Below are 72,089 nucleotides of genomic sequence, written 5' to 3' on the forward strand. Positions count from 1 at the left end.
GATAATAGTGTTTGTAATGCAGCTGCTTCCTAAGCCCTTCTAAAAAAATAATATAAATATATGATACAGCACTTTTATTTATATAAAACATGTGTAGATGTGTAAGTAGGTTGATCGCCAGATGGAAAGAAAACCAACAAGTGAACGGATTGTTGCCTTAAACTTATAATAATATTCAACTTAAGCAAAGTTCTTAGCATTCACAACACATGTGTTGTTATGACAAACACTTTTAAAGACGCATCTAGTAATTTTATTTTGTATAAAATATTTGTTAAATATAATATGATGATTTTATTTAATTATTTAAAGATATATTGTAATTAGTAAGAAAAAAAGATGATAATGTAGAAGGAAATTTAAATTATCTATTTATAGCTAGTTGTTTAGCTGCGATTACGTCTGTTCATTGTAATAAAAACCTATGCTCGTCCTAGTAACATAATCTATCATCGGATACATACAAAATCACCTAAAATTATCAAATAAATATACGCCTGTATATTTATTTGATAATTTTAGTCATACATACTTTAGCATTTATAATATTAGCATTAATATTCCATTAAATATAATGAAATTTGTTAAAAAATTCATTAGTTTTAAAGAAGTCATTATCATCAGGAATCATTAATCATTATTACCTTATCTCATATTGAATCGAATTATTTGCCAAATAATCTGACTTCGCTCAAAATAAACAAATATATTACATTACATTATATATGTACATATAGATTATGAATTTCTCAACATTATACACTAGCCGGCAGTCTTCTCAGGTCGTACTACTAGTACCTATACGATACAGTGTTGCAGTATTATCTGGCCGTGATTGCCAATATTGGCGAAGGAATTGTTCTACTGCCTGTAACTACAGGCTAAAGATACAGCGAGCTACGCGTTATTATCCCACATTGGAAGCAAGCAAGTCGAATAGTTACACAAACATGTATCTGATGGAGATATTCAGTAGATATATAGGAGTAAATATTTACTGCTTAAAGAGCAAATTATATAATTTACTCTTGATCACAGTTGCATGTATGATATTAATGTTAGCAAGAAGAATACTACATAATTTAATTATGATGGATTATATTTTTTATTGAAGGATTAATGTGCCTAATAGTATGTAATATTATGTTATCTGTGCTAATTCTAGTCTGGTAGATACTACCTAGTGCAAACAAAAATTATGAAATTATTACTTCACTAGGTGCCTTCTATGTAGAATAATATATGATAATATGATAATTAAAGGTGATAAAAATTTTATAGTCGAAAACACAGCTTACAAAGCAAACTGCTTGGCGGCTGAAATAGTTGAGACTCTGAGACTCATGCAGACGACTTAAATACAAAATCTACCTCGGTAACTCGGTACCTGGCATGGCTACTGCAAACAGATACAGTATTGCATAAATGTTCTTTTATTATAAATATTGACACAGTAGGAAGTCCGTGTGTCTACACGGACTTCCTACTGTGACTTAATTGTATATTTTTTTTTAATTTTGGCGCAGGTATGAGCAATATTTTGGCAGTTTTATTGCAATGGGATATAGATGTCAACAACTAAGGTTTTAGACCAACAGACGACGAAAATAATTGTCAGATTCTTATAGTGTCTACGCTATTCGTCAATCCTTTTGTTTTCTCGTGAGCTACAAGCACAAGCTGCGTTTGCGTTTTGCGCTGAAGAATGACAAGGATTATTCTTAGTACACTAAATAGTTTTATGCAGATTTATTAATTACACGTTTATTTTTACTCTCTATATCGTTCTAGGTAGATCATATAGTTTATGAGCTTCTGATATTTTTATATTTGTACTTTTACTATTTCTATAGTTAATACTCACTTGTTTTTTACACCAATATATTAAAAAGAAAAGCAATTCTTTAGAAATACTTATGTGTATTTTATAAATACTTTGTTAATCTATCTACCTATGAGGCTATGATATATATGAAGAGGCTAGAAATAATAATAATAATAATAATAAAACTCATTATCACGCACAATAATATTAAACGAACACTGTAATATTTAACAATAGCGACTTTATTTAATATAAGGTAGCTTTTGTTGAATATTAATATAAAAGCAATTTCTTACAGAAAATCTAATAGTACCACTTTCACTGTATATGTTATCGTATTAAAATAAGTAACACGTAGTAAAATTAATTATAAATACATATATACCGTACAATTTAGATATTCCACAAAATAAATAATTATATTTTGTCATTTAGGTTAAAGTCACAGACGATAAATAGTGGAACAAAATATATGATCATAAATACTAGTAAATGTTGTAGACATAAATATAGTGGATAATTTTTATTGTATCTACTCTAAACTCTTTCATCTTATTTGATTTCTTCAACTTTAAATTAAATATTAATATTTACCACCACCATTAAAAGTTGAGCACTGATGTTTCCTTTAGTGAATAAAATTTTTAAACATGGCAATGTTGTTAAACTAACTTTGTATCCAGTGTTAACTAAGCCATTTAGGGAGTAAAACGGCCGAGTTCCTCCGCAAACTTTCACATATAAAATCTAAACTCGCAATTTTTTATGGCTCTTGGATTTCAGTTAAGCCCACTAGGGTAATAAATCAGAGACTCGTTCAAACCATAAAATATTAATTACTGGTGTGTATTTAACCGACTTCATAAGGAGATCTTATATTTTCATATGTTACGTGTTATATGTATGTAACAATTTTAAACCGATTTTTACGATTCTTTCTCTACGGCTTAATTACGTTTGTTCAACACGAATTCACTAATTAGTAAGAATAATGATCGTATTGTTCTACATTATATGAAATGTTAGCTTCATGACCATTTACATTTACTACGATTCATTGTCTCCCTGTAACAAAAATTGAGATTATCACTCCCTTCAGCTTTTCTACTCTTCTTTCTTAGTCATCACTCCAATTTGTGTGCAGTGCAGAAGGCATTGGTTCTCAGTCAGCCATACATAACCCAAAGGAAGACCGATTAACACGTTACTCAACGCAGAGTCTTATTCGGTGACCCCTTGGTCTATGTTCTATAAAAAGAAATAAATTAATCAACACTATAAATAATATTAACCTACTTATAAAAAGTATCTCAAAAGAACCTATATTTTACGAGACGTTATAAGTTTTGTTATTTATGAAAAATATTATCTTTTGAACTCCTTCTCTATAGTCAAACCGTGATTTTTCACCAAAACATGTCTTGAATAAAGGCAATCTATCAACACCTCACCGGCAGAAGTTTATAACATAGCCGTTTGACACGAACACTTTGCAAAGATCCTTTCTGGCATCAAAGCTAAAGTTGGAAGCTTTCTAACTGGTTGCTAGCTTGTGCTTATGTACACTTTCCGTAATGCGAAACTCGTGAGAAGAATACAGCTACCTTCCAAATGGTAATCTGAAGCTCTATTGACAAGTGGGGTTACTCCCAACTATTGGTTAGGTAGCTTGTTTTCTTTACGAACTTGATCCAATACAATCCGAAACAGACATATTTAAATCTAACTCTCAGTGTATATAGCATCTAATACTAATAGTCTATTAGAGATAAAATTAATTTATAAAATGTTATTAGAATCTTCCTGAATAAGTACACCTAGAAATTTAAAGACAGAAATTTAAAAAAACGTAGCAATTTGTTCAGATTTCAATATTAAAGACGTCAAGATAGTTCTTAGTACCTAATATATATTATGTATGAAATGTTTTCTTTACATTTTCACTGATTCTTGTGTAGCATGATAATGACTCAATAATTGTGAGTAAAAAAAGAGAGGATAATTGAAATAATCACCATAATAGAGAGAGAGCCATGGTGTAAATATTACGAAGGAAGAGCGAAACAAGTTGTGTTTTTGATTGTTGATATAAATTTAATGTACGCATAAACATGAAATGAGCATGAATATTTTGCTTAATAAAAGAGCTATTGTGGCTTTTTAAGAGGCTGTCAAACCCAAATGTTCATTGTTAGCACATATCACAAATTTGTGACGTTTTTATTAAACATCCGCCATATATGTAGATATGTTGATAGCTAAGTATGTTATAATGGTATATGCTTTATGTCCATATTATGAAGAGGTAAACATATGCATGTTTAGGATATAGATTAAATGAATTATCTCATATTTATATCATAATTAATTCAATCATATTTATATTAATAAAATTTGCAATTTTTGTATACCTAATGTATTTAGTGAAACTCAACGGCGCTTTACTTTCTATTCTATTCTCTGGATCTACTAGACCAATATTGAAAATTATTTTGCAAATAGAAAGCCACGTTATTTTTGAGTGTCATAGGATACATTTACCAGAAAAATGAAGACTTGTTATAGTCAGAAATATTTACCGCCAAATAAAATGTCACGGTAGCAGCAGTAGTGCAGCTAGTTTACTATAAAACCAGATTATACTTATTACTAATATAATATACTAGATGCAAAAGTCTGCAAATATGCGTAACAGTTTAGTTCTCAGGACAAAGTATGAACGACTTGCATCACAATATATTTTTTATGTTACTTTATTTGCTAAACGTATAAAAAACACATTAATTTCTAAACTATACACTGAACATTACATAAATAAAACACCATCTTTCTTAAGAAAGTCACATAAAAGTGGTGTCTCGTTTTACGCATCAGTTGGGAACAATTAGCATAATGGTTGCTAACCTGTGGATTTACTTACCCATTATAAACTTCATAAGTTAGACTTTATTGCAGTTATGGGTGTGGCCTCACAATCAACTTTGACAATAAAATACATAATAAGACTAAATATCCAGTAAAGTAGTAATATAACTGGCGCCGAAATTATTATTACTGTCAAAATTGGTTTTACCTAGCAAAACGAAATAAATTTTGCATGAGTCTGTCTAACAATTTTAGCACGGAAATTTTCCATCAATTCCTTGAATACATTTATTTTGAAGGTATAATCTTTTTGTTTAAAACTGTGCAAAATTTTCTTTTTTAGGAACATTTTATGTGGTTATCCACAATAATTTTTTTTATGGTTTTGTGATTATTCTGTCGATTTTAGCAATATTATATGTAGGTATATTATTATGTGTATGCATTTTGCAAAGAAAGGCCATTTTGTATCAAGCTTTTAATTAAAATATAAACCTCTCAGATCTGTTTAAAAATAGTATTGATTGTTGTTTTTATTTTCCTTAATTTACTTTCTTATTATCAAACATACATGTTTCAGCTGAATACCGCTCTTAATCAGTTACATTTTAATAATAAAATCAAAGTCGAATTACGTATACATGACAACAAGTTTAAACGTCCTTCACGCGCTAATGATATCTGTGTGGTATTGTTTATTATTTTTTAATCTTTACCTAACTTTATCTAAGACTATCTAATAATGAGAATATGACACTAAAAATAGTAGGTAAACTATTCAATTTTAGTCATTGTAGTAAGGATATATAGGAGTATAATGGCAGTTTTTAAGAGCAGTGTACACTGAGAAGATAAGAAGAAAATCATTCAATGACAGGAATAGAGATATTAACTACATGGAAAGCACAAAGTATAATTTCCAAATCAACAGAGTTAAACTCCAGTACAATTGTAGCAATAAACTTAGTGTTATCCATGGCTAGTCGAATGTCCTAATACAGTAGGTATTAGTTGTAAAGATCTGCTGAGAATAAATTTTACAGTATCAAGGCTGTTTCTTCCTTAGAGAAATTACAATAATAATTCCAGAATTAATGGAGAATTTGTGTTAATTTAATTTACAAAAAATATAATAAATAACAGAATTTTACTCTTAAGACCTGTTTCAATATGATAATATTATATTTATCTATCGTAAGATTTTATTTAGTTACAGTTAATATAAATAAATTCAACAGCAGTTAAAAATACTTTGATCAGCTTGTTTGACGGTTGAAATAGGTAAATTAAGTTATCTATAAGTGGACGACCTTTTACAAAGTAAAACACTGGTTGCAAGAAAACACCATACAGTAACCGAGCAGGTTCAATAAAAGCCTATAAAAATAAAAATAGCATTCATCTACTTTTAATGACGTATCGTGATAATCTTGATCTAATGCTTATTACATCGAGTACTCTCTTTTACATTAGTTTAATAACATAGCTGATTAATTACAACTATTCGCTGTGTATTCACAGCTGAATAGACTGTTAAATTATGTAACTACTGTATTGAAATGAATGTAAGAAATGAAATTGAGTGTAGCACAATATTATAGTATAATCTGTATATAGTTGTCTCGACATGAAATATACATGAGAATATCTATTACAGAATACGTCCCAAAACAATTATTGTATGTTTATCTATATGTTTTTGTGCGCCAATTTTATATTATCAGAATAACCGAATTGGACGTTGTTTTCATTCATGTTTTATGGTACTCTTCACTTAAAATTTTGTATTTGTTTTATTCCAATCACTCACAAACAAAAAACACATACAGTTACGAAATACTTAAACGAATTATCATGAGAACCCTTCCTTCAAGCGTAACACAGTAGGACCGAATTATCTATCGAAATTTATAGTCGCAACTTCATTTTCCTTATATTTAGGTAATTATTGAAAAATTTGATAAACACTGACATTATAAAAACATATATCAGCAGAAATACGGATATATTTCTTTCATATTATAATATAAAAAAATATATTCCGTATATATACATCTACTATACTGAACTAAGTATAAAGTACTGATTATACCCGAATTATATGTTAAGCTATTATTTTTCTATACCAAACACGTACGAGGATAAAGGATTGAAAAATATCTCTCTATTAATTTTAGGCCCACACTATCTTTTTAGCGGTAAGACGGAAATAACAGGCTATTTTCCTCACTCTCTCTGTAGGCGCGTAACTAGAATAAATACCTACAGCGGTGTTGTGTAAGAATGGAATTAATTTCCTGTAACAAAGACCTTTATTTCCTTAGCAAATTAATCGACTCGTTTCCTTATAATACGAGAAGCATTAATTACCCTATTTATAGGTAGTAAGTAGTTAGTATTTCTTGCCTATGTGACACTTATCAATACAAATGCTGGTAACGACAGATTATATATAAAATTACTTATAAAACTCATTTGACGATTCTTTTCTCACGAATTCAAGAAACGGCTGAATTGATTTGGCAAATTTTTTGAAGTTTGAGGTTTTGAAGTATTTATAGGAGAGTCGTTTCGTAAGTAAATAATTAGTTTATTAGCATACAACGTTATAATTTGTTTATCTCATTGCTTTCTTGATTCAATTATTTTAGAAATATGAAAGCGTAGCGGGTTTTGTATTAATTGCCGCATGCATTCTTATGTGAAATGTGAATACTATAAACATCAGATGGCAATTGTGAGTAGCTATGACGTGGTCTGGTGTTTTGAGTAGTCACGCTCACTAAAATGTCCAGACTTGTGGCGGCGTGGTGGGCCGGGTCATTGGGCTCCCTAAAATATGGTCGAGCGCAGTGATGGCTGGCTCATCCGTCATACTCGTGAACGGGTGCTGCTTGTAGGGACTGGTCTGCTCTAATCACTATGACTGATTTCCTCTTATTAATTGTTTAACCAGTTGGTTATGTATTCAATATTTTTTTCTTTTTGAGTATTTAATTGAATTAGTGCTAATCGGTGGTTTGTATTCACACACTTAAACTTAAATTGTAAGTAAGAATAAATTATTTAAAAGAGCAACACACAAGTTTCTTGCTTGTTCTTCTTGTGATGAGACAGCATTCCGAATGAGCGGTAGATTAAAAAAAAAAAAAAAAATGTTATGACTATTCAAAAGTGCTTCAATGTAAGTTTATTTGAATAAATGATTTTCTATTCTATTCTATTCAAAAGATTAGAAATTACAAGGAAATACATAGTAAAAATGACCTGTTCTAATGAATTTCTGAAAGCAACTTGTAAGTGCAATTAAAATTTCAAATCATTATCATTATCAAACAAATGACATTCTTTTAATTTTTTTACTTTGTGGAAATGGCATAATTTTCCTCGTTTATAGTTTAGTATATTTAGTGAAATATTTCAGTAAATTATCAAATTTTCATTTAAATTAGCATAACATCAGAAACATAGCTTACAATATAAGTTAAGCAGTTAAAATAAAAAGGCAAGATTGGGGTAACCATGCAGACGGCTTTTTATAGTTTACACCTGGTAAATAAAATAGTAGTGAAAATCATACATAACGTATTTATGGCCATAGTAGTTAATATAAAAACAAGCAAATCTATAACACATTATTCAATTTATATCTTTTTATTAAATGATGCTTTTGACATCATATATGAATATAAAAAGGGATATTTACTTATAGTGTATGTTTGCAATTTGACTGTTGACTAAACCTTCAGATAAAACACGTGTACATACAAAGTTGGTCAAATATACAAAAATTACCTATTTAAGGGAAATGCTATCGTTATCAAGTACAGAGAAGATACTATTTTGTGACCTTAGCAACAGTAATCTCAAATATTGTAATCAGAATACTTGACTTACCCACATTTTGCTGTTCAAATTGTATATTTTGAACTTACTTGTATTTTGGATTAAATTTATTTTTTATCCGTATTTCCATTATTTAACAGTTAAGCAGGAATATAAATTTAAATACAAAGGCTTTTGGTGTCAGCAATAATCGAACTCATAATCTTTTGACCATACACGTTCGGGATATGAAACCGCTAAACTATGACACTCTCGATGCTATTGCGTAGTTTATTCCTAACGAATACATACGATCAATTTTGATTTACAGAACCAACTGTGGCTCGTAAAAATCGCCTGTGGCCTATTGGATATTTAATAATATATTTATAGCGATATTAACTATCGACTGAAGTGAGAGGCAGGTGCCGCTAAAAGCTACTTTTTAGAAAAAGCATCAATTTCTCGTTATTCTGTTATTTACATGGAAGACGTTAAATATGCATGTCATATGTTCCGGAATATCATAAAGGAATATGTTTCGGGTAAAGTAAAATACGTCGCCTTTGAGACAAAATTGCTTCGTTTTCGACATGAAAAAAGTAATAAAGTGTTTTAACATAATCGAATACGATGATTTTTTTCATAATGATTTCCAAAACGAGTATCTTGTAAACCGACTCCAATAAAGAAGGATCATAACTATTTGGTGTTTGTTTTTATCCTTATATCTTCATAAATAGAGCTCTGATTATGTTGTTATTTATTGTAATTATTTTTATAGTGATTGTATTTAAGAATATATGAATTGATAATTATAATACTAGCATATGCCTAATTAAATTAGTTCATGGTAACTTAAACAGTCATTGAAAAGTGAATGAAATGAAAAAAAATGAATTACTATAAATTCCTACTACTTGTTATTCATTTTAATTTATTTGCTACATTAGTGTTTACATATATAGTTTTGTTAATTGTAACATTTCTTTCTGTATAGATACATCATAGAAGTATCAAAGAAAAATCAGCATTCAATTGTTTTTTTTTTTGTAAAGCATTTTGTAAGCACACACGTTTTACAAAAGAAAACAATTGAATTCTGAATTTTTCTTTAAAGGGTATATTAGATATAGCATGAATTTGTCCGAGTTGTTTAGCCTAGATGTCATACAAAGAATAATAATAAACTTGAATATTTTATATAAATATTAAAGTTACAAATATTCCAACAGATATCTTAGTGTTTATGAAAAGAGAAAGTTTATATCAAAACTTAAATAGGAATGTATTGTGTTCTATTTTTATAGTATTCGTTCAATGCTATATATTACTCAAAATAATAGGTGGCCAACGTTAATCACGTCTGGAGCGGGTCTAAAGCGTTACTGTTCAGCTTACTACACTAAGAGCATTATTTGTCGTACTCTCTGTTATTTAGCAGTTAAGCTACAAACCTAAGTGCACCAAATGGATGGTAATGGTCAACAGTCTGGCATGTTGAACTATAAATTTATAAAAATGCCATTCAGACCCCTCTGCTCTCTGCGTCTCGCTACTCCGCTGTTGCTAATGCAGTTTGTACGACTTTTATGCCACTTATACCCTACTATTAGTTTTATATTTTTGTACGAATGTCGTAATGGTCAAGTTTATATTCTTTTGATCAAGTATTCTTCTCTGGTAGAAAAATTGAATAAATAGTTTGAACGAAATATTAAAAACTATCTGTACCCGCGACTTCGTCCGCGTAAAATGAAGTGATCTTGACCAAACAATGAAAAAATATTTAATGACCTAACCCAATAACAGTCAAATAAAAAAATTTCATAGTTTTAGCTTCAAAAATGACGATACAGAATTCCATACAAATCAATCAACAGCCTAAAAAATAATTTTCAAGCATCTAGCTTTGAAAATGACGACACTTTCATACAGTCTACCACTAACCACCCTTTTTCTTTATTTATTAGGCTAAAAAGAAAATTTCAACAGTTAACTCTCCTTTAAATCCCTTACAATCCATTTTTTTCATTTTAAAAAGTACATATCCTATCCTATATCCTTTCTCAGGGTCTAGACTATCTGTGTTCAAAATTTCATTTAAGTAGTTCAGTAGTTTTGGCGTATAAGCAAGATCGAGAGTTATAATATTAGTTACGGATTTAATAAATAAACCCAAAAAAGCCAATGATAACAGTTTCATCATTCTAGCTTAAAAAAATCATGAATTTATATAAAAACTTCCATCCCCTATTTTATTTTACCCTCTTAAGGGTAATTTTAAAAACTTTGAATATCATATTTAATCACCAACCTAAAATTTAAGTTTGAACCTATAAAAATAATGATTCTTACGTACAACCTTCCATCTACCATATGAACCCCCTTACAACCCTTTTTTCACATTAAAAATTATCCTATGTGCTTTCTCAGAATCTAGACTAATTTTGTACTAAATTTCACTGTTTCTTCAGTAGTTTTGGCGTATAAGTGAGACAGATAGACAGAGTTACTTTCACAGTTATAATATTAGTAAGGTGTTTATTAAACTAACTCAAAAAGCCATTGATAAATGTTTCACCTTTTTATTTTACCCCTTAACGGTAATTTTTTACAAACTTTGACTGTCATATTCATTTATATTTAATCAACAGCCTCAAAAATAAGTTTCTAGCTTCAAAAATGACGAAATTACATAAAAACTTTCATCCCCTATTTTATTTTAACCCCCTAAGGGTAAAATTTTTACAAACTTAGAATGTCATATTCATTTATATTTAATCAACAGCCTCAAAAATCAGTTTCTAGCTTTAAAAATGACGTACTTACATAAAAACTTTTATCCCCTATTTTATTTTACCCCCTAAAAGATATAAAATTTTGACAAACTTAGAATGTCATATTTACATATATTTAATCAACAGCCTCAACAATAAGTTTAAACCTTCTAACTTCAACAATGACAAAATTACATAGAAAAAATTATCCCCTAATTTATTTAACCCCCTTCAGGATAAAAATTTTAAAAACTTTGTAGGTATATCATATTTATTTATATTTAATTGGCAACCTCACAAATAAGTTTCAAGCTTCTAGCTTCAAAAATGACGATTCCTCCATACAATCTTTCATCCCCAATTTCAACCCTTTTTCGCATTAAAAAGTAGCCTATGTCCTTTCTCAGGGTCTAGACTATCTGTGTAGCAAATTTCATTTAAATCGGTTCAGTAGTTTTGGCGTGAAAGCGAGACAGACAGACATAGTTACTTTCCCATTTATAATATTAGTAAGGATTAGCTGTTACTATATCTGTTGACTTCATATGCATTTTTAATTAAAATTCATCCTCATGATACAACTTTACACAATAATGTGAAATTACATGGAAAAAAAATCGTGAAGTCGTGACAAAGAAACTAACCTTTTTTTGAGTATTTGTAATGACAAACGAGCTGATTATCTACCTGATAATAAGTGGTAACCATCCCGTATTTACAATACCACTATCGATGACCATGACAATGTAGTCCTAAGTAATTTCACTGCCTTTTACTGCAACCGAAAACACCTTACAAAAGAAGAAAGAAACGCGATTATTTATAAACTTATAATATTGATATCTATAAAGAAAATGTGATCAATTACGGGAGTAACCTACTCTGATGATAAAACCATATATACTTCTAATTACAAGTAGCTTTGTACGTATCTATGTTTGTTATAGTCTTCAATAGCAACTGATAGAACTGAGGTGCGCCGGTGCTTAAAACATAAATAGATAAAAACGTATATTTGACCTGTCATTCTTTGTTACTTATAACTATAATTGCTTATAACTTTAAATAAATAAATTCTTCCGAAAATCAAATCAAAATACACTTGTACTTGGATACAAAGGGGTACCTTTGTGTCCAATAGTAATTTACATTTTCGATTCTAATCTACACAAAAAGTGTATTATAGTGTGATCGACGACCTCTGTGGTCTAGCGGTCTAGCACACCGCTTTACGACCGATGGTTGCGGGTACGATTCCTCGCAGGGTACAAACATTTGTATTCATGAGTATGATTGTTTGTATCGGTCTGGATGTTTTCTATGTATAATATGTATATAATATATATTTACAAAAAAAAAATATCTATGTATATGTATCAGTTATCTAGTACCCATAACACAAGCTTAGCTAGCTTGACTTGGGTCTAGATGGCGCTGTGTGAATTGTCCTAAGATTATTATTATTATTACATCAATAATCTATGTAAAAGTTTATTATATCTAATTTATGTCTCTATTTTTTTAATTTTAAATATATAATACTTCTAATTCTTATTGATTTCATAAGAAATAAATTGTTTAATTATTATAGGTGGTGTTTCTACGAGATAAAAAAAAAACCTAAAAATAATAAATAAAAATAAAAATTGCAATGCATTTCGCAACGGTTTTGAGTATTTTTATACGATCTTATATATTTTTATTTACGCTATACTAGATATGTCACATATTTAAAATCATAATAATAATTTAATTTAAAAAGTGTATAATTTATTAAAAGTCCCTCAGTGAACAAAGTTTATTTGATTGTTATACGCTCTTGAACTGACAGATTCGTTAACGAGTCATCAGCCGAGTAACGTCATGTAAATGATTGTCGAACAATATATTTAAATTAAGGACAGTGTTGTAATTCGTATAAAATGATATAGAAATTGTTGGAATCAAGTGCTAATACATTTATTATACTTCTTTATAAAAAGAAACAATACATCGAATTAAATTAGTTACATATAATTTAATGATTTGATCGAATTGAAAATGTCTAGCGTTTCCAAAAAATAATGATTTTTATATAAATATACCTACATATTATACTTACCTGTTCCAAGCTATCCATCAACTCTTGATACTGATCGATGTCTTCCGATACGCGCAGGTACCTAAACACAATGTAAATCGACCTTATGTTACACGAAGTAAAGATCTTGAAAGATTTTACTGAATGGATGCTTTAGAAGTACGAACTTATTGTATTAACCATATAGGGTTGGGTTTATTCTTACCGGTGATCTATTAAGTAAACTTCTATTCAGCAGTGACTGATGATGTTTGGCAACCTTCGTTTCCACTAATAGCATAAATAGGTTAAATATTTTATAACAAAATATATTAGTTAAAAGATTAATCTAATATTCGGCAGGGTTATTTGTTTGGACTGTTTCGGAATTCATAATTTAAATTTAACGGCTTTTATTAACAAGGCTGTGAAGATTTATTACGGCTAACCCGAATTCGATCGGCAGTATGGTGATAAATTACACTGAATTTCAGCCTCGTGTGATAAACCTAATATTTAACCAATATACTTATTTACATATGCATTAATGCATATAATTAACAAATTTATTGAATAATAACTATCTCACTTTATATAAAAAAAAAAAGTCTATCAAGAATTTCTTATTTTGAAAATCTAAAAATCCTTTTTATGCATAGTACATTTAACTACCTATTTAAATATATTGTATTGGTGAAATTTATTATATTATATTTTTTAACTGAGTATCTGATAAGGAAGCACTAAAATTAACTTGTGAGACAGCGCAAGTATAATCATCTCTTAGATTGGATTGAAATACTCGGTGATATTTTAAGCCTGCCAGTCAAGAAAACCTCTCATTTCTTCATTCAGTGTTTCAGTCATGATATTATGTATATTATTTCTAAGTTATCAATAAATTACATTTTTGATATGTAATTTATGTTGTTTTTAATTTACCTATAGCCATTTGACCAATTATTTAGAACGTGTAGTAAAAATTATATCATTTGTAGGTAAATGAATACTTTTTGATTAGTCAATATAGATTTCATAAATTAATTTCATTGAAATAAGTCTCATTCATCATGACGCACACATTCTTTGAATAAACTGACGTATAAAGCAATGTAATATAGATACCGATTAAAAACACTCATACAATACTTAAATACATTGAATACTCACGTAATATAAGATATTTTGTTTCGTAAAAAAACCAATCTATTCAGCATAATCCTGATAAATTTAGTAGAGATTATACAATATGATGAAATAATAATTTTATAAAAGAAAAAATACCAAATCAAAATAAGAGCAGAGACTAAAATTTGTAATTTCTATCAGCACTCTTTTACAGGTTGACTACACACACACACACGACACACACTACACACAATAAACAGTTTAATTAACTTTTACCTATATTAAATAAAATAAAGAATAGGTGAATCCAAAACAGAAAAATATTATTCTGTTAGATATGATATATCTAACAGAATAATATAATTTTTAATTCCAAATGTATGTATGTAATTTAGTTTACATTTTCTGTGTCTCATATTCACTAATAATATATAGATATTTAATCATGCGAACAAAGCTGTTTTTAGAGAAGTATTTAAATATACACATATTCTGTGCTATTTATGATCAAAAATGAAAAAAAATATACGCAAATGGTTATAACAGTATAAAATGAGTATAAAATACTTAGGTATAGTAAGTATTTCATTTTATGCAGATTTTGGAAATAGTAAGTACATACATGTATAATATTTCTATTAAGTATATTTTCTTTCTTTTATAGTAAAAATTTGTACTATTTATCATAAAAACTACAAACCTTTATTTTAGTTACTTCAAAATACTCCACAATAAATGAAGTGGAACTTGTGTGATATAAGTACACATTGTACCTGTGTTCGTAAAATAATCATATCGTTATTAATTTCTTATATCACACAAGTTATTATAAAAACATATAATAATGGCCAGAAACGCTGAAACCAATAAGATATAAATATACATTTTCAAAATAATACCTATGTATATATAGGTTTAAATAATCCTTAAAAGGAGTAAAATGTGTGTGTATGTGTGACAACAGGACTGCTAAAGTTAGGCTATTTTAACTGACTTGTCTATTAATCGGATATAACATAACAATAATAATGCATAATGATTCACACAGCTTGTCTTCTGGGTACTACACATCTAGTATAAATATTTACATTGTTTTTTTTGTAAATACATACATAACATACGTAAAAAACACCCAGACCGATACAAACAACCATGCTCATGAATACAAATGCTTGTACCCTGAGAGGAATTCAATCTGCGACCATCGGAAGCTATGTACTAAACCACCAGATCAACGAGGTCGAAATTAATTAACTCATTTATTAAATTTTTTTAAAGAAAGATTTTAACCAGGTATTTAGTAAACACAAGTAAATAATGAAGATGGTGATTCTTTATCAAAATGGACCACAATGTGGCACGTCCTCGATGACTCATATTACTATTAGATATAGTAGATAAATATCGCTCTGCATTAAAACGTGAGATATCTACTATGATAATAATATTTGTTATAGGTTTTCCTCCTGCGTCAATGTTTTTTTTTTATCTTTTGCCCTCGTCTATACTCTTATGATGTTATAGTTAACTAGTTTAGAATAGAAAGCATATATGTATATCTTTATGGGTAAGAATTTTGCTTAGAATAAAAATACATCCTATGTAGTTATGTTAGTTACTTGATATAAAACTGGATGTAAGAATTCACTATTTAAGATCTTTCTATGAAATTTAACCTGCCTTTCAAATGCAGTGGTTATAGAATACTGATGGCTATAAACTAAGTAGTTTCATTGTGTATGTAGCCTTGTAGGTCAAAATAATGAGATATTTAGAAGAAAGAATATAAAAGGATTTTGATATTAATATGTAGTTACAAATGTGAGGCTTCGGGGGTGTACGTGTATACCACGTATTATCAGGGCGATTAACCTGTTAAAAAATACGTAATAAAAAAGTAATTTCTGGTAATAACATAAGTATGAATGACAGTGCAAATAATAGGATAAATTGTACAAAAGTATAACATTGTTATCGCTCTAAAGTTGTTATAGGTTGATAAAATAATGGTCAAGCACCTAATCTATTGTGTATGTTTTATCTTCAAAAATGACACTCCTTGATGACTAAGTGTTATTTGAATGTAATTGAGCTTCAACATCACAGTGCAATTGTATTGTGTATGTTATTGTATCTAAAACCGTAGCCAGACTGTTGTCGAAGTCAACCTATTTGGTAGCTTTTATATTTTGACGTTATGTTTCTCTACACAGATTTCTCTCTAATATCTTCTTGATACTACATTTTGTCTAGTAGCTGAATATACACAATTTATCTCGCCTAGGAACGTGTCTCATTTAAACTAAGCTAATACAGTCATCCATCACACCTGCGTTGGCGTTCAGCTGTTGCAATTGACACGTCGTCACGACTGTCATCCTAAATGAGGTAATTAGAGATATTGTCAACTGTAGATGCTGTGATGAATGCAACAATTGATCAGCCCACATTTCGCTCGGTATAATTTGAATCCACAATCCGCAACGGGCGAGCCTACCGTCTTCGCCCGGTTTAATTTTTGGTTTGATATCGGTTTTTCCTTCACAGGAGAATTAGTAGCAAAGTGTGGTTTGCTACTAATTCTCATGCTACTCTCAATGCTACAATTTCTCGCAAACCACACAAGATCACGACGCTCACAATCCCAATTAATACAATTACAAAAGAAAAGATACCATATGTGCTTATTCTGCGCTCAGGTCAGTTTAAGTTTATACCACTCATCGATTGAACAAACATTATAAGGTGCTATTTTATTATATAAATTACCTGTATTCCCTAGTAAGGCATAGGTTAGTGCAAAATTTATTCTTGATAGAGGATCGGCAGAGATGGGATCCGCTGCTAGAGTGGACCATCGCTGTCGAAGTCACAGTGGACTGACACAGTGATCCCGCGACTTTGGCATATGACGTTGGATGAGGGACATCTTGGAGTTTTTAGTGAGTAGGAGTCTGACAGTACTCTCTAGTCACCCCCGGGGTGGGACTTAGTTCTAAGTAGCATTAAATTAATAAAAAAATAATAACATTTTACTACATATAAAAAGATCTTTATATTGGCACCAAGACGACGAGTAACGACTACAGAAATCAATAAACTGTTATTGATTCCTGTAGTCGTTATCAAAGCATAATATTACTGCTGTGACAACAGCTGTTATTACAGGTCAATTTACAGAAAACGAAATATTTCTAATATTTTTTTGTATTAACTACTATTTAATACTATGACAAATTCAAATAATTTGATGAGATACAATATGAGTCCTGATGGCATTTGGGCTCCACATCAATCTACAATGTATCTTTAAGAATGTCTTTGAATTTGTATAAATAGTTATTGGAAAATGGAAGTTTTATATTTTTTAATAAAGACATTATTAGTCAGGCTCGAAAAATAAAATATAGATCAAAAGCGATAAAATTGCATAGTTTTATACTTAATTTATTAACCTAGTCTTAGTCGCCTTCATTATATGAATTAATAAAAATATCGGGAATCGCACTTATGTATTTATTGATAAAATAATCTTGTTTCTTACAAACCTATTTGTAGAAACATAAACTTAAATTTCTATGTATAATATATCGGCCTTAGCAACATCACGCTGTAGAATGTTCAGATAAGAATCCCGCTTGGAGAAATAGCGAAACAAAACGTTTTTAGCATAGTTTATGCGTAAAAAGATCTATTTGCTTTGCTTGAATTTGTTTCCTAATATTTAGATCAGGCAAGATCCCATTTATTTTTATTACAGACCCCATATCAGCATACGAATGTGTAACAAAAAGTCCAATGAGATGTTATAACTCTACTCGACGACGCTCACAGGCGGGTAGGTAGACTCATACTATAAATATACCTATTGTAATTTTCCTTTATTGAAAAGTATCTTTTATAATAATATATTCTTTTTATAAATAATTAGTAATTATTAGTTGTCATTTTGCTCTTTGTGTAAGTCTTCTCATCAATCATTAAACACGATATTAACCAATCAGTACGTAATTCCAGTAACATACCTATTTATATATTACTAGCTGTCCCGGCAAACGTTGATTTGCCGTATAAATTAATAAAGCTATAAAAATATAGGGGTTGTATGTATTTTTCAATCCTAAATAATAATAAAATTAAAATAAAATATTATGTCAAAAAAAAAAAAAATATATAATTAGGGGTGGATATCCCTTACCATTTAGGGGCATGAAAAATAGATAATAACCAATTCTCAGATCTACTCGTCTACTAGTCGTTTGGGAGGAGTATGGTAACTAACATTGTGACACGAGAATTTTATATACAAGAGTAAATTAATACAAAAAAATATTTCTTAGAACTTATAAAACTGTATATTTTCTTCCTTAGCACCTGTAATCAATTTTTATATTTGAAGTCTGACGCCCACTTTACCTTGGTGATTAAGTATGTTTTACTATCATAAAAACATATCACGAAACAAATTTAAATTTAAATGTGATATGTGATATCAGTTATTCAACTGATATCACATATCACATTTAAAAAATACTCATAAAATACCTAGATACCAATTAGTCAATATACCTATTTGACAATAATAAAAATGAGTAACGGTTATTAATTATTACTGTATTGTCACCAACGGCTATTAACGTTTACTATATTATTATTCTAATTTAATTACCTATCATATTCTATAACAACTTATATAATTGAATTTAAAAATAAAATGTAAAATTAAAAGTAACTATTTTGATAATTATAAAAGTGACATAGAATGTTGAAAGTGAGGGAGTAGAATGATCTGGGCGGCATTAATTTCTTAATCAACGTTGCGAATAAACGTTTATGGGAAAATACATTTTTAATTGTTTTCAAAATATAAGAAACTGATTGTAATCTGTAAGTATTGTTTTCTTTTAGCATCTCGTCATCCACTCTGATTAAGCGGACATTTTCAGAAGTGGGATGGGTATATATAAGATATCCATGTCTATTCTGAAACGTGTTTTTTTCTTCATGCATATATGTAAATAATTTATTTCTCTCTTATTTCTTCGCCATCATTGCCTAATAGTATTGATAATACATGATTATTTTTTTATTAAAACAAATATTTGATTACGTCCCTAATAGTGTGAAATTGGTTTAATCATGTCAGTAATTTTTTTTATTTAAGACATATATTTTACTGAGTTACCTTATTTAAATTAGTTTATTATTTCTTTAGTACATTGCAATACTAATGTTTATTTGTTGCAGTTTAGTTACAATATATTGTAACTAAACTATAACATGAGATGTAGTGTATTTAATGTTAACGGTATACTGCGCGAATAATATTTGTGTGATTTCAGTAACTGATTGGTTTACACATTCACACATGACCAATATGGAGCGTCAGTCTACATCGTCGAGGAGTTTGTCACGGTCGGCTGTTAGTAGCAGATCTTCAAAGCGCAACCCAAGAGAGCAGCCGGTTGAGAAACAACTGCGAAGCCCAAGACCAGATCAGACGCCCGGCTGGCGACATGAAAATGAAGATAATCGTTATGGTCAACAAGTGAACCAGCCTTCACGAAGCACTACTCGAGAACGGTCACGAAGTCGGTTGTCCAGCCGAAGTGTGGCGCGCGCCCGAAGTTGCAGCCGGGATCGTCAGCAACATAGCAGGGCACACGATGATGTCAGCAACAATACCAATCACCGCAGCCATCAACAGAATTCGCCACCGCACGAAAATTACCAGGCACCATCACCAGTAGGAGAAGTTCTAGGTAGTACAAATTATAGTTTATCCCGGATTTTAGAAACAATTAGATCAATAGATCGTAATGATTCTCTTTATAACTTATATAGTATGCAAAATACTGTCCCTGAGTTTGACCCCGCGAGAAAAGAACAGACAATGGCTATGTGGCTTCAAAAAGTTAACGAGTGTGCTACTTTTTACGGGTGGTCAGAAAAGGAAATTATACATTACCGAAATTACGCGGACTTGCACAACGTTGGTACGAAGGGTTACAGTCGGTTATGTACTCTTGGGAGAAATGGCAGTCCAAATTCTTATCAGCATTCCCCTCTGATGAAAACTATGGGCAAATGCTTAGCGATATGCTGGCTAAGCGTGCCCGCTTCGGAGACTCATTGGAAACCTATTACTACGATAAAATTGTACTAATAAATAGATGCAATATAGTTGGTAGGCAAGCCGTCGAATGTATATTGTACGGAATTGATGATCATGCCGTTAGGCTAGGTGCAGAAGCTGCACAGTATGAGGACCCTGATAGACTGTTAGTTTATCTAAAAAAAGCCAGAAACAGCATATAAATATATTTAGATATTGATAGTCAAAGAAGTAATAGAATGCCTGAAACTAAAAGGTTTTCTAGGGATCGGGATCTCCTTTGTTTTAATTGCAAACAAGGTCACACTGCTAATCAATATTCACAGGCAATTAAGACATGTGATAGGTGCTAAAAGATGGGTGACGATAGTGAACGATATTACACAGAAGTACCGATGCCCGCAGAAAAAAATGTCATGACAGCTTCGAGGGAAAGACTAGAGAATAAGTATTTTAAAACAGTCACAATCACGTTCCGTTTAATGCCTTTATTAATTTCGGTAGCGAATGTTCTATGATTAGATTATCTGATTTTAAGGGGATTGCTAACCATTTTTATACTAATGAACTTCCGTCTTTGTAAGTCGGTTATAAGACAATCATTCACTGAACAACCTCATGTAATGGTATTTAAAACTGGCGATAAACTATACTATACTATACTTACAAGCTTCCTGTGATATAACAATTAGCCACAAATTATACAATTACAGACAATTATCCTATGCCATCAATATATGACCAGCTTGATGTTCTAGGTGGTCATCAATTTAATACTATGTTGGACCTGGAATCTGTGTGCTATCTGCTAATACAAAATAATTACACGGCCTTTTTAATGCCCAACCACCATTTTGAGTTTTGTTCAGTTCAGAGTTCATGCCATTTGGTTTCGCGAATGCTCTACGCAACATTTATCTAGAATTAATGAAGTATTGGGTTCTACGCGTCATATAGAAGCTCTAGCTTATTTAGATGATGTTATAATTCACGCAAAAGATTTCTCAGAAGTTTTGGATATGCTAGAAAATATTTGCGCTTATTTTTGAATGCTGGCTTAATTTTATAATTAAAATTATTCTTTGGTATTATATCTTGGATTCGAGGTTTCAAAGAAAGGTAAGTAGGATAGGACAGGAATCTAGGAAAATCGAAGTAGAAAAGTTGAAAGTTGAAAACTGTAGAAAAGTTTCACACTACTTTGAATCAACAAAATGTACATCAGTTTTTAAGACTAGACTAGTTTTTTTGCAGTGATTTGTACTTGGATTTCAGCAATCAGAGAATTACAAGATAAACTGACTCAAAACCCAACTTTAACTCTATACCACCCTCAACTGAACTCCATACTGGCGTTGCTGGTATTCTTCTGCAACGTAATGAATCCGGATTGCTTAGCCCCGTAGCATACTTTAGCAAGCAGTCTGCACCTGAGGAACAAAACTACTCATCATATGACCTTGAGACACTCGTAATTGAACTTCAGAAATTTAGAGTATGTTTATAATGTGTAAACTTTAAAGTAGTTACAGATTGCAATTCTTCACGCGTACCTTTTCAGAAGAGAGATGATACAGCGAGTAGCTAGGTGGTGAGCATGAGTATCATTTCGATATTGAATATAGACCAGGTTCTTCAATGACACTCTAGATTAGGTTAATAGTTTCTATGATGTTAGCAATATTAATGAAGAGAATTGGCTAGTCACGCTACAAAATTCAGGTACAGAGATACAAAGAACTACCAAAATCATATTTTAGAAGAATTATATTTTTATGTTTAGTTTTAATTATTTATGACATTTATACTCTTCAAGATTCAACTTTAGATGATGTAGTCGATATGAAAGGCAATTACAAAATTAAAAAGTGGAAAGTTATTTAGGATTACATTTTACGGTGATACGGGTACACCCCAAAGGTGACAAATCATTAAATTTAATCATGATGATATTGGTTCTGTATGGTGCACTTTTGTAAAAAAGTACGTTAAATCAAGCTTGGAATGTACTTACTCTAGGTCTTCTGGTGATAAAAAGGCAACATTTGTGCATCCTATCAAGTACGTAGATAATCCCTTTGATATCATAAATGTCGATCATTTGGGTCCATTTTTACGTAGTGATAAAAGTAGAAAGGTAACACAATATTTTATTGATTTCTTAAAGTTATTACGTTAATAATCCTATTGGAATTATTCTTTGTTGTAATATGTCTTTATATTATATGTTATATGAAGTTATATGTATATTTTAAAACTCTCAAAACTAAAAGCTATATTATAATTCAATAGTATATATGCTGATTATATTTATTTATATTACGATATAATTTAACTGTATACAACAATATTCAAATACACATCTGTAGTATAAAGTAAAAAAGATTAAGTAATTTAAAATTTAATTAATATGTTATTTAGATAACATATTCCTAGCAAAGCAGATTCCTGATCCTTATTTATTTACTGAACAACCCTGGTCCGAAGAAATTTAGTATATGTACATACAAATGAAATATATAATATATGTATATTATAGGTCAGCCTTGGTCTTAATGGTTCTATGGAATGACAACTCTGGTCCCATCGATTATATTTAATATTATATCCTGTAATGATCATATAATAATGTCCTGTTAGTATTGAAATAATGTCTGTAATATTATTGATATAATGTTAGAAAGTTAATAAATTACCAATTAGAATACCTAGTTCTTGTTATTTAGTTATATATAAAGTAACTTTGAAGCTTTGATCTTTATATATTGTCAGTTTTTTTTAAATATATGTATTTTAATATTTTTTTTATGTAACGGTATTAATTTAAGTAAAAGGTCGTACGCATTTATACGGATGGCCAAGTGTCATAAAGATTTATAAAAAACTATATTGTCATCAACGGTTATTAATATTTACTATATTATTATTCTAATTTAATTACCTATCATATTTTATAATAACTTGTCAAATTGAAATCTAGAATTAAAGTTTTGAATGTGTTACTTTGTTTCTTTTAACGGCATTAATTTGTTAACGAACATTGTGAACGAACTTGTGTAGGAAAATATATTGTTAATGATTTTTAAAATATAAGACGGTGATCGTAAACATATTGTTTTCTTTATAGCATTGTCCTGACAATATCATGTAAAGTTAATAATAGCTCATTATCTATTCCGATTAAACTGACACCATTCCTTCTATGAATTTTCTTCATAAACGCATTCCCTACTCATAACAGATAAATAATAAGCTTTTACAATTTCGGATATAATGTACTCACGATCCCAATTTTCTGTGCAGCTGTAGATACATTGTTTATTTTGTACAGACGGGTGTTTGGACGTGTCGAATAGCTCAAGGTTACTTAAATCCTTGATATAATATAAAACAAAATTTGTTTGTCAATTTATACTAATAATAATATACCTACACAAAGTCACATGTACAATATACCCTACCTCAATCCCAATTTTCTATATCTGTAAAGCGCATACAGAGGAGCTCAAATATATCTCGAGTCCATCGAAGTACAAAGACGATCTTCAGAATCGTCTCACTTTGAGATGATAGACTGTCAATTGATATTTAAGACGTTTTACCTATAAAAGGTACGACTGTATACTAATTAGTATAGTACTGACTGTACCTGCGACTTCGTCCGCGTGGAATAGAGACCTTAGATAGCATTATTAATTATATAGGCTATTTTATTTACAAATAAAAATAAAAACCAATAAGTTTCATCGTTCTAGTTTAAAAAATGACATACAAACTGTCATATACTACCCTTTCAAAGTAATTTTTTTACAAACTTCGATGGTCTATATTTATTTACATATAAACAACAGATTGAAAAATAAATTTCAAGCTTCTAGCTACAAAAGTGACAATATTTCTATATAACTTTTCATTTTCCTTTTCAACCGGTTGCAAACTTTTTTCGCATTAATAAGTAGCCTATATCTTTTCTCAGGGTTTATACTATTTGTGTACCAAATTTTATTTAAATTTTTAAAAAAGACCTATGAATTTATAATATTAATAATAATAAGGATTATAATATAGAAATACCAGTTTTTTTAGAAAGGATAAAAAAATAAAGAAGACAATAATAATAACTTCATCGAATTTAAATATTTTTATAAAGTACATGCATTCCAGAATAATATTGTCTATAAATCTGCGCATGTTGTGAAAATAGAAACTCACAATTTGTGAGCTTTCAGGCGAAGCTGATGTGATTTATTAGTGTAGTATGTGTGTAAGTGTTACTTTTTATCATCGAGATTTAATTGTATTAAACGGTAGTAGTCTTACAGAGAGTGAATTGAAAACATATTGAATTTTTGTCAACAAAAAACTGTCATCTCTCATAAAAAAAATCTCACTTGTGCTCTCCAACGTATACAGTTACACAGACGAGTGTCATCAATTAAAAAAGGAGTACGAAGTTAAGGTGAAGATGTAAAGATCAGCTGCGGATAACAGCTTTTAGTTTTTATTAATAAGGGAGTAATAATACGAGGGTCAAATTATTGAATCATCTTAGACGTAATCAGCGGATCAATAGTATTCTGTTCATATTATTGAAAATATATAGAAAGTTAGTCGAATTTGGAAAATTTTGATGTACAGGCTGGAATTTCCGTGCCGCAATGAAACGTTTTTCAATTATCACTGTTGTATAATAATCTCATTAATCCAAGAGATAGCGGTAAGCCTATCCCTTTTATATTGAGATAGCAAAAACAGATCTATATTGATAGTGATAGTATTTATTGATCATGGGAGTGAATCATGATGATTAAGATATATCTTTAAATTGACGAAGCTATCGCTAAACATTAAATAAATGCAATTGAAAACCTGATTAGGTTCTCAATTTCATTTATTTAATGTTCTATATACTGCGTTCAATATAATATTAGAATAGATTAAGGAATACATATTGAGTAAACAGTGTGAAGGTTTATTATAAGGACACCCTGTCTGACGTAGAGACGGTATTTTAGACATATAAATTATTTAAACATTAAACTATTTTAATAACTGGTACAAAATATAACTTGCCAGTGCTCTCCAATCAAGTTAGCTTGCAGAACAGGACGGTAGGAACAGTGATAAAAGAATATGATTTAAATAAGTAGCCGGAAGTATTCTGTATGATTAAATTACCCTTGACTTTTATTTTACACCTCAGAGATGATATTTCGTAGGACCATATCGTAACCAGGCAAAGTTTTTGCATATTATAATCCTTGCAACCGGAACAATTTACAAAGGAAGGTACAAAAGCTATGGCGGCTAAAAAAGGTAAGCAAAGATCTTATAGAGTTTATATTCTTTTCAAGGGGTGCCATCACTAAAAAGAATGATATTAAAGATAAAGACAAGGTGGACGGTATTATATATTTATGAAGATATCTTATTTATAAGTAACTCCATGGTGCTGTTTCATAATCAGTATAAAATCATATTTTGTTGTATTATATGGATTTGTACATTTTATAAAAATAATTAAATAAGTGTTCACTTGCGTTCACTCATTTGTGTTTGAGGTACCTAAAGGAGGAAAATTGAATCGAGGAAAATATATAAATATATAATCCTAGTTAAAAAAGGTTATATATTCTAAAACACATACTTCGTTTTTTGTTAAAACCTACTTCAGAGACTTACTGATATTTTTTGACGGTCATTGAACTGGACTTGAGTTTAAAATGAATGCTCGTGAAATATTTAATCAGTAGATAAACTTTTGTTACATATATAAGGTGAATTACCTTTGATCAATCTTTATGATTCATCAAAAGCTGAACTTTAATCATAGACCTAAAATACAAACTTGCCAAATATCACTAAAAATTGTTAGATAAAAATAAAATTTATCTGTTATGTCTCAATGAAATCCCAATTGTCATCTTAAGATCACAGACGATTTTGTGATTAACTACGAGTAGTTACTTACGCCACAATCTGTCTCAGTCACAATGATACGAGTATTTATTTAACCGATTACATTAGACACTTTCAAGTACATAAAACATGACTTTGAAATTTATAAAATGTAGAGCAATAACTCAAACAACTTAAAATATACCAAGTAAATTTCTTGTAATTCGCTTGAAGTGACATATACATCCAGGTAATTTATTGACACACCATTAAGAATGGGTTACGTAATTTCCACATAGAGGTGTTTACGAAACCAAACCTGATGGGGTAGCACATTAACATTCTCATTAGCGCAGATTACCCCTTCAATGGTATTTGAAACCAGCCGAAACGACTGAAATACCCATGTTTATTATTGTGTTTGCGTTTACGTGGTGACATTGTGATATAGTAAAGCATTTAAAAGCATTTTTAGGTTACAATTGGAAATTTAAATTTGACGTAGATTGTGGTATGGTTTGATAACAACTATCACAGATTTTTTCATTATTAGAAAATAAAGTGAGTAAGAACTGTTGGAAATATTATAAAATAACATATTCCCGACAATAATAAATATTACCAGACAGCTATTTTTGTAATAATTTATCCTCGTTTTAACTATCCTATATTTATTCCTGAATATAGCCTCCATAGACTCAAAGTCTTAAGCATATCAAAGAAGCATTATACTCATGAACAAGTAAGCAATTATAGGGAACAAGCTGATGGCCTACCTGATGGTAAGCGATAATCATCGTATAGCACGGACATAATGTGACCACCATGATACCACTCATATGTTACCATTCCAAAGGACTAAGATGTCTCTTTTATCCTTTAATTTATGTGATTATTTGATATATTTGGTAAACCTCATACATTTATAAGATAGATGTATCTATGAAGAAAGTCTATTGTTTAGGGTGTCAGTTATGTGAAGGTAATAAATACGCTTCTCCACTTTCCGATGGTTACAAATTCGATGCTCGCATTACACAAGCATTACAAATGTTTGTATAAATTGTAATCATAAGTATGATTACATATAGTGATGAATTTTCTTATCTTTATATCTATGTTACTAATTTTTTTTTATATCTAGAAAATATGTTTATAGCGTATACTATAGTATTTTTGACGATGATGTGTCATAATGTCCTGAATGATATCTTTTTTCTTTGTACAACAAACTAAAAAAAAATAACCAATTTTGGTTACTTTTCACCATATAGGGCAACAGTTATCTATGACATGAATTCTGGGGGAACTGATAAATGATCAATAGAGATAAAATATATATTATAATTATCGATATTCTAATAAACGGTTAGTTGTAGGCGAATGTTCCGTGGTGTGAGGTTGTAACTGTGACAGTGATCGTGATGGGAAAAATTTTATATTTTTTGCCACTGGCCTTTATTTGTAAGTTAGTAATAGCACAGATAACATAATATAGTAATAGTAAAAATATTATTGCGTTATATTTTAATATTCATATTTAAATTATTATTATTATTTTATATTGTTAGTTCGATTAAGTGTGAAACTATTTGCTAAGGAAGCTAGTGGAAACATCTGTGCTCAGAATTTCGGTGCGATTGAATCTGTTGTGAGAATATTTATACAATATTGATCAATATAGTTTAACAAAGAAACGGTAATAATGAGCCGTATCAGTCGATGAGCCGATAACTGACGGAAAAAATCTAAGTCTGGTGAACTCTTATATTCTCTGTAAGTTTTACGGTGGTGTTATAATATTAAAACGAAGTTATTATCTGTTTACCGATATTCCTGTCGAACCATATCAATCTCATATGTTTGTTTAATGAAAAAAAATAGATTTTAAATATTATTTCACCTATATATATTATCAGAGATATATATATAAGTGAAATATATAACTACATATATTATCAGAGAATAACACAGGCTTTTTTATTCCGACGTGCCTAGAACTACGAGATATTGCTCTATTTAATTATTTATTTTTATATTTTTCCCGCCAATAGATTTACAAGCTTATTTACAAAATAATGTCCTAGTGTGCCTAAAATTATGTATCTATGTGACGCGATCAGCAAGTTGCACAAAATCGAATGTACAGCCGGAAAGAGAATAAGTCCGTATATTCGACGTACGACTATTTCACCTTTGCAGTCTTCGTCACTATATCCCTTTTTTTATAGCTCTTCCAGTAATTGATATTACGGGAAAGTTACTAACAAATTTTTCCTCACAATATAACCGTCTCGTCAGTCATGTCAAATAGTCAGAACAGGATCCCCAAATACTGTAATATAAATCTTAAAAAGTATTATTAAGAACCTAGAGCACAACCATGCCTACTTTTAGACGTATTCAAAACTTTTTATGTGTATATAAATATACTATACTTGCCATTCTTGAGATCTAAGTTGTTCACCTCTATATTCTGTAATGTCACTACCATGTCTGGCCATTCCCATCAATACACAACTTGTAAAATACACTGCTTAGCGATAGGTGATGACTTTGTCTACCTGAGAAAATAAGTTTGTACGCTTCAGTGATAATCATAATATGTTATAAATATTATATATTAGCAATAAAATTTTGGTACAACTTGGTTCAACTTAATTTTTTTACAGGCTCATACGCAGGACCTTTAGAACTCACAATAACGGAAAGAATTTTAAATGGACTAAATGCCACCATTGAACAATTTTCTTATATGGTAATTATTTGTTATATTTCTCTAGTTTATTGCTGCGGTTACATCAAACATATGCAAGTGTCAAAATGAATTTCCTCTTCATATATATATACAATATCGGTCTGTACACAAGAGGTTGACTTTGGACAAAGTTATCTACGTAGATACCCCTGTCGTACCCATTTCAACCTTTGTAATTTGTGTTTGGAGCATTACACATTGCAGTGAAACTACAAGGTATGACGGTATATCATTTAGTAGTCTTCTATGGTTGAATGGCAACGCAAGACGGGTATTCTGGGCGTCACATGATAATGTGATGTATATCACCGTCGTTAGGCATTTAACACCAAATTTTAATTTAAAAATGAATCTGTATTATTATAAACATGTACAACATTTATTTGAAAAGAATACGAGCTGAGTTCTTGTTACTTGTTAATTCTTCTCATCTTGAAATCATTCCGAACTGACGGTAGATATTACATATCATAAGAGTCTGTAATAGACCTACATGAATACAGATATGTTTAATTCGAATTTGAAATAATCATGCGGCGGCAGAAATAGACGAGAAAGAGACAAAAAAAAAGTATAATTTAATTGTAGAAATGGTTATAATTATATTTGTTATCATTACAGGTTTCCATTCAGCGTGTTAGTGACATTTCTAATCCGGGACACGGACATACGTGTGGTGGCGTATTGATTACACAACGGCATGTTTTGACGGCTGCCAGTTGTACATATCGTATCGACTACGCTAACAACAAGTAAATATTTTTAGCTAGCTTTTACAGCGAAATTGTAATTTTAGTTACTATAAATGACAATAGAAACATAACTTATGTCTGTAAACAGATTGTAACATAATAAACAATATTGTGCATGTGTAAATCCACAATATTTTAATCTAAAAAGTTCTGTTGGTGTCCATATGTTTAAGTTGAAAATAAAATCATTTGAAATTTATTGTAAAAAATAAGTTATTTGTATTTACGCAATGACTATCTGTTGCCAAAATAAAGAAAAATATTACGCAAACCTACTTGAGTAAAAATTGCATTGAAATGGGTTAAAATTCTCTGAGATTGATTACACATTAGATTAGAAAAACGCACAATATTTCTAAATACGAAATGTATATATAGTTTATTAGAAAAAATATTTAATGTGGTATATTTACGGTCTGTCAAAAATATAACAATAATATATCAGGACAATTCACATAGTGCTATCTAGCGTCAAGCTAGGCAAGGCATGTATTATGGGTATTAGACCACTAATATATATATATATATATATTTGTAAATTTATAACAAATATTCATAGCAAATACCTTTACCGATACAAACAACACTCATGAGTACAATAGTATCGTGCGAGGAATTGAACCCGCGGCGATTAAGAGTAGGGTGGTGTGCTAAACCGCTACACCACCTAGGCCGTCATACTAACACCATATAAGTATAAATATATACAGTACTATTGTACAAAATTGAGCATCGTGTCTATCTATCTATCTATCTATCTATCTAAATAAGCTCGTCCCCTATATTTGATTTCAACGTATAGAATCAAACATACCCAGCAAAATGTAGACTTATCAAGTGTTGCGTTCACCACAACATCGACATCGATAGTTAACAATGCCTCTGCCTAACACACGTAACTGCATCTTTGATTTTCACTGTATTATTTTACAGACAAGTGATACACTATAATGAAAGCGATTTCATAGTATTTGCAGGCTCCGCTTTTCTAAATGAAACATCATCAGATAGAATAAGAAGTATAGAAAATTATACAAGGCACCCTGAACATCTAATTGAACCTTCTCGTGCTAATGATCTTGCCATTATTACTGTAAGTATATATTTTCTATATCTAATAAAAACTTATTGTTCTGAACTGTGTCATTAAACTAAAAGTGAAATCTTATATGTTAAATATATCTAAACTTCAACGTCAAGTGAATTTAGTTAGTTTAGATAATATCTTTATAATTTGCACATGAGATGTGAAATCTATTGAACAACTCACGTTCAATTACATTCATGTTGTCACGAGCACATCAAAGTATTAAAAACTACTAAATAATGTCCATATTTTGTTCAATTACCCGAAAGTTCGACCCACAGTACTCACAGTATCCAAGAATATTTATGGATAATACCGAACTCCGTTTTCCTAGAGCATTTTAGCTACTTTTTACCTTTAGGATAATTTATTTTAGCTATATAAAGTTAACTTTGGCAATTAAAATTTATTTACCTTTAGTACTCAATGATTAAGGAGATTAAGCTTCCTACAAAGCACACTAGAATTATTTTTATAGACTTAATCGTAATATTGTTCTTTCTTTTCAGTTGGTAAGTCCTTTTCCGGAAAGAGTTGTGAAACCACTAGCATTGCCACCTTCCGATTACACACCACGTGACTCAACAGTATGCACAATTGCCGGTTGGGGTGCACAGACTAATTTATCCTCTGTAAGTACAAAAACTATAATTTATACCATACTATTATTGCCACGCTGAAAATGCGTTGCCCAATAAATTATAAGTACCTAATCAAATAGTAACACACTAATAGTGATACAAATTGTTGCTATACCACAACAAGAAGAATTAAACTTATCATATAAATCATCGCTATTATGTATACACATCCTGGCCAAGTGTAATTTATATTATTTAGTTACAAAACTAGAATGGTAAGAAAGATAATATTACAACGTGCTACCATGCGTCTGTAATATGAATTTTGCCTGCCAAATCTTACCTCCTAAATAAAAACAAATTCTAAGCAAGCTGCTTAGCGGCAGTAATAAGTGAGATACATAGTAGGTACGTACTTAGATGACTGTGAAAGTCTGTGAAGTACTACTTCAACAACTTTTATATTTTACCAATATAAAAATTCGGCTTCCACTGTAGTATAGTTTATCTTGGTAAAAGCTTACTCACCTGAAATGTTGAGAAATCTGGTGTTGTATTGTTGATGATTGATTCACGATCAATAAACAACTCTGAGATCTGATTCAGCAATTAAGCGAAATATCATACATAGGTATTTATGACTTATATTTTTATTTTCAGATACCGTCAGTACAGTTGCAGTATATAAACAATTATATTTTAAATCAAAATTCTTGCATATCACTGTTTAATAATTTTGACCAAGTGGAAAAAATTTTACCCTCCATGGTTTGCACGAACGTTAGTGATAACAATACAAAAGGTTGTAAGGTTAGTTCACTTTCAAATATTTTTCCTTATTCATGTACGATGTTATATATAATAAAAATACATATATGGAAATTAAGTTCACCTAAAGTTGCGGATTTTTTTTTTTTTTAATTAGATATTAATATATATATATTTTTTTTAATTTCAGGGTGATCAAGGAAACGCATTAGTATGCGGCGGCATATTAACAGGAATCTCATTCTTGCCAAACGATTGCATGAGCGAGAATTCATCACGGCCAGAACTATACACTAGAGTTTCCAATTACACAAGATGGATACAAACTGTTACGGATTCTGCTCCTAATATTAAACCACGATTTTACTCGCTTCTAATACTCACAGTTTTTCATGCGTTTTTTCAAAAAGTAGTAAGTTAAGTTGAACTAGCGTAATCTAGATATAAGTTTAGGAAAATTAAAATGCTGTTTATACAGCATCGAGGACATATATTAATTGCATAATTGTTAATAATTTTTTAATACATTCGTAATTAATATAGTGACCTCATTAGTGACTCCTGCCTGACTCAAATATTAATTATATAATAATCTAATCTGAAGTATGTGAAAAGGTATCTAAATGTATAGATACTAACTTTATCTTTAATGACTTTTATTTGAAGTATGTAAAGAAAATTGTTCGATTGAATGTGAAATTCAGAATTTAGTATGATAGTTTTTATTTATTTTTTATGGCTTTTTTAATTAATCTAATTTACTTTAAATAAGTGGAAACAACGGTTAATAATAAATAATTCCTAAAAGAAAAATATATCATAAGAAGTATTACATCAATAGCCTCTAAGAAATACTATATAAAAAATACCAAAGTCCATAACAGATATACATCTTGCAAAAAATACCTACCATTGAATAACTACGTTGATAAAAATACCATTTAGTACTTCTTATCAGGAGGCATGTTTTGGTCTTTATATATTTTTTAAATTTATTTTTATTAAACTGACGAAGTACATAATGATTATAGAATTGTTTTTTTTATTTTATGTAAACCCATGTATCTGATTAGAGAGGACAGACCTGTTATACTTACTTATATTTGAATCTCTCATTGTAAAATTCATTTTTGTAATAATTGCCAAATACAAGACTTTATCAATATACATCTGTTTGCAACGCTAACAATAATTGTTGAAACATCATAAATATATTACTCTGTTTAATGTTTTTTTATGGATATACCCTTACAATTGAAAAGAAAAAAAATTAAAAGCAGATGATATAATTTTGTTTCGGCACAGATTATAAAAAATGTATAGGTTCATTTAATATTATAAAAATATATATGTATATACTTTAGCCTGCCAAACGTCACTTATTTTCTGACGAACGAAAATCATATGAATACCCGCTAGATTAACAAGAATAAGTTTTATTTACTGATAATTTTTATATGTATAAGATAACAATTTTAAAATTATTTACAAACTGCCAGTTCAATCTAATATCCAAAAATTGTCCAGACCTAATTTTTAATCCGTTCCTGAGACAATTCTTATGAATAACATCATCTGGTATTAAATGTGGTGACAGGCCTCGGTGGTCTAGCTGTTTAGCCACCGCCTTACTTCCTATTTTCGGCTTCGATTTCTCGCACAGTACAAACATTTGTAGTCATAAGTATGATTATTTGTATTGGTCTGAGTGTTTCCTATATATATTATGTAGGTATATAAAAAAAATGTACTGATATCATTTGACTAGTATCCACAACACAAGCTCTGCCTAACTTGGGACTAGACGATGCTGTGTAAATTGTACTGGGTTACTATAAATTATTATATGAGGAACAAATACAATAGCGCACGCCCATTTTGTTTGATCTATAAATACTATGGTGATAAATACTATGGCTATTAGATTATTAAGGGACATTACGACATTTGTTCATACATATTACTTTCATCAGAAAAGAAATAACGGCAGGTCTGGAATCTTGCTCTATTGATGATTATATATCTACATTTTAGGGGTACTACTTGGCACCTTAACGACGACTGTTGAAAACGTCCCATCTTGGATAACAGTCTAAGCTAGTCTAATATTAAATATACATTTTATTGGTACATTTAAGTAACAATATATGAGCACAATGTTGGTCACTATACATAACAAGTTTGAGGTAAAATTTACTTCTTAGAAAATAGCTAGGAGGTGAAAGGTGTTATAAATTTTGAACACGTTCATTAGTCCCGCATGCAACCCTCGCTCCAGCTTTTAGGCGACGACACACGTCGGAATTTCCTAATAAGATTTCCTTAATTTAAGACTTCCCCTGTATATGCTCTGTATACATTCAATACATATGTATCTACGTCCTCATCGAAGACTGTTCGACACAAACGAGTAAACGCGAATTCTCAAATCAACTCGTCTTCATCTAAAATTATGTGCTATACACGTTTCCCGACATTTACATGATAATATCATTCATACCTTTTACAAAATTGTAAAGAAGCCAGTTTGTATTTTAAATTAAAAAAAAATTACCTGTTATACTTATGTTACCGAGGTCACTAAAACAGTTTTTAGAATTTTTTGTGTACGTTTGTGCAGGCCAATTTGAACAGGTTAACTTCTTTAAATTCGAATTACAGTGGTGTATTGCTTCGTGTAACATATTTGTAACCTACAATAGGGACAAAGAAGCATACGAATCATAAGCTGTTACCGTAACCTATAATAAGGGTATCTTCGCGTTGACGGTATGAAACTTTACCTACCTACCTACCTATAAAGACTCCATTCTATAGTATTTGGAGAAAGCCACGGTTGGTAAATCATTCCACAATCTGAGTATGCGTGGAAGGAAAATCATTAATTTATTCTAATGGTGTGAAGATGAATTCACTGTCGATGGCGAGCGGTGCAATGGTGTTATTTGTTTTGTTTTAATTGATTCACAAAAAAAAGTTTTAGGTTGATCAAAGTTAATACCAGGCATTTAATAACAGACAACGTGTACGTAGCCGCTATCAAGCTAGTAAATAAACAAAATTAAAATGTATATGTATATATGATGTCTGTGGTCTTGTGGTCATTGATGGTCTCGTGATCTAGCTCTAGGTTTAGCAAACCGCCTTATTTGCAATGGTCGCGGGTTCGATTCCTCGTACGGTAGGTACAAACATTAATGCACTTTATTAATATTTTTTTATATTAAATATAATATAAAAAAATATTAATAAACTGCACGACGACATCAATATAATTATTATATGGTTTTATATAAAGTAAGCCTATACCTTCTATTAATCTATTACAACAGTGTTCTGCTTTAATTTTTAATTCTCAAATATTAGAGTAAAAATTAGAAATCCGATATCAATTTTGAGAACCAATTCCAGTGCTTACACACCGCCTTACAATTTCAATTAGATCTCAAATGCAGGATTCTGCTATAGACGTCATAATCACTACTTTCATTTCATTACGATATTCTTCCCATTATATTGTTGTTATAAATAAAAATAAATAGGTTTACTTGAACAAACGGTAACAGTTGATAATGCCTCTGACAACTCCATCTGGAAGGGAGGAAGGGCATTGTTAGTACTATGAGCTAACCTCATTGCCATCGGTTTCCTCCAGGAAACTACCGTGGTAAATTGCAAAGATGGGTTAACTGACCTGACTTAATGCTCATTATATTACCCTCCACTGGTGCCCCGCCAGCGTAAACTATTAGTTCAGGCGGATGCATCATTCTATTACAATCTCTAAAATAAACCATCTGGAATACCTCTGAAAAATGTGTTATTGTACTTATATTTATTTTTGGTTAAGCTTCCAGTAATTACCAGAAAACTATACATTTATAATTTATAATACTAATTATCGGGATGTGATAGTATACGACTATGATAAGAATGTAGATAAAGTTTATAAAATGCACTCTTAAACGAGACGTATTGTACTTTTTTTTAGACCTGGGTTGAGTTAACATCAGTGACTTATGAAAGTAGATGAATAATGAGTACTAGAGTACAGACGAAATGAGAGGACAGACATATATTTATATATTCTTTCTATGATACCCAATTCTCATTACCTACCTCAACTATATAAATTATATTAGATACTAGCTGTTCCCGCGACTGTTATTTTTTCTAGTCATAAAAAAGCCTAAGTTATTTCTTATTACATCAGCTACCTGCAAAAAAAGTCCCGTCAAAATCGGTCCAGCCATTTCAGAGATTAGCCGAAACAAACAGGCAGACAGACAGAAAGACAAAAATTATATAAAATGTTATTTTGGTGTATGTATCGTATTTATATTCATATGCATGTAATAAAAAACGGTTATTTTAATATTATAAACAGACACTCCAAAGCTCAGCAAATAAAATCTATATTTCTTCTATGTGTACAATAAAGAGTTTATTATTATTATTAGTATATCCTTATATCTTTTTGTTCGCTATTTAAATTACAATAAAATCAGAAAACGTTTTTGTACAATTTCCAAATTTTGTATTAAAAAATACAGTCGTAAGTATTAACACATTTTTGTGTTATATTTAGAATTATCATGACAACCAGGCAACAAAAATCGAACTCATGATCATTATCATGAAGTTCGATTATTTCATTAAACATTGAGTTTTGATTCGAAATTAGAATCGTAATCGAAATTAGATCATGTGACTATCATTACAAATATAGAGCGTAGACTTTTCAAAGAAATAACGAAAAGGTTAGTCGACATCACAGAAGACCGAAGAGCTGGCAGCTACCTTGGACAAAGAATTAGTCTAGCTATTCAAAGAGGGAACGCTGCCAGTATCTTCGGAACGTTGCCTAAAGGGACCCCTTTTATATATTTACCCCTATAATATATTTTAGTCATCATATTATATTTTTTTAAGCTTTTTAATTTTAGGTTCTTAGTTGTACAATTAGGTTATGTAAATACTAGTAATAAATATATTAGAGCATAGATAATACAGTTGCAATATCTATGTATCAGATTAGTATCTAGTACCTGGATATCAAGCGATACTCAAACCATCTCATAGATTGGCTATATTGATTACGCACAATATCAATGCTCTACTGACACTAACACGTATACTAATTAGACGTAATGATATTATGCGGTTTTGATGTCGCTTAATATCAATAACAGTTCGTTAGTGAAATCCGCACCAAAATCTGTTAAGAAGTATCTGAGGTCAACACATAAACACACAGATAAAAGTAAAAAAATGAAATAATCTGATAATTTACATTTTAATGGTAAGTATAGATATCGTACGATATTTACAGATATTAAAATAATTACTTCCATATCTGCCACTAAAACGAAAGGAATTTAATTTTGAATAGGATTAAAAATATATAAGTAATTAAAAAATCATAACAATTACGCCAAAGTTTTTTTAATTGATACATAAATATTTTATATGGTGCATATAAAATTAATTTTCTTCTACCTACCTACATATGTACGTATTACAACCGCCCTCATTCTCACCACATCTCTGTGAACACATACATTTTCTTATAAAACTACCTCAATTCACCCATATAAATAATAATTGTCATTATAAACAAACCGCGAGTGCAATTGAGTTCTATATTTAGTGTAAATATAGAACAATAAGTCCTTGTAACTGTCTGTGGTCACGTCTCGCGGACGACGTAGAAAGGGCACGTCTGTAAACCATCCTTAATGCCCTGTGTACCGAAAGCTGAAGATGAAGAGTACTTCTGAAGTAGAGCCGAATGTAGCTCGAAGAACTGAGTCCATCTACCACGTTCGTACGTGTGTTTTCCTTCCTATTTCGCTCCCTTTTTTGTCGTATATACTTAGCAATTATACAATCCTTCCAAAATATTAAAATCGAAGAATATCTTGATGCGATCAAGGTATATATTATTTATATAAAGTAATATGTTATTTGTGCATCTCTATTTATTTGACAAGCGGAGGTAAAGGATATCTGTTTTCAGGTAACCCGAAGTAATTATGTGTTAATGAATTCGAAATTATAGTGTAATTTAATAAAGTCAGGTCAATTAGTTTTCATTTAGGAGAGTTATCCTCTCAGCAGTCAATGGTGTTCTGTTAGCGTTAGATCTATATTAACGTAGGTGTGATTACCATTCCAACAACATCATACAAAGTTATTTAGCAAAGCTCAGCAAGTAAAATTCAAATGATTAACAAATAATACATAAGTTTGTCTACGATCACCAAATATGACTACAATAGTTCAGTTTCTAAATGAATTTTAAAATAAACAACTATCGTCATGGTGATAGATAATATTATTAATTTCTACTATTGCTAATGTTTATATAATAATAGGAAAAATATGTTCTCAGATATCATATATCTATGTTATTAATATTATAAAGCTGAAGAGTTTGTTTGTTTGTTTCAATCTCAGGACCTATACTGGTTCAAATTGAAAAATTATTTGTGTTGGATCGTACATTTGTCGAGGAAGGCTTTAAGCTATATAACATTACGCTTCGACCAATATAGACGAAGCATCAGTGAAAAATGTTGCAAAAACAGGGAACATTATTCATATAACTATAAATGCCAAGTAAGTGTGATGCAGACGAAGTTGCGTGGGTAAACTAGTGTCATATAAAAATAACTTGGATTATGATACATTCAAATAGCCAACGTTTATTTTAGTTAAAATTTATTTGGTACAATATTTAGATCTTCCGAAAGTTTCTAATGAGTGAAAGCTTTGTAAATAGTTCAATAATAGCAAATAATCCGTTTACAACAGAACTTTATATAGGTGGAAGCTACTAAGATTTACATCTGATTTCAAGACAAGATATAATATAAAAGTGGAGCAAACAAGCTTACAACAAAACTGAAGCAAGATCGAATTTGCTGGAAGTTTATAGCGTGAGTTGCGATTCGCAGGCGAGAAGTTAATTCCGGACAAGGGTTATAATATACTTTGTTTCCTCTTTGGGCTTTTATAACAAGCTTTTCTTTAAGGGGTGGATTTTATATATTCCAAAATAATGTTTACAAATTAATTATAAAATGGATAAATTATAAGCAGTTGTGCCTATCCATATATGTATATATATATATCATCAATTATTTTTTATTAAAATGTTTAGAACCAAGTTTATGAAGTATATTCTAAATAGATTAACTGCATCATTTACAATTATGCAACAAGAAGAATAAGTCTAGCTAATTAATAGCATTGTTAAACAGTTTGTGTTTAATAAAAATAATAAGGTAAATAATAAAATAATTGCCTGAAGATTATTATACATTATTTTTTACATACCCGTAACTCTTGCATAATTGTGACAATGAGATTGTTCATTACGAAATTTAACATTCTTTTTTTTTTTAGCATAGTAGACAAACGAGCTTGCAGCTAACCAGACGGTACATATATTATAACTATATTAACAGTGCTCAGGAGCACCCGCAATACCAAAGGAATTACAAGATCGTTGCGACCTTTGAAGAAGGAATAAGCTCTTTTTATAAAAATTTCAATATCGTGTCGGTTCGGATATACTATTCCTTGTGATTTCACAATATGGTCATGCACGGCAAAAAAATTCTTAAAAAACGCAAGATTGCATTCTACATCACAATGATCGCTAATTCATGTGATGCAGAATGGTATTTTTAAGTAACTAAGTGATAATGAGGAGATGGATTTGCGCCTTTTTCAGCCAATTTATACATATATCTTGAACACGTAGACGAAGTCCCGCCTAAAAACTAGTCAATTCATATATGGTATTTGCGGCGCTTCTGGAGGGTCGGAGACAAACTTACTAACTTTTAGGGTCACAATAAAAATGTCACGTAGCAGGCCAAATGCCATAATTTATTATAGTTACGATAAACTCAGCATTGAAAACTCCAAGCTCACCTATGGCTTAGAACGAATATTACCATTATTATATAGATAAGATATAGATAAGTTGGTTAAACTTAAGTTTATGTTTAAATAAATTTAGAATATAGCAACTTCTAATGCCAATATTTTTTATTACTTAATACAAATAATCGTCCTAGACACATATTCTAATTTAATACCTTGTAATTTAAAAGTATGCTGAAACAAAGCAGGTATATATTTATATTAATTTTCATAAAAAACCAACTAGAACCCACAGAAGTCTAACGATTTTATTAATGACAAAAAAACATCAAATATATTCGAAATTAAAAGTACTTCCTCGAAAAACAAATTGTTAAAAAAAGAGATTAACACGTGAAATATTGCTTATTAAAAAAGTTAATGAAAATGGTCAAATGACGTGATTTGTTGTTATTCACTGAAATTAATCATATAAGGTTTCACAGGAAATAAGTCAACATAAACAGTCTTTATCTATTCTGTATATATTTATTATCTAATCCCAATGTATAGTTATGCATGCATAAAAGGAAGTCAACAAAAAATGCTTTTAAATTGAAAAATATACATAATTTTTATTCAATAAACTTAATATATATTTGTTTGCTTTTGTCTTAACTGTATATATGACAAATTAATTTTATTACTTGAGGAATAAAATAAACGACTCATAGTTATGAGAGCAGCAGAGTCCTAACAAGTCGCTTCAGTTCACGAGTAGGTATAGCGGATGAGCCATCAGTGCTCTCAACCATACTATATTTCAGGGAGCCCAAATACCCACCACACCACTACAAATTTATATGAGCATGATTAAAATATGCCACTCGACCACGTCACAACTTTTTTTAGAGTCCTTTATTCATTAATGATTTTTATCATTTAAAATTTGACAAAATTAATACATACATATGGAACCTTTAGAGATGTAAAATCATTTAACTAAAAAAAATAGTTAAAGCCAATTCAGAATTAAAAACGATACGAGTATTCAGTAGGAGTACGAGTAAAATATTTTAATGTACACAAAAAGTTTTTAGTGAAATTGAAAATATCTTTCCTTTGAAAATGATTGCGATTAATGAAACTGCAAATATTGTTTTTACGAAACTTATATGGCCATATACTATAGATTCCATCAAATATTACATGTAATATACTTGTTAAAATTAGTAATACATCTAATAAATGATAAATTACGATAAAATACACGATAAACATGTAATGACCAATATGAGTAATAAACTTATACATTGTACATTATACGTTTCATAACAACGAACAAGTTTTACGTGGAGGATTGAAAGTGTGTGAAGTTATACATAACAGTGCTAATAATGGAAAAAATTATATATTTATTGTCTTTGGCTTTCGTTTGTAAGTTAAAAGTTGAATGTTTTTTGAAAACATTAATTTATAGTTTAGGAAAAGACTACCAAACATTGTAATTTACTTCCAAAAATCCATGTGTGTGTACAAAAATCAAAATTGCAATCATATTTTGAAATTCTTACTCCATCCACCTTCTGAATCTATGTACATGAAATGAGTGAATATTTATTTTTCGACTATCTGTTCTTTTACACGCTACAACAAAACATTAATTAAAAAGTAAACTGTTTGATGGCTGAAATATGTGAGACAAAGTATCAACGCGTCTCGTTTAGTTTATCAATTTCAATATTTTGAAAATAAAAATAGATAGTAATCAAACCCCTGATCCCTTATACGGTTCTCTCACAATGTTCATCACCATTTTAATGTAAATCATTATATTTATAATACAATAAACATAGTTACTTTATATTAATGCTGTACACTTTTTATATATCACTCTAAAACCTATTGTGCTCGATTGAGCAAATATTTAATACGTTCTACATAATATTTTCATTATTACAGGCTCATATGCAGGTACTATAGATCAGACTGACAATTCTTTATCAGGAAGAATTCTAAATGGCCAACATGCTACACACCAGCAATTCAATTATACGGTAACTATTTTTACGAAAATGTATTATTTTACGCTATAATCGTACGATTTATACTGAAAATTGATATAAAAATATATATTGTGTATATAAAATTTACCAATGATCATAATATGTAATAGAAAGACAATGAGAAATTATAAACAATCGTATAAATACATTGTACACTTGCCTTGGCTTGGTACATATTGACGTTTAATCTATACGAAAATGTAAGCTACGCATTCAATTAATAATTTGATGAATTTGTTTGTAAACCACAAATCTGGCAACTTTTAAATAAGGACTTTTACAACTGATAATATGCCTAAAACATAGTGTTTGTTATAAATTAATGATTATGCATATAAACTGAAAAAAGCCGAATGACAAACAAGCTGGCAACCTATAATGCTATATGGTAACACTCGCCTATATACTCGACCATGAACAACATGTTGTCTGTAACATCACATTATCACACATGATAACGTGATTTCCGTAATGCTACGCTTGTAATACCGCTCATATGTTGCCTTTCCGGAGGACTGAGATATCATACATCCTATCTTGTAATTTCAATTACCTTTATGCCTTTGAACACAACCTTCTACCGAAACACGGCTTACTATAGAAGCTGTTTGGTGACTGAAAAGACTGAGATAACCACGACTATGAGGACAAACGCTACCTCAGTTAAACCAAAAATATTTAAAAATTTGGTATCCTCACAGGTTTCCATTCAACGCCTCAGTGAAATTTCCACTCATGGATTTGGACATAAGTGTGGTGGTGCATTAATCACATACCAACATGTCTTGACAGCTGCCACCTGTACATACAGCATTAGTTTTAACGGGTAAATTCATCCTTATTCACACAAATATCATAGATACGAAATTGTGTCTGTCCATATGTTACCCTTTCACAACCATTCTGAAATGGCCAGTACATAACTGGCTGAAAAGATCTCAATGAAATTTGTCATGAAGATAGATCATATCGATAAGAACGGGCATCAGTTTTCTCGAAAAAATATCTAGGAGGTGGTGAAATAGGCCGACATCGCAGACGGTCGCGAGTAAATGTATTTATTTATTTATTCATTTGCATTCCATAGTATTACAATAATGGTTGACATAATATTATTATAAGAGCACCATGGACCCTGATGGGCGCAGCAGATGTATTAAACTTTAAAGTCGTAATGAAATATATTTTCATTAATGCAGTTTATTATTAAACTTATAAAATTTTTAAACTATGACTTGAAACCAATTTACACATATTAGAAGATTTATATTTTATTCTTTATATTTCAGCGACATCTTAACAATTAACCCAAGCGAATTTAGAGTATTTGCAGGCTCAGTTTTTCTATCAAATGCTACCAGTGACAGAATAAGACTTATAACCAATTACTTTGTACATCCCGAACATATAATCGCACCGTCTCATGTCAACGATATCGCTATTCTTAATGTAAGTATATTTTTATTTGTATCGTTTATTATTGAATTCAAATAAGAAGTTATATATTTATATAACATGCGTCATATACAGAAATGCCAAGAGTGATTTATTGAAAGCTTCTAGGTATTTGTCGTATATTTGTTGTATTCAACTTCGAACGAATATTACAACTATACTATTGTATTGTACAGATAATATATTTTTATATATAGTTATTATATGGTTTGCCATCAGTAGAGTATGTATATACTTACATCAAAATAATTTGTTATTAGGTCCCATTTACTGATAATAATAGTAATAATACATAAGTTTATAAATTTTGTTTTATTTAAGACAATATATAGGCAATTTATATTTTTTTTTTAAAGTTGGTCAATGTTCAGATCTTTTACTGTAAAGGATTTTAAGCAATGAGTGAAACAATGTGTTGATATTTCCTACATTTCCGTTATTGTAAACATAAAATAAAACATATAACCGCGCGCTTGAGAAGAAGCAAGGTGCTGGATAAAGCAACGTACCGCATCTAGAACTTTCAAGCGTGCAATAGCGGTTACCAATGTATCAGTAAATTTGATAAAAAAATTTTTTAATGGCAATAAATCTAGGGCCTACTTGATCATAAGTGGTTACTGCGCCTACGAATATATATTCCTACAGTACGACAGACATCAGACTATTTATATGACGCCTTAATATGACTTATACGTTGCTATTCCTGTCTACTAAGATGTTATGCCTGAAGTGCATTTGTCTACAGAGTCTAGTCTCAATACATACAGATACTAAATAGATAAAATTCATGTAGGCCTTTTACAGACTCTTATGTCAAATCTACCGTCAGTTCGGATTGCTAACGAGCTAAGATGTACTTGACAAGAAACTCTGCTCTTATTCTTTACAAATGAGGCTGTACATGATTATAAAAATTTACATTTTAAACAATTTGCAACGCATGTTGTAATTCTTTGATTAAAATAACAATTTAAAAAAATGTATTTGTAAAGCAACAGCATTACAGAACCCTACAAACGTGTACATAACATTATAAATTACATTTTAATACTACAAATATTTAATCTAAAAATTTTTAAAGGTTACAACCAAGACTTCGAACTGTTAACATGATGAATGAAATAGTCAATCACTGTCGAGACATACAATATCCTTGGTAGATCAAGATCACCACTGTTGTCGAATATTCTTATTTAACCTCACCATTGCTTTTAAACTACAATATGATGTTGAATAACTTACCATTCAAATGTCAGTGCGAAAGACCTTGAAGAGCTACCTTATTTACAAAATATCTACTATATTTTAATTATTTAAAAATAATTGCCATTTAAAGCCGTTTTAACTCCTTTTTTATCATAATATCAAAAATGGAAGTAAATAACTTTATGTTATGTTTTAGTTGACATTGCCCTTCGCGTTATCAGTTGTAACACCACTACCATTACCATCTGGAAATTTCTCTCCGTCTGATTTTACTGGGTGCACAGTTGCTGGCTGGGGTGCATGGACTACTGGATCTACGGTATGTATTTCAAAACCGTCTATAGTCAGTCACAGGGATATAGAACTGTGATTAGAATAAACTAGACTAGACTTTGTGTAAGGTTTACATCTTGTATACTTTATTTGATGATCAACTACATATATCTAACTTTGAATAGAAATCAAATTATTTGATATTATTTCTTGGAAGTACATTTTGACACAGCTATTTCCAAATATTTATTATTATTTTATTCTGAAATTCATTTCGAAATTTAAATACAGAGAACAATATAAATATTTTAAATTTTTCTCTGAAAATATTGGGATGTATCATCACTTAACATTGTACTGAGTCATCGCCAGTATATGAGGTACAGTGTAATCATATTAATTTTTATAATGTTTTTTCAGACGCCTTCCGAACAGCTACGATTTTCCAATACATATATTTACAATCAAGATGAATGCAGAGGATTAGTTCATAATGCGCAAAATTTAGAAACCTTTTGCCTACCATGATATGCGCGGCACATTTTAATGTCCTTGCTAAAACATGTTTGGTAAGTATATCATTTACATCTATTATTTTTTTTACTATATTAAAATAGAATATCAAATCTATAATATTGTTCACACAAAATACGATGACAGTGTGAAATTTTGCACACAATAACTGATAACACAAAAGTAGATATTGCTTAGTTTGACTTTATTGATAATAATAATTGATAAATATAATAATATATTTTCTTATGAACACTGTCTCTCTTATGTATGTGTATAATCAATAATGTATTCTTAATGATTTATCATAAGTATTTCTGATGTAGTGTGATTTCGACGATACTTTTACTTTATGCATACTTATGCAGATGCAGACTTCCGCAGGCTATTGTTTATAATCCTGACATAAGGCTATATCGATAAACGAATGGTTTACACAATTATAATAAAAACAATATAGTTTATACTACAATATCAGTGAAGTTTATATGCTTCTGAAATATGCCGTTTTAAAAAAGGCGTTATTTTCTTTATAATATCACTAAATTTTTTAATCTTATATCTCCGGATAATGTAACTTCAACTAAATATCAATAAAGATATAGTAATTTAGAGAGTCGAGCGCACTTCACTCTCATCCTCTAAATTGTCATGGAAGGCACATTTGCGCTACTTCTAGGTCTAACTATTATGTTTCATTTGTCATATAGTAAATAATTTTGAACAGAACATTTACTGTTATAAAACATTAAACGTACTTTCTATATCTAATATTTCAGGGTGATAAAGGTAATCCATTGGTATGTGGTGGAACCTTAACTGGCATATCATTCTTACCAACTGATTGTCTGACCTCTACTAATATAACACCAGTGTTGCCAGAAGTTTACACCAGGGTTTCTAATTATACTACATGGATAAGAAGTATTACAAGCTCTGCGCCTACTGTCAGACCAGGATTATACGCTTTATTATTGCTCTCAATATTTCATGGACTTTTTCTGAAAATAGTGAACTAAGAACATTTGTGAGTAAATTTTGATAAATGCTCCTATCACCACACGAGCTGCAGGTATTATTTTTAATATAATTATCCAAGTGGATTTTTCAGTTGCAACGTGACTTAAACATTATTTATACAACAATCTAATCTGCGGTAAGTGGATAAGAAGTACTTTATCAAACGGTACGGTACAAATTTTAATTATAAGTATTCTTAATTGGTCGCTGCATAGAAGCATTATAGATAAAAGAATTGTATTAAGAATTGTATTGTGAGTAATAAGAAATTTGAGTTTTTTTTTCTCATCTCATTTCAGGTTTGAATCCCACAAGGTTAATTTGATAATTTTAAATATTACGCTGCATTAAGATGTGATTAACTGGCATACTACGCTAAGGTACAAAATCAAACATAATCAATTTTTACTCACGTTGTTATGGTTAATGGTTTTATAAAGTTTGAGTGTCCTACTTTGTCTGCAGCTTTTGAATTGACACGTCAGATGGTGTATATATTAGTTAAAGTCCATGACATATGTATATTATGATATTATACATATATATAATAATCCGACGACCTCGGTGGTCTATTAAGCACACCGCTTTACGTCCGATCGATTCCTCGCACGGCACAAACATTTGTATTCACGAGTATGATTGTTTGTATCAGTCTGGGTGTTTTCTATGTATATTATTTATCTATTTACGAAAAAAATCTATGTATTTGTATCAGTTATCTACCGCCCATAACACTAGCTTTAGCTAGCTTAACTTGGGTCTAGGTGGCGCTGTGTGAATTGTCCTGAGATTATTATTATTATTATTATTATTTTTTTCCCAAAAATTCTCATCTCCCCTCTTAAGGAGAGGAGATGGCAACATACCCCCGGCAGAAGCACAGTTTATACAATGCGGGCAGAATCAACAGCACCGCTTTCTGCATCTTTCCCGGGAGTGAGCCCTCCGGAGTCCCAACCGTCTGAGATGTTGTTCCAGACTGGTTGGGATAAGACCGTTCACCGACATAACGAATAATTTCGGTGGACAGCACCCCCCACATTTCGGTCACCTCGTGAGCCAGGTCGAGATATTTTCTCTTTTTCTCAGTTTCGCCTTTCACGATATCAGGTTTGTTCGCAAGAACGGTCCTGTCCGTGATGATGGATCGGTCCCAGTAGAGCTTGACGCTGTCGCTTTCGAGGACCGGCTGGGGCTCGTACTTATAGTACGGTATATATTATGGAGTATATAAGTCCATTGGCAAGACTGAACAACCTCGAAATGAGTCGGATGGCGACATGCCCGACAGATGTCCTAGTGCCATCCTTCAGAATAATTGTTCGTCTTAACCATATATGCACAGACAAAACCCTCGGTCTCTCCTGCTGAAGAGATCACTCGCCAGTGCACGGAGGTCTTCGTGTTCGTACGGCCCGTGAACTTTGAAGAACCTTCCGTGCAACTCCTTCTCTTTCCATTTGAGAGGTCTTCGGTTTTCGCCAGTCCTCTTAGCCAGAGAAAGAGGGTGAATCCTTTGTCACATTCTATGTATCGGTCTCGTCTCTTTTCTCAGAAAATATGTCCTGAGATGTCAATGCGGTTGTGCATGGTCTTAACGCTTAACAAACCACCAAAAAATCTGACGATTTCGGGTGATGCATTCTATGGAGGGTGAGACCATCTGAGCACGCCAAAATAAAGGAGTACGGGCGGTTATATGCTCGGATCTTATTGACACCCGACAAGGAACTTTTCAGTACTCTCGTAAGGCGCGCAAAAAATTCCTCACGGACTGACTGTTTCATATCCGTCTCTCACACCGATGTTTTGTATGCCCAGATACCGGTACGGAGAGGGTTTTGATGTGGATAACGATCCCTTCAGTTTGATTGTGCACATGGAGAACCGCGGTCTATTCCGAGTGCCATCCTAACAGAGCTGTTCAGGCGTTCGACACTCGGAGCTGTAGTTTCAAGTCAATATGACACTCGTGTACCTCTCTCCGATCCAGTATTCTTAAAGTACTGAAATTCAGGGACAAAAATGGACTCAAACAATCGCCCTGAATATTTTGATCAGCGGTATCCGTCAATCGCTCGCCCTGGATTATGCCCCATGCATGTCTCCAGGAATACCGTACCGTCTAATCCTAGTGGGGGCAATTTCTGAATCGAATGCCTTTATTCTATCCAAGCGGCGGAGAAATTCCGACGATTCCGCTTAACCACTTGGCCAGCGACAGCATTGCATCCGTTCTGAGCGCTAGATAGGATCTTGTTTTCGCACACATGACGAGAGCTGTGATGTTGTCTTATATATTGTCGTAAGACAAGTTATGGGGCGATATTTAGATATCCGCGGTATCGTCCGTCTTTATGAGTGATTATTCGGGATTAATGGAAATTGTTGGCCGAGAACGCCTTTATATGCAATCCGTCGATTTTTCCAGTTCAGAACCCGACAGATCGCAGCAACCACGTCTTCCTTAATGGTAATGACGTTTATATTATCAACATATATGTTCCACAATGCCGCCAGAAGGCGACGAAATTGACTGTCTCGGGTCTTTTGTCCTGTGGGCTGTAGTTTTGGGCGCTCCAAGTTTCTATAAAATCTTTTTGTGTAAAGAGACGATGGATAGTTCTCCTTAGACCCTCTCAGAGTACCGTCGGAGTCGCTTAGCGACCTTTTGCTTCAGGTCATCTACGCTCCGGGTGCGTTTTTGTCCAACCTGTCCCAGCAAAGGCCTTTTTTACGGAGCGCATAATTCTCGGGGCGTGTATTGCCCTCCTCGAAGCAGAGCAGTCTGCCAATAGACTGGGTGATCCGTCGCTAATTTTATTTATATATATGCCAATAAACATGATTGATAGGTCTGTCAAGGTATTGAGACAGCAGTCCACGGCTCAATGCATCGCCACATTTGGATGTATCCGGGGAAGATTTAGAATAATAAACTTTTATATGTCCGTCCGCATCCGCTTCTATGACGTTATAGCACGTTGAGAAGTGTTTTTTATTTTTAGTTCGGTCGCGCTAAACATACCAAGCGCTGTATGTACCGAATCATCGGCTAGGTTCTGTCGGAGAATGAAACCGCGGTGCATTACTGCCCTGTATCCCGTTCTGCCTGCCGTCCCTGTCTCGCATGAGGGTCTTGATCGACCATCTCATGCGATAAATGCCGGTGCCAAGCCAGCTGATGTCGATGGCAAGGGGTCGGACCGGCCAGGTGGTGGGGCCGGTCGGCTGGCTTGCATTCTGTCACGCCTATATATACCATATACACATCATGTTGATATCTGTATACTACGTCAACCATTCCAAAGATTTAAATAATAAACTTTTATATGAAAATGATTAATGTTTTTTATTTTTATTTTTCAATTTCACCTCGGAAGAATGAAATGCTTCTAACGATACCTCTGATAAATTACAGTATGAAAAATATGAACATTATGTTCTCACCGATCAAAATGAACTGTAGTTGGGTAAAAATAGAAAACTAAATGAACGTTAAGCTGTAGTTATACATGATGTATTTAGACTGTCAATTTCAAAAAATATCTTCACATTCCAACTTTCGTCTTGAAAATGATATGACAAAAATCTATAAATACAATATCTCTCTTTCGGCTTGATATAGAAATATACGTTTAATAATTAATATTTCTTAAATAAACTAATTTAGCGTGTGGTGTCGCTGTAAGAATAGCACCACCCCCTCTCTTCCCGTGGGTGTCGTAAAAGGCGACTAAGGGATTCATCGACCAGTGGACGGGCAGCAGCGTCCTACTGAGTACCTACCATCATACTGCGATCGCCAACCCGCATGCCAAGCGTGGCGATTATGGCAATATCCCCCCAAATGAATTTACACCCAAGGCCCCGGCCCCCAGTCCCCGGCGGCCCCGCTAGTCTTGATCATGGTAGCGGTCATGGAAACGGCGGGGCAGGGGTGCGAAGAATCTCCGGGTAAGACCAGGCTACCACAAACGACGACCACTGGCCCTGGCAACATACAACGTTCAAACACTGCGGACCGACGAAAAGTTAATTGAACTGGAGGAAGAGTTGAGCAGATTGCACTGGCATGTCGTGGGATTATCTGAAGTCCGAAGAAAGGGGGAGGACTCGATAGTCCTGAAATCCGGCAATCTGCTTTACTTCCGGGAGGGCGATCAACTGTCCCAAGGCGGTGTCGGGTTCCTCGTCCACAAGTCCCTTGTGAATAATGTTATCAAGGTCGAGAGCGTGTCGACTAGGGTAGCGTACCTGATACTCAGAATTACCAAACGGTATTCATTGAAGGTCATCCAAGTGTACGCTCCAACTTCGACGCACTCCGACGATGAGGTTGAGGCTATGTATGAGGATATCTCCAGAGCCATACATAGTACAAAGACTCATTATAACGTTATCATGGGGGACTTTAACGCAAAATTGGGCAAACGAAGCGGTGATGAGCTGAGAGTGGGGCAATTTGGTATCGGTGATCGGAACTTCCGAGGTCAAATGCTGGCCGACTTCATGGAGAAGGAGAACCTCTTTATGATGAACTCCTTCTTCAGGAAGCCGGAACACCGGAAATGGACGTGGATTAGTCCCGATGGTGCCACAAAAAACGAGATAGATTTCATCTTGTCAACGAGAAGACAGATTTTCAATGATGTCTCTGTGATCAATGCCGTCAAAATTGGAAGTGATCACCGGATTGTAAGAGGCACATTGAATCTGAATCTGAAACTCGAACGATCCCGACTGATGAAATCTATGCTCCGCCCTACACCTATACAGATCCAAAACCCCGAAAGCTTTCAGCTAGAATTGCAAAACCGTTTCGAAAGCCTTGGTGACTGCGTTGACGTGGACGATTACAACAACAGGTTCGTGGAAACTGTCCGTGCGGCTGGGTCTAAGCACTTCAAAACCCGCCGCGCAGAAAGAACCGGAAAAATATCTATCTCTACCCTCAAATTGATGGATGAAAGGCGAAGTATGGTCCTGCAGTCTCCGACTGACGCTTCTCAGTATCGGCAACTTAGCAGGCAGATCTCTAAGTCCTTGACTCGTGACTTACGCCACTTTAACACAAATTGTGTAAAGGAGGCTATTGAGAGAAACAAGGGCTCAAAAGTCTTTAACAGGGATCTGGCTGCCGGACAGAGCCAGCTGACGCGACTTAAGACGGATGACGGCAGGATCGTTTCGTCTAAACCCGAACTTTTGAGGGAAATTGAGAAGTTCTATGGACAGTTATACACGACAACACGGGCACCTGTTAACAACACGGCGAAAGACCCTAGAGCCAAATTAACCCGACACTATACCGAAGATATCCCGGACGTCAGCCTGTACGAGATTGGTATGGCTCTTAAACGACTTAAACAACAAGGCGCCGGGCGATGATGGAGTTACTGCTGAGCTTCTGAGGGCTGGAGGTAGACCTGTTCTACGAATCCTCCAGAAGCTATTCAACTCCGTCATCCTCGAGGGCAAAACGCCTCAAGCATGGCAAAGGGGTGTGGTGGTTCTGTTCTTCAAGAAGGGAGACAAATCGCTTCTGAAGAATTTCAGACCCGTAACACTGCTGAGCCATGTTTATAAGTTGTTTTCGAGAGTCATCACGAATCGTCTCGCGCGCAGGTTTGACGACTTCCAGCCTCCCGAACAAGCCGGGTTCCGAAAAGGCTTCAGTACCATAGACCACATTCATACGCTGCGGCAGGTAATTCAGAAGACCGAAGAATACAACCTGCCACTTTGCTTGGCGTTTGTGGACTATGAAAAAGCCTTGATTCGATCGAGACGTGGGCTGTGCTACAGTCTCTCCAGCGGTGCCAAATTGACTATCGATATATTGAAGCGTTGAAATGTTTGTATGAAAACGCCACTATGTCAGTTCGCCTCCACGACCAGAATTCGAAGCCTATCCAACTGCAGCGAGGTGTCAGACAAGGCGATGTCATATCGCCAAAGCTGTTTACCGCTGCGTTGGAAGATGTCTTCAAGCTTCTGGACTGGAGCGGGCTGGGCATCAACATTAACGGCGAGTACATCAATCACCTTCGATTTGCCGACGATATCGTGGTCATGGCTGAGACCCTGGAAGACCTTAGCAAAATGCTCGAAGACCTCAGTAGAGTCTCACAAGGAGTAGGTCTTAAAATGAACATGGACAAGACGAAAATTATGTCAAACGTCCATGTCGTACCTGCTCCCGTAAAAATCGGAGATTCTACACTCGAAATTGTCGATCACTACGTATACTTAGGGCAAACTATCCAGCTAGGTAGATCCAATTTCGAGAAAGAGGTCAATCGTCGAATCCAACTCGGATGGGCAGCGTTCGGGAAGCTCCGATATATCTTTTCGTCCAAATTTCCGCAGTGTCTCAAGACGAAGGTTTACGACCAATGTGTGTTGCCAGTGATGACTTACGGAACAGAGACGTGGTCGCTAACTATGGGCCCCATCAATAAGCTCAGAGTCACTCAGAGGGCAATGGAGAGGGCTATGCTCGGAGTTTCTCTGCGTGATCGAATCAGAAATGAGGAGATCCGCAGAAGAACCAGAGTGACCGACATAGCCCGAAGAATTGCGACTTTGAAGTGGCAATGGGCAGGGCACATAGCTCGTAGGACAGATGGCCGTTGGGGCAGTAAAGTCCTCAAGCGGCGACCACGGACCGGAAGACGCAGCGTGGGAAGGCCTCCAGCAAGGTGGACCGACGATCTGGTCAAGATCGCTGGAAGGCATTGATGCGAGCAGCCCTGGTTACCTGTCATCTAAAACAAAACAATTACTATATGAACATAAATAAAATATAATGTATAAAATAGTTCCCAACAACCAAATCCGATTATAACTAAGCTTTCAACATTAAGGCATTAAGTATAAAACAAAATATTAAATAAAATAAATTATTTGAATAAGGATTTTATAATGTATAGCAATCCTAGAATTTCAAAGCATACAAAGGAATTTATTTCATGAATGCAACAGACAGGTACGCTCAGCATATATATGATAAAGTTTAACATATTATAACAATTATATTATCAAAGTACTTAATATTTTTATTGTATTGTATCGTGGTCATTAAATGTCAAGATGTGGGCGGGTGATTGGGCTCTCTAAAACATAATAGAGCCCAGAATGACGAAGATCACTGGCTCATACGTCATACTCGCGGACGAGTGCTCCTTGTTGGGACTGTAATCAATACGACTGATTTAATCTTATTAGTTACTAAGCAATTATTTATGCATGTAACATTGCGACTCTAGTATATTATATATAAATATAATACTAGATTGATAGTAGGTAGATAGAGTTTGACACTAATTCAGTGTTAGTGTTTGTGCTTAGTTAGCAGTTTGTATTCACAGACTTTAAAAATATAACTATTGGAACACTTATACATATAAAGAATGAATAAAAATAGAGAGTGGACTGTATTTTTATAAAGAAATTAATTAATGGAAAAAAGAAGGAGAAATACGATTTCGCCCAGAAAGAACGTCGTCCGCTGAATAATCAAAAGTAAACAAAGTAACACTAAACTTACTCACCTTTACTTTACTTAGGAACTTTCTGATGTGTGTGATACAGTTTAGTGGCCACGCACTCTAGAGGGTATATTTTAATAAAAACAGTTACATTACATTAATTAAATACCTTTCTTTGTTTTAAAATAGTTAAAATGACGAAATGTCTTTTTTCTTCAAGTTCTTATTTTCAATTGTTTTTTTTCCTGAAGTCGAATTTTATGTGGCATAATATTGGTAACCAGTATTATCAAGCGCACTTTTCTTCAACAACACGCAAGTTTCTTCTTCGTTGTTCTTGTGATGACACAGCTTTTCGAATCAACAGTAAATTAATAAAATAAATATGACTTATTGAGAAGTGGCTAAATTTAAATTTATTTAAATAAAGAATTTTCTATTCTATTCTTAGAAAAATACGACCTAAAGGTATAAATTAACAGTTTTCTTATTAATTTTAAAAACGCTATCTACTTTTCTTAATTAATGTTTTTCTTGTTGTTTCAATATAATAAAGGCTTTGGTGTTGTCCAGCGGTTTAGCGCATCGGTTTACCTCCGATGGTTGCGGGTTCAATTTCTCGCATATGTTTGTTTATTTTTTGTATTGGTCTGGATGCTTTCTATGTTTACATTACGTATTTATTCACAAAAGTATGTAGTACAGTACTTATTTGTATTAGTTGTCTAGTAGGCATAACACAAACTATGTTTAGTTCGAGACTAGACGGCGCCTTATAAATTGAACTTGATTATTATTATTCTTAACGTGAAAGAAAAACTAAGAGCTGTCAGTCTTACGTAAGCTTAAATACTTATAGCGCATTGTAAGTAGGTACTAGTTTTTAATAATGCTTGTCCTGTTTATGACATACTCGAAATAATACGCCAACATCAATTTAGTGTTCATGTTACAGGTCACGTCAAATAACAGATTTTTTAAATATTTTTTTCTTTTTATTTGCAAAGGAAATGAGGCCTGCTTATTTACTTCTTTAAGTTTTTTTTTATTAAAAACCCTGCTGAAATCGTTTATTATACAATATATTACGTGCCTCACGTCAACCTATTTTTTTTACAGTAGTGATTCTATTATTTTTATTACTGGGGAGTCCTTCCACGTATACTTAGATTGTGGAATGTAAAACCTGCCGAGATTTTTTGGAGAGACTACAGTACTGGGTTTTTCAAGAATTAAAGTTTCTTAAGGGTCACCAACGCGCATGTTGTTTCAGGTACCATCAGATGGGCCGTATTTTTGTTTGCCACCGTCGTTGTTTAAAAGAATAGTAGTCCAATTGCAGACTCGACCCATTGGCTTTGCGGCGAGATATTGCATCTCTGTGCATTTTCTACCGCATATATCACGGGGAGTGTTCTAAGGAATTGTTCGGATTAATACCAGCTGCTGAGTTTCACCACCGTACCACCCGCCAGAAACCGAAATACCATCCTGATCATCTGGATGAATGGCGGTCTTCCACAGTACGGTTTTCGAGAAACTTTTTGTTTCGCACAACCACATTGTGGAATCACCTTCCAGCAATGGTATTTCCGAACCGATACGATATTGAAACCTTCAAGAAAAGAGATTATTCCTTTTTAAAAGGCCGACAACGTACTTGCAATTCCCCTGGTGTTGCGGGTGCTGATGGGCGGCGGTAATCACTTACCATCAGGTGAGCCGCATGCTCGTTTGTCCCCTGTGTTATAAAAAAAAAGCTAACAACCAGCTTCATGGAAGCTGCACCATCAGGTAATAAAAGAAGCAAGAAAATAGAGACAAAAACGATCGAATAAAATTTAGACTATAATATTTACATATTAATAAAAATTGTTTATATATAGCACTAAAATGGCCTGCATTTAAAAATAATCATCGACATTTGAAAATCAAAATTCATGAAGAATTTATGTAGTTATTTTAGTTAGTCTAGTTAATTCTCCATCTTCACTGTTCAATAACTTCGCTAATTAACTTTTGCCTCTTCGCCGAGCATATTCATTCAAATATATACCTATATTACTAACTAGAGTGCGATCAATTTATATGTGAAGTGGAAAAAATTACATACACAGGTGTTCCACGCGTCTTCGTCTGTTTTTATGAGTTAAGTAACAGCCTATGTCCGTCTACTTGATACAATATGATACCATTCCTGAGAAGTAATTCTTATCCTTCCATACATTATAACTTTACAGTCATATCTCCACCCTTAATCCGAAATATACGTAACAAACCAAAACATACCAAATTAAATCAAATTTATTGCACTATTCCATTATCATCCATAAGAGAAAAATGTTTTGCCTTACCACGTATATTTTTTTAATAATAATTGTGAAAAATATTTTCATTATTTTTTTAGTTGTTAATTTTTGCAATAGCAGAAATAAGGCTGTATACTGAAACCTACGGAGTCTACAAAGGTCATTAAAATAGGATGTTTTTAATTAAATTTAATATAAAAAATATATCCCTCAAATACACGTTTCCACTGTAATTAGCACGTAATCAAAACCTGTGGGGAGTTTCCGGATATTTTCTAATCTTGAAATTTAGACGCAAAGCAAGAATATTAAGGTAAATGTAAAAGGAAATTCTTAAATTTATACTTCCCAAGCGACTTCAAACAGAAGGAGATATGAGGTTAATCGCCTTACTGTATAAGATAAATTGTTTTTTTTGCATTTTACAACAATAACAGTGACCTGTAAAATCTATTTTCACGTTAAATATCCTTAAGCAGTTTCGTACTGAAAGAGTAACAAACGAACAGATAAACAGAAAGATAGTTCATATTTATAATATTAGTATAGAAGCATGAATTTTCCACTGAGTATGTTTGCTTTTATTTGCGCTTAATTTCTTGTATTTTTTAGTTGTTACATCATCTTATTGTCGTTATTTCTATGTAATGAATGTACTTCGTCATAGAATCTTTTCGTGAAAAGGTGACAGAACTAAACAGAGTTCACTCAATTCGCGCTTGCCCCGAATTTTTTATCTCTATCTCTCTTAAACTAAAAAAAAGTAATAAAACGTCATAGCAGGGCAACGGTAAAACATAAAATAACATGCCTACATATTTATTTTGTAGTCTGAGTATCCACAGACTCGACTCAGTGTCGTATGAAAACAGAATAACGGCCAACGGAAACACAAATACAGTTCATAAATAAACTTGTAGTGGTATACACGTATGTGTCTTGATACAGTTCGTATATCGGTAAACAGCAATAATGGTTAGGTTTTTCGAAATTGGAACTCGAGTGATAACGATAAAAAAATTCGATTCCAAAACAGTGATAAACTAATGTTATATATAGAAGGAAGCAAAACAGGCTAATATTGAGATACCCATAAAGGCTGACTTTATATGCTGAGCGAAAAATGGTAGATCACCACGACTAAGATAGTTGACTATCATAAACATATTAAGTACCATTCTTTTTGATATATAATTATAAATAGATGTATCAATATTGTATTACTAATATTATAATATGGATAAATGGATGGATGGATGTTACTCTTCCACGCAAAAAAACGGATCAGAATCGAATTTTGACGAAACTTCAGAGTAATATAGCTTATACATCAGAATAACATATAGACAATAAATTGCATGCGGGTGAAACCGCCGGCACAGCTAATACTTGTAAATTATAAGCTTTTTAACTATTTTTACTCATTTACTACGAAACAAGTAAAAGCCTTCCTTCATTTGGCGGTCGACTGAAAAGTCATTTTAAATAACACAACAAATTGGATTGTTTGCTATTTTAGTACATATTAAACGAGAAACTCGACTTGTCATCCCCGGAGGCTATTTGTGATTGTCAAGGCACTACCCGAGATATTCGACAATCACAGTAAATACCTTCGTCATCCCTCGGGCAAGACATAAATACTTACGATCTTATAAAAGCTGAATTTATCGACAATGTAATAATAGACAATTTCTACATATATCCGTGATTTTCAACAACATTGGGGATAAGAAGTGTAGGTTTTCAATTCAGTTAATTTTATTTTGTATGTACCAATTTTCGTAATAATTTTTACGGTGGCATCTTTTGTATTTTTTTTAATGTATGATAATGGTATGGTTCCCCTGTCTCCGCTAACGGTTTATGCTGGCGGGGCACCAGTGTAGAATAATAGGATAGATAATAGGATGAGCATGACATCAAGTTGGTAGCCTCATGGTAAATTCATCAGGAATTTATCACGATGGTTTCCAGGGGAAACCGCGTGTAGGTCAACTACACCCCCAACAACCCTTGGACTGGAATCTAACATGGTACTTTATTAACAATAGTGTCCTGAGTCCACATTATTAAGAATTTCCTTCCCCCATCTTTGGTATTCGACCATGCGTTTTTCTAAAAACATTTTGTCACGTACAACCACATTGTGGAATTACCTCCAGCAATGATATTTTCAAACGAATACGATATTGAAACGTTCAAGAAAAGAGTTTATTCCTTTTTAAATGGCCGGCAAAGCAACTGTTATTCCCCTAGAGTTGCGTTTGGTCATGGACATGGACATGGCATGGCATGTCATCAATACATTAAATTCTATTATGTTAAATTATATATGTGACTGTTATATGAGATATGAGAGATAGATAGAGAAATCGACGCATTTATTTTCTTATTGTTAATGAACTGGTACACCCACCTGCGCTAATAGTTTACGCTGGCGGAGCACCAGTGGAGGATGGATAATATGAACATGACGGCAGGTCAGTTAGTCCATCAAGACAAATTCACCAGGAATGGAATTTATCATGATGGTTTCCAGGAGGAACCGAGTGAAGTTCAACCTGACATGGTACATTAATAGCAACGTGTTCACTAGTCATCCACATTACTAATAATCCTATTTCCTCCCTATATTGACGTATTAGCGATACCAACGAAAATAAAATTCTCGTCTTATACATAAAATTTTCGTGTCACTATTTTAGTTATCATACTCCTTCGAAACGGCTTGATCCATTTTTATGAAATTTTATATGCATATTCAATAGGTCTGAGAATCGGCTACTATCTGTTTTTCATAGCCATAGATAAGGGTTATTATTTAGTCATTTTTTTTGTTTCTTTATAATGTGGCTTTTGAAATACATACATACAACTATAATTTTTAACCCTTCTTACCATCAACTCCTATTTTTTAATATAGACTTTAATTTATATGGTAAAACAATGTATGCGGGGTCTATTAATATATGCAGTGACAAGGAAACTTGATACTTTACAATCCCATTGATTGTATAGTATCCTTGTCACTTACTGCTGAACAGATATTGAATCTTTATTCAATATTTATCTCCCATGATTATTACAACGATATTTACTAGTAATAAAGCGAGTCTTTCTACGCTACAAGTATTACACTGCAGTAGTACCTAAATAAACATCACTGTTTATTATGTACCTACCTTTAAATTATTACCTACCCACATGTGCTCCAAAATCGCGTAAAGTCTGTTTAAGCATGTTATTACGTAATTTGAAATTTATAGAGAGTTAATATTAACTCCTTATAACGTAGGTTCTAATAATTTTATAAGCAGACATGTTACAATACTTATACTTACCTACAATACGATGAAAGTTTGTTGAAAAAGAAGTTTCTTTTCTAAGTACCTATTTTGAATTCTGTATGTATATTTGTATTCTTTTTTATGTATTCTGCTCCTATAAAAATAGATGTATGTATAGTTTATAAATATAGTGTTACTGTATATAGTAATTTATAATATACTTATTAATATTATAAACGCGAAAGTTCGTTAATATGGATGGATGGATATGTTTTACTCTTTCACGCAACAACTACTAACGGATTGTGATGAAACTTTGCAGTAATATAGCTTATACATCAGAATAATACATAGGCTATAATTTAGAAAGATATTTATCTAATTATGTAGGCGAAATATAATGGTAAATGTCAAGTAAGTAATGCAGATACAGTCGCGCAGATCACCTAGTGTATTTTAAATATAATTTAGTATCTGTTTATCGATTGTTAAATTTAAAGAAAGAAAGAATAAATAATATGAGTGTAACGCGTACATGCAATATTTTATTAGATTCATATACACGATACAGAACTTTTTAACTTAAATGCATATGTACTGCACATCAGTTTCGTCTTTTAAACATTATTTTAAAAAATATTTACTTCAAGTACAACAATCTTAAACGTGGCAGATAAATGCAGTAGTCATATACACATATGTATTGAGTAAATATGTTACTTATTTTATATTAAAACAATATTATATTACACAATTAAGTCTTTCAATCAATACTTTTACGGAATTGTATCCTTATATATTTTTCTTCTATTGATTACACATACTAGTAATTCATGTATTTAACTCGCTCTTCATTTTATATATTTAAAAGTCATCAAGAATGCTATTTCTTTTTTTCAAGTGGCTCAACTTAAAATCAACGCTGTAGTGACACGCTGCGGCGCCAGCCGAGTGGAGCCCCTTTCAGCTCATAGCAAAATATTAGTTTTTAAGTTTTCTATATATTTATTCTGTACTATGATGCAGAATAAATGATTATTATTATTCTTATTACACAATATTATTATCACCATTTCTAATACTATTTTTATTTTTATCCGTAGTCTAAGATTTTATTATGGAAGTGACAATAAAACTGTTTGTGAAGCACGAGCATATTTGTGTAACTTTATTACCTACACGTGTGTATGTTTAGATAAACTTAATAATCTGCGATATTGTGTCACCAGGATACAATATCGCATCGACATTTCCTGCAGTAGTTCTGAAACTGTAACTAGTATAGTTACAGTTTCAGAACTACTGCATGAAATATCAATGGGTTCTTAAAAACGTCCATGCAGGTAGACAATAGATGTTGGAATATGTGTCCTATATAACCGCTAGATCACCAAGGCTGTCCTTAGTGATCTAGCGGTTTGGCACACTGCTTTACTGATGATGGTCGCGGCTTCGATTCCTCGCATAGTACAATCATTTTTATTCATGATTGTTTGTGTCGCTTTTTCTATGTATATTATGTATTCATTTAGAAAAAAAAACGTATTTCTATAATATTAGTTGTTTTTGCTTACCTTAGGATTAGGTAACGTTATATGAATTGTCAAAGGGTATTATTATATTATTATTATGCATAACAGAAATAATTTACATGTACCTTTCTATCTGCCATATACATTTTGTGGTATTGGTATATTATATTATATATATGCGAACGGAAGTTGGTCGGCGAGACCCATCCTTTAATGTGGACAGAATCTGATTACGTCATCAAATTCCATCAGGGAATTATCGACCTTGTGAACCTTTACACGTATCCACCAGATTGGGCTCGGATCGCTAAAGAAGTTTACATGAAATTTCATACAAACAATTTTAACATCTGGTCTAACAGGCGAACAAATACGTGAATTTGTTACCTTTACTAAAGGTAGGTATTACAATTTTCTACTTGAACAGGAAACTTTTGTTCGTGTACTACTGAATTCTCTGAGGAGTTAACAGAAGCTTGTGTGTGTTATTTAATGATATTTTAGTCTTGTAGTGTTGCAATCAAGAAAGATTTTAAGGTTTGTCTGTTTGCATTAATAGGCTCCAAAACTACTGGACCAAATTGTAAATCGATTACAATGTGCAAATCAAAATATATTTTTAATCATGAAGAACTAATTGCAGACACTTATAACAAGTCAAATCTTTCGTCAGTTCTGAAAGTATTCAAGCCTGACAAGAAACTCTGCCCTCACTCTTTTCAAATGCATCATTATATGAATACACTTTTTTTTTCTTATTTGTCGTCGGAAGAAAATATCTATAATATAGCGTCGGCCTAGTTTATATACTAGTGGTAAATTCTCTGATGTGAAATAATTTGTGAGAACTACTGTTTTTTTTAATTTGGTGTCAATAAATTATCATAATTATTTTACTAAATTTATTTTTTGGGTAAGCATAGTGAGCATTAGCATATGCTAATAATTATTATTTTTTAAATAGAGATAATTCAATCAGAATACATAACTTGAATAAACCAGTCTCTCTTCCCTCTCTTTCAGCAGCTATTAGTTCACTTCGGGACGTATTCTTCTAGTATAATTTTCCACTATGCTCGATCTGCGGATCTTATCCATCTTGTAGAGACCAGTCTAGTCTCAGATAATAATTAAACACAATTTTTGTCAGATGAATGTGACATAATAAACGCAAATGAATATTGTATATATATATAATCTTATCACTATGACTGATTTAATGTTATTCTATATTTATATTTGACCCAAAAAATTGGTGCTGGTTGGTAGTTTGTATTCACACGTTTTGACTTGTAAATGTAAACTTACAAGGATTATTTAAAAGAGCAACACACAAGAGCTCGTTCTTCTTGTGATGCGACAGCTTTCCGAAAGAGTGGTAGATAAAAAACAAATTGTTATGACTATTCAAAAGTGCTTAAATTATGTTTATTTGAATAAATGATTTTCCATTCTATTCTATAATTTCATTTAAAAATCATTACATCAACCATCTCATTTTAATGTCCCAGTAAAATCATTTTGAAATTAAAACTATCGCTTTTTGTTAACCAATTAAAATATCGTTAAATTAAGAGTCATATAAAATAGGTATCTCGTTTATTTGAAACCTGCATAATTTTGGTATCCTGTTAAATTAAGAATTACAGTATTTTATTTTATTATGTCAAAATATGATTATATTAAGAGGCACCTAATTAAATTTCCTGTTGAAATGAGCAACAGCTCGATTTTGGTATCCAATAAAATTTTAGTGGAATTCCAGTAAATTTATAATAAACTATTTTCAACTGTTGAGTTCAAAATAGTTTCATATTGTCATCCATTTAAAATACAGCAACATCGGGAACTGTCTTATTTTAGTTACCCATTTTAATAATTGTTAATTGGAAACCAACTCATTCTCAGATTCGTAATTAAAAACAGTTTCATTTTAATATTCCATACATTACACTTTATATGAGAGCTATTGAGTTTGTTTTATTGAGCTGAATTTCTTTTAATTATTAATGAGTCTATTTGTTTATTTATGATAATAAAATTGAAATGTTTCTGATTAGACTCATTGGAAGACATTGAGGTACAGGTTAGTAATTTATTTAAGTACATAGTATTTGTTTTTAAGTGTGCTATTTCTTTTCTAGACATCTAAATATATATTAATCTGTCTTTGTTTATGCCATAATTGTTTTTGGTTAACATTTCGCACGATAAATAACAAACTGTATTAATTTTAATTGCAAAATTTGGGGAATCGCCTTTAAGGCTATTACAACATAATAACAACACGATTTTAGAAAATAAATAAATAATTCTGGACAATTTATCACATTACCACACATTATCACAGTCTCACGGTAAGCAGAACAACTGATATAAATACTTAAATATATTTTTTTTTATAAATACATATATAATATCTAGAAAACACCCAGACTGATACAAACAAACATACTCATGACTACAGATGTTTGCACCGTGCGAGGAATCGAACCCACCATTGGAAATATTTTTTGTCTATATTGCAATAAGATTAAACGTATTTGTAATGTGATATTATTATATTGAACTACAATTGTTTTATTGATCAACGCTAAAAACTTAACCTCTCAAACACGTTAATACCACTGCTCCATATTCCATTAGGCTTTTAACATAATTGAGAAGTGCTTTTAATTTCACGATACTGTATTATCTGTAGTGGACGCTGAGTGTACTTCCAGATAATGTATTGTTTCAAGTACATACATATAAACCCATCCATCCATTCATACTTCTACACTAATACTATAAATGGCAAAGTGTGTTTGTCAGTATACCTGTTACATTTTCAGGACTATTAATGATTTTACAGTAGTAGCAACAAACGAAGACGTGTGAAGGTAGACGCATATTATATAGTTTACCCGTGATCATGTCGGTTAAACACTACCGAAATATCGGGATTCAATAAAAATAAAACGTGGTGAAATTCAGTGATTTTTACTAATGATACGTATATGTGTTAGTCAAAGGAATTGTCCATTACCGACGTCATGCTCAGCACTTGACATACCTACACTGTTGATTTTCATAGCAATTTTTGTTTGCGGTATTTCCTTGACCGGAATATCAGCCAGAAATCTATTTTCTTTTTGTGAACACTCTAATAAAAATTTTGTCAACAAACAACAAATTGACTTTACCCAACCGTTTCAAGTGGAGACGATTAGCGAGTAGTCAAAACGTGAAACGTTTACCCGGAAACCATTAGGGAGGGAGTTTCCAGCAATTAGGTACGGGGTGACATATTATTACAAATGTCTATTTTTCATATCGTATTAGTACGTTAAGTGATGTGATGAAGCCAGACAGATGATACTGTTAATATACGATAGGATTTAGTTCATAGAAAGTTGAAAATCTATCACACATATAATTATACATCTGTTATATGCTCTATTGAAACTATTTCTCTAATATTAACAATAAGGAAAAAGTAAAACAAATAAAATGACGTAACATGTATGGATCTAATGAAAAACTTTTATTTTTGATTGTGTGTCCAAAAATCAATGCATAATACCAATATCTGATAATAAAACAACGAGGGCATTAAAAATATAATTATATAAATTATGGAAAACATTATTTTCTTTATTTCCATATCTTGAAATCATTATCATTATCATCATCAAATACAATATTATAGGCCAATTACAAATAGTTATAAGGTTCAAATTTAGAATTAGATAGTGATTAAAATATTTATAAGTTACTGACAACTCAAATAGCGGAGCGGAGCCTAAATAAGAAAAATTATACATTCAAATAGTTGCACTATTTGAATTTAGAACTCCTAAAAAATCATTCAAATAATCACATGTACTATACTATATTCGTATTTAGTACACCACGAAGTAAATATTAAACTAATGACCATTAATCGTACTATAAAAGCTATGTGGCGACCGGGATTATTCTTAAAATGATACTTAATTTAGCGCGCGCTATTTACAAAATGGCTCTTTGAATCCTCTTAAATCCAACATTACAAGTTTACGCGCGAAACATAAAGCTGAATGAGGAAAAAATCTCATTTAGTGAATTTCTGTTTACGCATAAAAAAATGATAACAACCTGTTTATAGCGGAAGAATCATTTTGTAGTCTATGCTCTTATATCTGTGGTTAGTTTCATCTACTGCACTCAAACTTTTATAACCGTATATGTTCTTATTTCCGAAACTGACAGCTTACCTGATATTGGCAACCAACGTTGCTTACATACAGGTTTGTATCTAGTTCAGGATGAAGTTCGTTTCAAAGGATTATTTCTACTTCCTATGAAGTGCCAGTCATTGACTGCTACTCAGAAATATAAAAGATAATTTTGAAGTATATGTATGCAAATCATAATTAAATATCTTCGTAACCGTAGGCCCAGATGAGGAAGTCCTAGACATTATAACTATCGACGTATTAGGGCTACACTTAACATGTCCACAACCTACCTTTTTTTTAATCAAATTTAAAAATCTTCTAAAGAGCGTCTCACGTCAGAGGGTGAGGAGAGGGTGTGCGGAGTATGTCACCTACCAAATCTACTAACTGTGAGGAGAAAGGGACTGTGAGTAATATAGACTAATGACCCCATGACTAGCAATGTACCAAAGTTGACCACGCGATTTCCGCTGGAAACCATCGAGGTAAATTATGGGTGAATTTATCACGGCTGCTTTTTTATTGGGCAAGCTTCATGCCATCAGCGTAGACGGGTGTTCATGACAATAATAAATGTTCAAAAACTACTACTACTGCCTGTGGAGGCCAGGGGGATTGTTAGTAATGTGGACCAATGGTCCTATTGCTAGCAATGTCAAGTTGACCACACAGTTCCGTCCCCTGGAAACCGTCGCGTCGTTGTAATTCCTGATGAATTATAACGATGAACTAACTTACCTGTCTTATGTTCATCGCTTATCGTCCTCCACTGGTGGCCTGTTAGCATATACTATTAATGCAGGCAAATGTATTAATACCATTTTATCACGCATAAAAAACTACTATCTATATTTGAATTGTAAACAGCAAACCTAGCGCCATATCATTTATATCGCTATATTTGAACTCACGACTATTAGGTATATAACGGTGTAGTACACCACTAGGGTACCATGTATTTGGGGGGATGAAAACTATCAATATATTCCGTAAATACAAAACATCATTATCTACTTCAAAGAAATAGCTCCGTTAAGCCCCCAAAAGAGAATGTAAAGAATAGTTTCTTTTGCGACTAAGCCACAAATATGTAAGAAACTTCGTCCCATTAAAATGCTTTTCCTTGTTATTTGTTACTAATAATATCTAGAGTAAATAAATAATAAATAAATCTTACTATATGGCAGTGTATATTCCCAGAAGATCTTAAATTGTGATCAGTCTGCTTTCCCAAAGCTTTACAAAAAAAATATATGACTATTCAAAAGTGATCATATTAAGTTCATTTTAATAAAGTTCACTCCTGTCTCTAATAGTTCCGTATAAATAGAAATCTTTCGCTATGAAAATTTTGTTTTCAGGCGGGTAGTGTGATGGTGAAATTCAGCAGCTGGTATTAATCCGTACCATTCCTCAGACCGCTCAACGTGATATATGCGGTAGAAATTACGCAAAGATGCACACTGTCTCGCCGCAAAGCGCATAGGTCGAGTCTGTCACAAACGTTGTCTGTCAGATGTTGATTACAAATGATTCTGGGTGTTCAATTCTAAATGCGGTCAAATGCAAGTAACTGGTATTGTGGTGCTCCAAGCCAGAGATGAGAACAGTATTTCATATGCGGCCGGATCTTTGCCTTGTATAATTGTAGATTATGAGCCGCTGTGAAATACAGTTTCACTCAACTCTTTACTGTGTTCAGTCCCGATTAGTTATAGGATTCCAGTAACGTAAGCTTAGCCATTTAAATAGTATATTTTGGTTTAAAAAGAAGAGAAAGAGTGAAATAGAAAACACGTTTTCAACCCTCTTAATGGAAAGTTGATACCCTCGCTTACGAGCTGCACCATTGGATTTATAGAATAAACCATACAGGAATATTACCTTTCCAGAGGACAAAGTTGTTATCCATCCGTACTACATCTCACCTATTCTGTTCGCCGCAGCTGGCCTTTATTGGACAGGGGAAATAGATGAGAGTGCATAAGGCACTACAAACTAGCGGAAGCACTTATGAAGGGGCTGAAGGCAAACCCTTGCCTGACAGATGCGACTTTACGGTCAGAGCTGCCCTTCGAATCTCTACAGCGCCCTCAGGACAGCTCAGACCGTCGTAATTTTCATCCCCGTTGAAATGGGTTAGAGGATAGATGGCGCAAAATAATTGCATCATGGGTACCCACACTGACTTTATATAAAGTGGCCTCCTTAATACTTATGATACTAAAGAGTACTTATTATTGCTCAGTATTTAAGTTTTGTCTATTATCACTTCTTTAAATTATCATGGTCACTCTAATTCTGAAGGAACAATAAAAAATATTTGAGAAATTATGGATATTTTAAAGATCTTATATATTTGTGTTCTCTATTGAGAAAAAGATTAATTTCTCAATATTTTACTTATAGACTTATTAAACTCAATAACTTATATAAGCTCAAGTACTTAAGTGATAAGTAAATATTATTCATATTGCCCAACCCACGCGAAATTAAAATGTTGTTTATTTGTTGTCTAGTCTTGTTTGTTTAATTTTAATATAATAAATGTAAATTATAATAACGCAATAATTAATATAAAATGTTTTTTAAATACCTAATCGTGTACTGTTTTAAAGAAATAATCCATACTAATATTAAATATTCGAAAGTCTGTCTGCTTGTTATCTTTTCACGACTAAACTGTTGGACGGATCTTAATGAAATTTAACATGAACAGATATAAAATAAGAGGAAAGATATAGGCTATTTTGTAAATAAAAAATAGCTGAACGCGGGTGAAAATTTAGTTAAAATTTTAGATAAACAAAGACACGGATAACAGCTACACATATTTTGAAAGACAACAACCCAAATAGCTGTGCAGGAATTTGCGTCGAAATCTTTTATAATGTCTTATCCGAAAAATTAATAGAATATTTACTGTCGATAAAGGTAAAATTATTTTTAAAATACTTCAGGAATGTTTTTACCTTGCTTTTATAGGAGGACTTTTTAATGTAATAAATTCAATCACTCTAGATATATCTTAAAGTGCCCTCATAATAAGGACAGCTTGTACTATTTCTAATAGACTGATAGGTATTGCTTAACATATTTACGTATGTATTTACGAAAAAAGATTTTTTATGAACCTCTGTAACAAAACTATCGAACACGAATAGTGACTTGTATCGCAACTCAAAGACCCAATGATCGCACCGACATGGTGTCAGCGTAGAGCCTTGTATGACCACGTGCAATTTAATACATTACAATAGCCTATGGCAAACATAAGTATATGACAGAATGCGGAGAAATGCGGTTCTGCCGCAAGTATCGCTTTACCAAATACAAACGAACCTAGAATTAGACGGTTTTAGCACACATAGTATAGATTTATGATATTTTGATAGATAGATAGATAAAACCTTTTTTGCCAATATTAAAATAATTACCAAGAATACACAAAATAAGAAAAATCCATACAAATTTGGCAATTAGAGCTGTCTCAACTGTTGCTGACATGTTGACAACTCAAGAGGTACCTATACAGCACTGGTTTTCAAGCAGTTTTCAAACAAACCAATTGAAAAGAAAGCCATTACAGACGTGCGGATGTATCTGGTTCACATGAATAATATAACATATAGTTATGATATTTAAGACAACAACAAACATTTATGAAATAACATTTGGAATATATAGACAATTCAATTCAAGTTAATGCTCATAAATAAACATTTTGTGAATTGTCCTAGATTATTATTATTGTTGTATTTAAATAATATTTTTTTTTTTATTTAATGTACCAATTGTTTTAATACCTACTCCATATTTTTATAAAAATAATAATAATAAATAAACCTGGACAATTAACACAACGCCATCTAGTTCCACGGTAAGCATAGACTGTGTTATGGGTACTAGACAACTGATATAAATACTTAGATCGTTTTTTGTTGTACTATAAACTACTCAATACACATATAAATGTAACATAAAAGTTCTGCTCGTATGGAATTGTTTTTACTTAATTCTATAAAATTCGCTTCTTTGTCCTATTTTTTTACACGGTGTTTACAATATTTTGATATCTTTAATTCTGTACAGTTCTAAGCCCCTCGAAAGCACAAAGAGCTACACTTAATGTCATTTGTATCGACTAGTAAATTTAATTTTGAATCCGAGTTCGATACAAACTGCTGTAGACGGATATTGAAGTCCTTAGCACTTAGCATTCATAGCATTATCAAATTTATACTATTTCAATAGGTCTATAAATTGTTGGTATCTGACTAATCAATAATGTACTTTATTAATTCTATATTTGTATTTAAATTTATAGTTACTTTATAGTAAGATTTTTATATACTTGATACTGTTGTCAATACTTTCCGAATATATATATCTCCGTATACCTAGTCTTTTCGTTTTACCCATACACAAATAAAATAAAACTACAACATAAATTAAAATATGTTAGTATAAATTATCAAGTTATAATATCAATTAAAAATGTATAAAATTATAATTACAATATTTTTCCTGACTTGAGTTGGCTATTACATTATACTACCCGTGCCCGTGGTTTCACCCGCATGAAATTTATAGCCTATATGTTCATCTGATGTATAAGTTATATTACTGTAAAGTTTCATCAAAATCAGTTTAGTAGTTTTTGTGTGAAAGAGTAAAAAACCTTCAACCTCACAAACTTTCGCGTTTATAATATTTAAATAAGATACTAATATACTTAATTAATGTACAGTAAGAATAAAAAACATTAAAGTTATACTAGTTTTGCCGTCCATTTTCATTATTAGTCTAATGTAAGTACGTATTGAATAATTAAATTATATACTTATACCGTAATTTATTATACATCAATCAATCCCCGTCCCTCACCAGCTCTCTGTCCGTCTATACATTAACCTTCGAACTACTTTAGGTACTTTTGTTGAGTTATCAGCAATTGATTAATTGATTTACTAGGATAATAAATTTATAATTTATTAAATAAGTTAATTTGTATGTAATATGAAATCTAACTCTAAATGTATACCACATTACTTTCAACAATTAGGCTGTCTTTTTTTAATAGATATAGTGATTTCTTTACTGTCTGTTACAAATAAAGAATGTTCTATATTTCTATTTAACTATTAGTTATACCCTGTTAACACTGGACATGTCATGACATGTCTTGCTATTATCCCACTAATATCCTAGATAGGGTAATCAGATGCATTGTCAATGTCAACATTACATCGTCGTGGTGAACCCAATAATTTCCGTGCCCATATATTGCTCGGTGTATTTATATCCCACGTTGGCAGCAAGCAGGTCTACTACCGTCTTTTGGATTAATTTCTTGTTGTATGTGTATCTATCACGAAGAATCAGTCATAAATAGATTGAGAAAAAGTTTTTTTCTCAGTATTAAAATCTTTGTTGAGTTTCTTCTTAATTAAAGTAGGTACTTTGCTGCGGACGTCGTGGTGAACCCAATAATTGACATGCCCATATTTTGCTCGGTATATTTATATCCGCCTTTGGCAGGGGGCAGATCTATTGCCATTTCTCACATTCATATCTTGATATCGGTGTACACTTTCACCTTCACTCAAGAATCAGTCATAAATAAATTGACAAAAAGTTTTTTATATCCACTATTCTTAGTATTGATATCCAAGTTTATTTTCTTGCCAATTCTTCTCAACTGATGCTAGCTGATAGTGATAAAAATTGTGATGTGCATATCTGACCGAAAGATCCTACATGATTAAATTATTTTGTCTTTGCCTTGGACCAGATACAAACTTGCAATCTGTGTATCTAAATTGGGATAATGAACCACAAAGGCGTCGCAGCATATTGCAGTCAATGTATATCATTTAAAAGGATTCAGTGTAAGCCTAAAAATAACTAGAAATTATTTGCGTTTAAATCACGAGTTACAGCCAGTACAAGATAATTTAATGCTGGATTAATATCAAATTATACGAACAACATGAATACAGCTTCATTGTAATTTATTGCATTATCCCATCTTAATCCGATACCAAAATCGTTAGAAATTCACCGAACGTTGGTCGGTAGCTACTAGTAACACCTCGCTTCGAATAACTGAATAAAGATTTCCTATTTATGTTAATTGAAATTGATACGTTACGAAAAATACAGTCTTATCGGACATTTACCAACCTTCATTAATGTGAAACACTTTCTTGTATCTTGTGTACTTATTTGAAATCTGCATATTTTATATTTATAGGTGTATTTTTATTCTAGAATGTTAATATACGAAAATGCGTCTGTCTGGCTGTTTGAGGCTATTTTAATGTATCTTTTATCACAGAGTGTACTGAAGTATCATTTTCATCGAACTTGTGCTGAATATTCGAAATGGCGTAATGCATTGTAGTGGAA

General features: G+C 31.9%; 1 protein-coding gene and 1 pseudogene across 1 annotated transcript; both read left to right on the forward strand.

Moving 5' to 3' along the window:
- Window positions 1-27,879: 27,879 nt before the first annotated feature.
- LOC131849193 (trypsin delta-like) lies at window positions 27,880-32,921 on the forward strand. The gene is made up of 7 exons (XM_059199203.1): window positions 27,880-27,959; window positions 29,168-29,253; window positions 29,875-30,005; window positions 30,939-31,098; window positions 31,602-31,724; window positions 32,334-32,483; window positions 32,632-32,921. Exons 1-7 carry the CDS (start codon window positions 27,920-27,922, stop codon window positions 32,860-32,862), a joined length of 921 nt encoding a protein of 306 aa, XP_059055186.1. The 5' UTR covers window positions 27,880-27,919; the 3' UTR covers window positions 32,863-32,921.
- An 8,736-nt stretch (window positions 32,922-41,657) lies between these two features.
- On the forward strand, window positions 41,658-47,086 carry LOC131849200 (trypsin alpha-like; annotated as a pseudogene).
- The last annotated feature ends 25,003 nt before the right edge of the window (window positions 47,087-72,089 follow it).

Source organism: Achroia grisella, unplaced genomic scaffold (assembly GCF_030625045.1).
Source record: "Achroia grisella isolate CSIRO2021 unplaced genomic scaffold, CSIRO_AGI_Agris_v1 utg11018, whole genome shotgun sequence".
In the NCBI taxonomy this organism is placed as follows: Eukaryota; Metazoa; Arthropoda; class Insecta; order Lepidoptera; family Pyralidae; genus Achroia; species Achroia grisella.

Bases quoted from the DNA above. Each gene is read 5' to 3' on its own strand.
- LOC131849193 (XM_059199203.1), top strand. From the start codon at position 27,920: ATGGGAAAAATTTTATATTTTTTGCCACTGGCCTTTATTT. The intron at 31,099-31,601 runs GTAAGTATATAT...CTTTCTTTTCAG, and splicing joins ATGATCTTGCCATTATTACT to TTGGTAAGTCCTTTTCCGGA. The intron at 31,725-32,333 runs GTAAGTACAAAA...TTTTATTTTCAG, and splicing joins CACAGACTAATTTATCCTCT to ATACCGTCAGTACAGTTGCA.